At 40.8% G+C, this 72,089-nt stretch overlaps 2 protein-coding genes and 1 pseudogene across 2 annotated transcripts; 1 reads left to right on the forward strand and 2 right to left on the reverse strand.

Annotated features, from left to right (window-relative positions):
- Positions 1-10,832: 10,832 nt before the first annotated feature.
- On the reverse strand, positions 10,833-18,409 carry LOC149278256 (transmembrane protein 80-like; annotated as a pseudogene).
- Positions 18,410-19,106: 697 nt separating this feature from the next.
- On the forward strand, positions 19,107-30,094 carry LOC149278257 (deformed epidermal autoregulatory factor 1 homolog). Its single transcript, XM_089502155.1, has 11 exons — positions 19,107-19,260; positions 20,314-20,402; positions 20,969-21,098; positions 21,611-21,757; positions 22,175-22,314; positions 22,531-22,596; positions 23,502-23,628; positions 25,058-25,186; positions 26,160-26,365; positions 29,554-29,643; positions 30,002-30,094. Exons 1-11 carry the CDS (start codon positions 19,107-19,109, stop codon positions 30,092-30,094), a joined length of 1,371 nt encoding a protein of 456 aa, XP_089358281.1.
- A 4,218-nt stretch (positions 30,095-34,312) lies between these two features.
- On the reverse strand, positions 34,313-45,412 carry LOC149278258 (dopamine receptor D4-like). Its single transcript, XM_089502156.1, has 4 exons — positions 45,173-45,412; positions 43,043-43,155; positions 40,274-40,830; positions 34,313-34,515 (listed from the first exon to the last, which is right to left on the reverse strand). Exons 1-4 carry the CDS (start codon positions 45,410-45,412, stop codon positions 34,313-34,315), a joined length of 1,113 nt encoding a protein of 370 aa, XP_089358282.1.
- Between the last annotated feature and the right edge of the window lie 26,677 nt (positions 45,413-72,089).

Here is a 72,089-nt window from a genome sequence, read left to right on the forward strand (position 1 = left end):
CAACCATGTAATTCCTCCTGATGCTCTATACAATCGCTCCCTATAATTCTACTTATAGATCCGTAAAACCTCTCCCATTGATCCCTCCACTTAATTAATATAACCGCTCGCTATATGTTCTCCTACTAATCCATATAAAACTACTCTGAGCGACTCCTATTTCTTCATGTACTGTCTACATAAGCTGTTGTCCCTTCCTTGTAGGAAGCTCATTTCATTTCAATAACATTCTTAAAGTCCGCTGGCATTATTCACAAAAAAAACCCTATTAAATACACACAGTATCAAAATATTATTCAGTCCATAAATCACGTGAGTCACTTTGTGCTGAGCACGTGAACGGAAGGAGATATTTTTTTATCAGGATGAAAGAGTCTAAAGAAGAAGAGTACCAAACGTGTAATTATGGGTCTGTGTGTAACATATTTAATTGTACGTTTGTAAAAAAAAAAAAAAATGTAAAAAATGTCAAGATGTCACACCTCTCACGTTTGGCTCACATGATGCAGCCATGCAGGCTACTAAAATACCAGTAATAAAATATAATGTGTGTCAAAATATAAGAGTCTACTATAAAAATAGAAAGATTATACTTAAATTACAGTTGAGCACCTCATCATCTCTTAAAAAAAACAGTGTTTTACTGTTGTCTTTAGTTGATGAAAAACACAAAAAGAAAGTGTGTTATTCGCAATACTATGAGAAGTAGTTGTCATTGTCTCCAATTTGCACTGATACAAAATGCAATGAAGGAGAAATTGGAGGCAATAAGTAATTACTAACGAGAAATGAAAGGAGCTGTAAAACAGGTCTCTGTGGCATGAAGGGGTTAACATAGAACTATAAGGCAATTCTAGAAAGGATGTTAAATGGCTGAGTGCACTCGCAGTGTTTCTTCCTTCCCTGAGGGTTGAGGTATCAGCTTTTGTAATCAGCTTGTGATGATAGACTAGGAGAGGACACCTTCAGAGAGAAAGCCGATTACCTCCAGTGGATAACACCTGAGCCTTGACATAAGCCTCTCCAAATATGTCCCTCTTTAATATTTAATAACAAATGCTGCCCAGTCGAGCTTCTTAAATTGCAAATGACTAAAGACATTCTTGCTATTCTTGTTCCTTTGGGGTAACCTGACTTGATAAAGACAGGAAATCATCAAGCGTAGGCAGTTATCAGCTATTATGAAGGCCAATTATATTTAATATCCACATTAATTTGGTTTATTCTGTAGTCAAATCTTTGGTATGAAATGTCTCACAAAAAGAGTATGAGATGTTCACTAAGAACATACAGCCGCTTCATAGCCTGCCCTACTTCCCCGCTTGGGAGAATCCCCGCTTGGGAGCATCTCAAATTGGGGTCTCTTGTGCTATTACAGAGGAAAAATCGCCATCTACATATCAGTCTGATCCTACCCAAAAGGACAGTCCAGAACCAAAACGTGAGGCAAATTTTCTCCTCATGAGGGAACCGACAACCACAGACATACGTTTCGGCCATCATTGGCCTCCTCGGTGTGGTACGGTTGGTATCCCTCTAGGCACAAATGAAATGCGGGAGTGATTTTTTAATCCCGCTCCCACTGATTTTTTGTCCACTCCCAACCATTTCCGCCACATTTGTGGTCAATCCCGCCCGCTCCCGCCACAAATCACGCCCACCTCCTTACCTGAACTGCAGATTTCCTGTGCAGTGCCGCAAGGCTGCCTTCAAGTTGCTCCCTCACAGCTTCTCTTGCTAAGCCCAGGAACACAGCGGAGTCCCGGGAAGTGACGTCACATCACGTGACTCCACTTTGTTCCTGGGTGGAGCAAGAGAAGAGACACTGTAAGGGAGCAGCGCGAAGGCAGCTTTGCGGGACTGCGTGGGATTATCGGGACCCATAGGTACAGTGCCTGACCTCCCACTCCCGCAACACCAGCAAGACCGCCCGCGCCTGCAGGTTTTTTGGCGGGTCCCGCGAGTCCCAATGCAGTCCTCTAATTCACAAAATTCATCATGCCGCAATGCAATCTTAAGGGAGTCCTGTAGTATACATATCCTATATAATTCTCTTGTTCCCTAATTATATCTGAACTTTGTTGTACTACCCAGTAAGCCAATGTCATAATAAGCCCCCCCCTCGAGCTCTCAATAGGCTGTATAACACAAGTTTATTCAATAAATAAATATGTTACCAACGTATATTGATTCATCTAGAGCTTTATTTTATCATGTGATAATGCTGGTACTATGGAACATGATTAATATTAGTTCAAAGTACAAGAAATAAATCTTTATTGTTCAGCATCATAAATTAGTGGAAACGTAGTGTGATATTAAAATGATTGGGACTTTGGTCAATGCATCAGGAAACAAATTGTACTTATTCTGGTGGACAGGATGGGTTTAAATCAACCATGGCAACAACTCATGTATTCTTAATTACAGTGGTAAAGTTGAAATGGAGAAATCAGAGTAATTTAGTCTAATGAGCAAAGTGGAGATATCTTCAGTGGCTCCCAACTGGTTGGCCATTTTCTAATGAGCATGGTGAAAAATCCCGGACTGAGACCATATTTTTTATTTTAAATAGTTACTTTATATCCCTTTTCCTAAAAACAAAAACAAAAATTAGAAAGGAAGGACCCACCCTCGCATATATATTGCCCAGAATGCAATGGTTTGTCCTGGCATGGGGTGGATTCACCTGTGGTTAAGCAATCCTTAATGACTTATCCAACCTGACCATCCTTATGGTCAGGTTGGATACCATTAACTTGGCTGAGCATACATCAACTTTACGTATTTACAGGACTGGCTATAACAGGGGTCATTCATTTTCCCCATACTGCTAGCCAGTTCATCTGAGGATAGAGTTATTTGTTGGCATAAAGAGATGTTTGGAACTTTGTTCGGGATTTATAAAATACCTGATTTACCAATTCTTGAACCACATCAGCTTTTGCAGTTTTTACAGCTCTCAAACAATTGTAAATTGATCTCTTAAATCAAGTCCTCATTAGTACGACTGAATATATACCAGATATGTTTTACTCCACAGAGAGGATGGTAGATAAGTAAAACAGCCTCCCATCATAAGTTATGGAGGCCGATACAGTGAGAGAATTTAAATGTTCATGGGACAGGCATACGGCTAGACCAGGGGCGTCCAACATGCGGCCCGCGGGCCAAATGCGGCCCGCAAGACCTCGAGGTGCGGCCCGCGTTAGATCGGCAGCCAGGGCAACCGATCTTACGCGGGCCGTATGTCAAGCCCTGCTACAACAAGAGCCCTGCTACTTACCAGTTGGAGGGTCTTTTGTACTGCAAAGAGGAAGCGGAACCCAGCAGAGTTCACGTCACATCACATGACTCTGCTCCAGTCCTTTTTCCTCTGCGCAGTACCAGAGAACGCAGAGGGAGGCCGCGCCCCCTGCTGAAGTCTGTGAGCGGCATCGATGAGCTGCAGTGCAGGTAAGGGGGTGGGGAGGGTGTTTGAATGAGTATGCATGATTGAGGGAAGGAATCTGTCAATGAATGAGTATATGAATGAATGAGTGTGTGTGTGATATCATGGATGTGTAAGTGCTGCAACCTAGGCATGATGGGACTGTGATTGCTGTTAGCAATCACACTCCTATCATGCCAAGTCAGCCAGTACATGCTGAAACCTAGCTAGCTGCCCCCCTTGTGTATTGATGCTGCCAACAGTATGGGGTCTGCACATCACTTACAGCCACCCTGTACCAGCATGTACTGGCTGACTTGGCATGATAAGAGTATGATTGCTAACAGCAATCACAGCAAGCACAGTCCCATCATGCCTAGGTACCAGCATTTACTAGTTGCCTGCCTGGGTATCATTTACTTGATGTCTGCATATTTTATTAAAGGCCATATTTTCTCACAGTGAAAAATGGGTGCGGCCCTCGCACGTATACAATTCTGATGAAGTGGCCCACTGCAGAAAAAACTTGGACACCCCTGGGCTAGACCAAGGACTGATTTAGGTCTGAGTGTTTATATCAGGAATAATGAGCAGACGAGGTGGACCAAATGGTTCTTATCTGCAGTCAAATTCTCTGTTTTCATATCAAGAGAACATGTATCATCCCCACTTTAAGTGCGGCCTATATTCGAGCCAATACGGTATTTTTTTTTCAAGAATGCATATTAAGCTCCTTTTTATAAATATTATACTTTGGAATAGCTTCATTTTGTAAAGAACATAGTGACATCAAATTATGATACTTCCATACAACCATGACGTTCTTTCATGGAGATCAACCAAAGATTCATTCAGGTGTTCAGTGGCTGGCATCACATATAAAATAACAAGTATCCGGAAAGCTGTGTAACAGATTTCAAAGGTTTGAAGAGTTTAGCTGTGTTTACAAACTGTGCTATACTGTATCCTGGAACAAAAAAAAACCAAGTGGTTTGTGTTACTGAAGGTAAAGCTTTCTGTATGCTCTGCAGTGAAATCCGTCCGCCAAGGTCAATGAACAGGTTTACATGCTTTAACCAGTTAATCTGTTGCATTCTTCACATGGGCTGTTTCGAGGCTGCTCTGAATGAAGGAGTTATGTTTTGGAAGACAGTGAGTCAGACATATTCAGACTCCACTTGTTTTGACACACACCATTGGCTAACTATGCTCATTTTTCCACTGCCAGCCGTCACCTCCCCAGCTGGGTGTGAAACATACCATCTGCAGGTCATTTGCCTATCTCAAATGATTTAGATCGTATCTGACAGACAGGAAATATAAAAGAATGGGAGGACACTGTTACCTGAATAGTGTGAGGTGTGCAGGGTATTAGCGTCAAACTAATGTCCAGCTCTATGAAGTTAGGATGCTGGCTTATGGCTGATCTAACAGGTTCTAATGCCCGTGTGGCTTTATTGAAATTGTAATCTTTAATTAGGTTGTTTACAAATTGGAACAATATATGGCTGCTTTCTTTGACTGTTTTTTACATTTTTACATTTCCCTTATTTGCTTATGTGGGAACTCACAGGGTTTGACAACGGGTTCCGAGTTTTAGTCTAATCTGAGAGTCTAAGAATGGATGGGCGAGTTCTCACAGTCACATCCCTAGTAGTGCTTTCTCACTGGTATATCACAATTGAAATCTGTGCTTGAGTAGAGGTGATTGTAATCGGAAAATCATTACCGCCTGATAAGGTATGATAAGACTCTTATCATGAAAATGTTCACCAATGATTTGGTTTCAGAGTTAGATCATTTACAGGGTACACATGTATGACCTTCAGGGTTAATTTTAGCATACAGGGAAAAGAAAAAATGTCGGTGCGCTAAGCTAGTCACAGGCTCAAATAATACAAATGTATAATACGAGGCCTACCAGGGGTTAATAGGGAGGAGGTTTAGCTTAGCGCACCGACATTTTTTCTTTTCCCTGTTTGCACATATTTGAGGTTGTTGGCTCCTCATTAGTCTGGTTGCTGCTTGCTGTCCAGGGGTTAATAGGGAGGAGGTTTAATTGCACCTCCCCCAACACATTAATAAGGTTTTGGTAGCCGTATAAACTGCTTTGTGTGCCCACTATGTAGGAGGTGAGCGTAGGTGCTCACCCTATTGAGAGTGTGCCTTGACGTGGCGGGTGAGCTTAATTATGCTTTGGCCAATTCATATAACCAAAACCTCTCATTTATATTATGTTTATATATTTGTTGCCAACTTTATTAGGGTAAGAAGCGCAGACAGTTTTTGTTTTTTGTATTAATTTTAGCATACCTGGGAATGTCCAGGCTTCAGCAACCCCGATCCCTACCTTTTCGGGGAGGTCGGCGGGCGGTCCTGCTGACGTTGCGTGCTGGGTTAGTGTGCGGGGAGTGTTTTGTGATGTTGAAGACCCGGAGTCCCTGGGCAAAACCCAGAGGGTTCCTAGGTATGCTTATTAGTTTTTTTGTATCAGACACCCTTTGATTGTAAGCTCTAGCGGGCATGACCCCTCACACTGCTGGTCTCTGTTTAAATGTTATTCTGTCAATTCTAGTCTTGTCATACCCCTTGAGTATGTATTGTAGAAACGCCTGCGTAAATTGTTGGCACTATAAAAATAAAAGATAATAATAATGATAAATGTAATTTTCACGGATAACACTACGGAATCTATTGTCTCTATATAAATAAAAGATGAAATGAATAATGATGTTCTTTCTCATGTTGAACGCCCACTTCCCTTCAACTTCCACATTTACATATGGTAAAATTCATCCCCGAGGAACCTCTGCATACGCTTGCATTTGCCATTTGCAGCCAACATAAACATAACAAACATTACATGCATGCAATTTTTTTTTTTTAGAATAACTAATAATTTATTGAAAATCCACAAACAATGAACAACTTGCAAATTTAAGGTAGGCGGACATCATTTTATGTAAAGGTACCTGGTGACATAATTATAAATCCAGCCCTGATGTACATCATTATGCCAAATATGTTTGTTCCAGAAAAAAAGTGTAGGGAGGGAGTTATGTTTATACACAGTAGTAACCATGCCTAGTCTATGGAACCAACTTTGTCTCCAACTTGCTAGATTTGCACACATAACACATTTCAGCCTAAAAGCAAAATAGCTGGTTACATGATACACAGTACCAAGTAATTTACGCGTGTATATTAAAGCAACTTCAACACCAATGTTATGTAGACACATCCAGTCTGATCTGGTAGCTGTCTCATCTCATCATTGAACTTCTTTGTAGCTTTCACAGGAGGAGGGGAATCAGGAATGCAATACATCTCTATAGAGACCTACCTAAACACAAGTCACTTTAAATAATAAATTGTGCAAAAGCAGAACGGCTAAACTAGTATGTTGTGATGTCACCCCCCCCCCCCCTCCAACTTAAGAATTCTACACCTTCCTCTAATTTCACAGTATACCTTTCCATAGTTTTTCCATAGGGGTCATTCATCAGATAATATAATTTAAAAGCAAGAAAAGTGAAGACAAATTGCAAATAAATAATGAACAATTCTATGCGAATGGACTGTGGAAAGATTGAGTAAATAAGTTTTTATGGTTTTATAGTAAGCGGCAGATGGGTGAGTATGTGGTACTATCGCCCACCAACCCATCGGGTTAGATGGCCAGTCTGTGTCTGGCAGCAGTGGTGTTACTAGGGGGAGGGTACTAGGGCTTCCTTGCAGGACCCTTTACACACACCTGCCCATAAACATACATATACACATGCACTCCCCATACACATGACTACCTATACACACACATATGCACATACACACACCAGCTTACAAACACACACACCGGCCCATAGACACACATATATACAAACACTGCCCATAAATACACATATACACATACACTGCCCTCACACACATATGTCCATATACACTCCCTTTACACACACCTGCCCATAAACACACATATACACATACTCTGTCCTTACACACGACTACCTATACACACCTATACTGCACTTACACACACTGCCTTTAGACACACACTGCCTTTAGACACACCTGCCCATTAACACATATACACATTACACCCCTTTCTCCCTATGTTACCTTTCTCATCCTCCATTCTGTCGTGGGAGCACGAGGCCTGTCACTTCAGACCTCTGCTTTAGTGCTCCCTCATCACTATGCATCGGCTATTAATGCAGAGCGCCGGGATATGGTGCATAGTGATTAGGGAGCACGGAAGCCGAGGTCTGAAGTGACAGAGCTCGCGCTCCCTAATGTTGGGGGATTGTGATCTCCCCAACCGCATCACATCTGCACCCGAGGCCAGTGCCTCTCTCGCCTCACCCTTCCTATAGCCCTGGCAAAGCGGGACAGAGGTAGACATAGGTGGGACAGAGTCCCAAAATTGGGAGTGTCCTGCCCAAATCAGAACTGTCCCGCCCAAATCTGGACAGTTGGGCAGCATGCATATGTTAACACAAACCTGGTCACGCTAACACCTTATGTTAACACTAATATGCACACACATCCTTACACCATATGCTAACACTCATTCTAAAAGATATACAGTATATGTGTTACTTACAGGGGCAGCAGTACCTATAGGCAAGGTAATTGCCAGCATAGACGGTAGATCTCAATGGGGACACCTCCTCTGTTGCGGACTGGACTGCCCACTGCTGGAGGAGCCTGGCCAGCAGTGGGTAGTCCAGTCCAATACAGAGGAGGACTGAGGTGCTAGGAGAGTGAGGCCACAGAAATTTAGGTAAGGTAAGTGATGAGGAGAAAGAGGCGAAACAGAAAGTGTCAAAGGGGAGAGATAGATAACAAGAAAGGAGAAAGATAGTAAGAAAATGTGTGTTACAGGTTAAAATGGGCAGATCAATGCACAGAAGGTGCTTGCAAGGCTTTAAGTAAACCAGTCAAGAATAAGAATAAGAAATCAGAGGTTACCCTACAGTATGGTGCACCAAAACAATATAAAGAATGCTGGCACGCAACGTTAAAGGGGTAGTACAGCCCGAATTACCGGTATTTCGTTAGAAATTTGAATGCTTGATACAAATGTGGTACCCTAAAATACAGCAATTCAGCAGAACCCTTCCCATAGAAGATTTTGCTTATGCAACCCCTATGTAATGTGAACCGTTACTATCCCTTTAATTTTTGTATAGCATGAGATAAACCTTTTGATTACCATTATGTGTCCAAAAATAAACCAGGGACTCTAAAGAAGTAATTTACACATTCACATAGCATTGTTTATAATTGTTTAATTGTGTTTTACGCTTTATCATTTATACAAGGAATGCTAGCAAGGTTTACTCATGTTAACGCAAGACATCAATACTGACCCCTAGTGTTATATTGAGGTTCTGTAAGGGAGATACACTGTCGGTAAAGCCACACAGTGAGGTTAAAAATTAACCGCTATGTTAAACAGTTCTAAACAGTGCTAAACAGTTCTAGTTTTTCCAAAATAAAAAGGTTTTCAGGCAGCTGCACATTAGGCATTTGTATGTGTTTTAGCTCTGTTATCTTTGCCCAATCTACTAGACAAACACCTTGACTCCTTATTATACCGCCTAGGGTAAACGATGCAATAGCTCACCTAGCTGGACACTTCATGTTTAAACTGTTATATTGTGTTTTAGAACAAAAGTGGTTAGAACCAATGCTTTTAAATCCTAGTATGTGTCTGAGAAATTTAAATTTTTTTTTTTTTTAAACTGTTATTGGTGGGATCTGCACACGGAGTCGCACATTGCATACATCATGTATGGAAAGGCCTTCCAGATGCGTGCAAAGGACCCACATATGTAAAAGAGGAGCCACTTAAAGGGACACGCCAGCCATCGCTTGCACTTCATTTTTTTATGGTATTCCTTTTGCAAATACTTCGGGAGATTCTGCAGAAACCTCCAAATGCATTTGCCCCTTAAACCACCCCCAACTGTGCAGGAGATATGTATAGCTGAATACATCTCCTGTCACCTGATATACTCAACTCCAATGATGACTTTGGAAACAAGGAGTGTGTGGGTCTGTTTAGACACCTGTGTGCATGTATGCAAAGCACTCCCGTTGATTTCAATGGTAGCACTTCCCTGGCACTGGTTGGCCGCTTCAAGAACTGCTATGCACTGGTGACAGTTTTGGGGTGTTTCAACAAAGATTACAGCCTGCATTTTAATACTAATCTATCACCTTTGCCTTTGACATAGCCACTATTCCTCACTGCCTGCCTTGAACTTTGTTACTGACAATAAGAATATTCCAACTCAACCTTTGACCGAACCGTTGTAATGATGCAGAATTAATGATAACCAAGCCTTGCAAGGTAAAAAGCCCGCTTTCACTTGGAAACCACAAATGTTTCACTGGGGCAGAACTCACAGGACTCTGTTTTCCAATGTTTGGAAAAAATACCCAGCAGAGGGGTTTTATTTACAAAACTGAGAGTTGAGGTGAAATAAACATTAACTCACCAACTTAGCTATTTACTATGAATAACCCCTCTTGGCTAGTTGCGTGTATGATGGGACTTGACCAATTTTCCTATGTAATAAACAGGATCAACAATCTGTTCCTTGTTAGACAGGCTAACGTGCCACCAAGCTGAATGGATGCAGGCAAGCAGCCCTGCAGATTGTTTCACAAGAAAGGAACCCGCAGAGCATTGGGTACACACAGATTTAATATAACAGAATAGCCAGGAAAAAAACACAGAGATGGCCATACCTTTAGATTAGTTTGGCTGTTTCCTAGTAGATGAAGTGCTGGCACAAAAAGAAATGATGATGTCTACTGCGGGCGTAAGCGTGTACAACAGCCAAAGATTTCTATTCCGTAACCAGGATAATATATACACTCTTCAACCAGACATTGTTAATGTATCTTAAGAGTACTCTATCACATGGATTGGGAGTGCAAAACAACAAAATCAAAAGTTTAATTAAATGAAAACCACAGCAATTATTAAAGATTTTACTTTTATTAGAAAAGCAGATATAGAAAAAAAAAATATTAAAAGATGTCCAGCATCAGTATTAATGAAATTCAAAGATAACGCAATCATTTTATATAAATAGGACCTCTAATCTGATTCAGATAGCAGAATATGACAAATAATCCTTCAAATTAGACAAAAATATGAAAAACTTGAAGTCGCAATAGAAGTTAGCAAATTGATAATAAGATTTTGGGTAATGAAAGGCAAATGTATTGTTTTAATTTTCAATCCAGGATAAATTAAATGATGTAAACTTGATGAGGTTGAACCTGATGGACTTCTTTTAACCCAAATTACGATGTTACTATCTGCTTGCTGGTGGTTGTTCATGGCATAACTAGAAGTAGGAGACTTGGTGAAACAGCCTCTAACATGCTAACGGAAGAATGCCGCAATGGTGAAGAGCTCCAGGATGACCTCCACCCCATAGAAAACCAGTAAGATGGCGTTAATGATGACATCTGCCCTGAGAATGTATGTTTCCCAAACTAAGAAATACACACATAGGATGACGTTAGCTGCAGTGAGGATAAAGCTCAATCCTAGGGGGAGTTCTTCTTCTGTCAAATTGCCTTTTGTTCCTGGAAAAAGTAGATCATAAAATGAAAGTTATTATTATTATCTTTTATTTATAATGCCATTATCGTCATTTTTATCACGTCTTCTTTAATTTTCAGCTGAGTGCCAGTTCCTGGGCCTATTCTTCTGTATTGCTGCCACATCAGATGTTTCAGATGGCTGCTGTGTTCTTTACGTGTTATAAAGAATAACTACGTGGAACAGCAAGGACATAACACGTGTGGTTGTAGAAGTACATGTGTAGTCTGCTAAAACTAATGCATACACAGGGCCGGACTGGCCATCGGGCACACCGGGCGTTTGCCCGGTGGGCCGGGCCACGGCAGGGCCGCATTGACTTAGGGGCTGATGGAGCTGCAGCTCCAGGCCCCTACCCTACCTACGGCCGCATTAACGCAGGGCATAAGGGGCACCTGCCCCTTAAGCCCGCCGCGACCGGGTCCGCCACTGTAAGGGGCCGGGAAGTCCCCACCAAGGCCGGCCTTACGGGTCTGCGGCCGCACAGGGTTTAAATTAAAACATCGGGGTTTTTTTTTACTTTATTTAACATCCTCCATGTTAAATAAAGTTTTTTTTAACTTTATTTAACATGGAGGATGTTAAATAAAGTTGAAAAAAACCCCCGATGTTTTAATTTAAACCCTGTGCGGCCGCAGACCCCTAAGGCCGGCCCTGGTGGGGGCTTCCCAGCCCCTTAGAGCAGGACCGGCCTTTGGGGTGTGCGACCGCACAGGGCGTCACACTCTAGGGGGCGTCACACTCATCGGGGGGTGCCAACTTGCGGCACCCGGCACCCCTCCAGAGACGGACAGTAATGTCCGCCGCTGGAGGAGCAGGCTCACAAGGGAGCGGTATCGGAGGTCTTTAACAGCCCTCCGGTTCCCTTGAGTGATTTTAAGCCGGGTTCAACCCGGCTTAAAATCACTCAAGGGAGCCGGAGGTCTGCTAAAGACCTCCGATACCGCTCCCATGTGATCCGCGCGGCAATAGCTGCTGTGCGCCGGGGTTTGTTGACAGATCCCGGCGCACAACACTGAAGCCGCGCCCACCGCTGTCCGTGCCCTCTGACCCGGAAGAAGACAGAGAAGACAGAAGAACTGAAGAAGAAGAACGAAGAGGAGGAAAAGGAGCTGTAAGGAGAAAAGAGGAAAGGTAGGAAAATATATAGTATATACGTGTGTATTGGTATATACGTGTGTATTGGTATATACGTGTGGATTGGTATATACGTGTGGATTGGTATATACGTGTGGATTGGTAAGTGTGTGAGAGTGATGGGTGTTATGCTGTACCATTTCCAATGTCTTTTTCATGATCTAATTATGCTCTAAAAGTACATCATAACTCCCATCACTCTATACTGTTCCATATAGTGGCAGAGCTGGGAGGCAGAGGCCTTGCACCCTAACCGCAGGACTCCTGAAAGGTAAGTGAACTTCAAAGAGGGAGAGGGTAGATAGTTAGGAGGGGGTAGATAGGGAGAAGGGCGTGAGATGGGGGAAAGGGGGTAGATAGGGAGAAGGGGTAGATAGGGGAGAAGGGAGTGAGAAGGGGTAGATGGGGCAGAAGGGAGTGAGAAGGGGTAGATAGGGCAATCATACTCCTATCATGCCAAGTCTGCGAGTACATCCTGGAATCTGGGTATGCCTGGGCATGATAGGAATGTGATTGCTGTTAACAATCATATATATATATATACATATAATATTGTTTTTTAATTGTTTTGTCCTATTTTGGTGTGTTACTTACTTTAAATAAAAGGGTTTTTTTTATGGTGTGGGGAGGTCACATTCGGTTTCGGACAGGTAAATGCTGCATTTTCGGTTTCAGTCCAGAATTCGTGTCGGTGCATCCCTACTACTAAGCCAGACAATGAAGTGGTAGGCCTACACCACATCAATGTTTGGCGTAGTATATAGTGATTGGGTTATGCTGCACTATTGTTAATGTCTGGCTCAATGTATAGTGATAGGGATTACGCTGTACCACTGTCAATGTGTGCCTCAGTATATAGTGATAGGTGTTATGCTGTACCACCGTCAATTTCTGCCTCAGTATATAGTGATAAGTATTATGCTGTACCACCGTCAATGTCTGCCTCAGTATATAATGATAACAGTGAGAAGAGGCAGAGGTGGTAGATAGTGATACAGGGGGATAGATAGTGAGAAAGGGGAGTTTTGTTACAAGTTTTTATTCCTTTCTTTTTTTGGGATGGGGGGGCACCAGAGGAGTAGTCCGCACAGGGCACCAGAACACCTAAGGCCGGCTCTGCCTTAGAGTGGCGGACCCGGTTGCAGTTGCGGCAGGCTTAAGGGGCTCTGCGTTAATGCGGCCATATAGGCCCAGTCAGTCCGGTCCTGACTGGGCCTATTTTAAGGTAGGAGCCTGGAGCTGCAGCTCCATCAGCCCCTAAGTCAATCCTGCCCTGCCACAGGTGCGGTCGCAGTTGCTGCTTGCTCTGGCAACAAGGTAAGTAGGGTGAGGGAAGGGGCTGCAGTGAGAAGGGGCAGAGGGGGGTTAGGTAGTGAGAAAGGGGGAGAGGGGATAGATAGAGGCGGTACATATTGAGAAGTGGGGAAGGGGGTTACATAGTGAAAAGGGGAACATAGTGAGAAGGGGCAGATAAGATGATGAGAGGGGGTAGTGTGAATGCGTATGAGAATGAATGAATAAATGTGTGGATGAATTGTGTGAATGCGTATGACAATTAATGAATTCATGTGTGAATGATTTGTGAGACTGCATTAATGAATGTGTTAATGATTTGTGTGAATGATTAAATGCAAAGATGGTACATGAAGGGTGGGCTTTAACAATAAATAAATAAATAAATATGGGCTGCTCAGGCTTAAATGCCCGGGCCTATTTTTTGTCCCAGTCCGGGCCTGTGCATACATATCACAGGAGGAATTGCAGAACTTCCAAGCTGGGCTGATTTTTGAGGACCCAGCGCAATGTTCACTTAGGGATGATGGAAAATGTTGAAACAATGATATAAAAAAGCCTGGCTATGAATTCCACAGAGACACGCTGGGTGTCAGAGCTAGTAAATTGTGTTTATGCGGCATTAGAAACATCATTGCCCAAGCCCTTGCAGAAATACTTACTTCATCTCACAAAGTTTGCCTCCTTCATAATCTTTGCCTGGAAACTGCCATTTCACATAGAAAAAATGTACCGATATTACATATATTTGTATAGTGTCTTTCATTAAGTTTCGTACAATGTTGGTGTGAAAGGGAATATGATGGCTGCAATGTCCCCTCAAACCTATGGGAAGGATGAGACATCTGCCGAGGTTTTTGTGCAATCCACGTTTGGTCTGCGTGGGGCCGTACATCAAAAAGCAAAACACTAAAATAATAATAACACAAGTGAAATGGTGTCCAGCGCTGGGGGGTCATTACTGAATACATCTCAGATAATAATGTCCTTTTGTAAGTTTCATAGTTATGTCAGAGCCTGTAACCTTTCTCGCAATATTGTTATTCAAAAATATTACTCACCAAGGTAAATCCTCACAGATTCAAGAACCGCCATAATGAAGAGTAAACCCAGATCCAAAGCTAGGTTTGCTGTCAGGATAACTGAAAACCTGGCCTAAAATTAGGACAGAAAACAATGAATGACAAAAGCACAAATTAAGCCAAATAAGACAATATCAGAACCCCCAAGACTGCATAGGTTGGTGTTGAGAGAGCAGGGGCGTTACTAGAAACCACAGGGCCCCCAAACTTCACAACTTGTCTGTGCCTACTTTCCCCCTTCCAACATACTATCTGGCACACATATGTAAACACGCAAATGACACACCATTACTCATACTCACTAACACAAGTGCACAATCATTCTAAACACACACACCATTACACATCCATGCTCACACACACACACCATTACACATCCATGCTCACACACACCATTACACATCCATGCTCACACACACACCATTACACATCCATACTTACTCACACACACACACACCATTACACATCCATACTCACATACACACCATTACACATCCATACTTACTCACACACACACACACCATTACACATCCATACTCACATACACACCATTACACATCCATGCTCACAAACACACCATTACACATCCATACTCACAAACACACAATTACACATCCATGCTCACATACATACATATATAAAAATACATTTACACACATAAATATATATATATACCGTATTTGCTCAATCATAAGACGAGGTTTTTCCAGAACAAATGCTCTGAAAAATACCCCTCGTCTTAAAATTTTCTCAATCGTAGCTTTTATTAACAAACAATTGTTCACACAGTTTACATGAATTAACATTTACTGGTAAAACTTTTTTCCTATAGGGTCGTCTTACATTCAGACTTTTTCTTTTTTTTTTCATAAATTAATATTCAGATTTTGGGGGGGTCATCTTATAATCGAGCAAATATGGTATATATACATCCCGCCTGCCCTGGCTTACCTCTCACCACTCCAGCAGCTTTATTTCCGTGTGCTCACACACTGTGCTGGCAGCAGCCTCTGTTTCACCGCAGGGTCACGTGACCCTGAATCGCTCTTGTCTCCCCGTGCCGAACCGGTATGAGGAGACAGGAACAAGGGGTCGCAGACTCCCACCGGGGCCCCAAGAGAGGGAGAGACTTGAGCAACACCATTGACATGTGTCTGGGTTATCCCTCAGTGCGAATGAACGCATTTATACATCGCACAGTGAAATGCACAGGGGTTACTCACAGAGTATACTTACTTTTATAAATAATCAGCAGCAGCGTTGCTAAGAAGTAAAATATATAATATGCGGCATTAAGGTACAGCAGGATTTGCAGGGGAATAGATGAGAGCTGCAGAATAAGTCAAGAACATAAACTTCTGAAATGAAAAAGGTACAACCACCGACATATCAGAAATAATATAATAATAATAATAATAGGGCCCTGCTCGAGCGAACTTACCATTTAGTAATGGCTCAAAACCTCAGGGGCTCTTGAGCGCTGGTCTTCTACAGCAGGGCATGCGTTTCAAACCTTACTGGGGCCTACACAGCGGTATTGTAGGGATGTTTTACTTTACCGAAAGGGTAGTAGATAAATACAACAGCGTCCCAGCAGAAGCAATAGTGTGTTAATACAGTGAGGGAATTTAAATATGCATGGGACAGCCATAAAGCAATCCTGAATATAAGAAAAGGACTGATTAAGGACTGGGTATTTACAGCAGGAGTAACAGGCAGACAAGATTCGGAACAAAAAATGTCATGCATTTGTAAATTCACCAAACGTAAAAGACTTTTTGGTAGATTTTCTCGCTTATAGGAAGAAAACAAAAAATCTCAGGGTTTTTGCCCCAATCTCAAGGTCTCACGATGAAGGGGCAGATTCTCAGGGCCACACAGGCTGAAACGGACTCCTTCCTATTCTACGCCGCTGTGATCATATATAAGACACCCAATTGGTGCCTTTACTGCCAGTATGCTACGGCTGATATCCCTGCTTGAATGCAGGTGACTCCTCACATAAGTGCATCTTTAAATAATGACAAGTCAAGGTTTCCATGAGGACCGGATTTGAGCCATTCGGTTAATACCTTTGGGAGTCGCTCCACAACTTGACGATGGGCTATTAAAGGGTTAATAGTTGAAGCGTCTCAGGGCTAGCTTATTTGGAAAGTTCCCGGTAGGGACGTGGCTTGTGAGATCACTGAAAATAGCCAGAAATACAGAAGCAGCAGAGAACAACCACTCGGCCCATCTAGTCTGCCCATCTTCCATATACAGACTCAGACCTTAATCAGTCCTTGGTCCTGTCTTCTCTTCAGGAGCCTTATACCTGCCCCATGCATGTTTAAATCGCTCACTGAATTAGTCTCTACCACTTATGCTGGAAGGTTGTGCCACTTATCTACCAGAAAAGTAAAAAGGCCCGGCACAACGACCAAGCTGGCAATCACCTACACCAGAAATGGGCAAAACTGTATTAAATTGCAACGCTGACATATAATTTGGGTGATAACACCCTAAAATGCGTACTAGCCTCACAGATATTTATTTGAAAATAAGTATATTGTATATTAAATACATTCTTAAAAAGGATACAAGAACAGAACTCTTTCCTGCGTGAAAAAAACAATAATAATCAGAGAAAAGCTGTAAATAAAAAGACACTAAATAATAAACGATCGAAATTCTCCTTATTTCATCGCTATTTATATTCTAACACTTACGAAAAAAAGATCATTCCGTTATTTATTAAAGTGCAACAATTCTGGAACTTTGCACTACAATTTCATTTTATGTATACCGACAATGTATTACAAATCAAATTCAAAATGACTTTAGCCAACACTGGTGTATTATTATTATTATTTTTTTTTTTTATTAAGTGCCGACAGATTACTCAGCGCTGTACAATTTAAATGGGGCAGTTCACACATACATAATAAATATACATTAATATATACAGACACCTCAGGAGTTGGGAAGCTTGCCCGTGAGCGGCCATCTAGCCTTATAGTACTTTTATACAACGTTCCTGGCAGCAGTGGTGGGCTTTTGAGGGCCCTGCACGTGAGCTTACAATCTAAAGTGATCCTATGCCTTACAAGTTAACTCATATGACAATATACATTAATGTGTATACATAACCCATGGTACAGGGCTGCTTTTATCAAAATACGAAAATACAACTATAGAAACATAGAATCCGATGACAGATCAGACTCATTTGGCCATCTAGTCCTGATGTAAATCACTCTCATCTTATAAGATCCAGGGTATCTCTACGCTTATTACATGGATGCTTAGGTTTCCTCGCTGTATGAGTCTCTACTACTACTGCTGCTGGAAGGCTGTTCCTTTTATCTACCGTCTTCTCAGTAAATTTACATCCTTTACATTACATCCAATTCTATAATTTTAGAGTATTACTAACATTAAGGGGGCAAGAGACTTAGGTGTAATTTATCGAGAGGGTAGTAGATAAACGGAACTGTGTCTCAGCAGAAGCGGGTAGAGGCTAAAACAGTGAGGGAATTTAAACATACATAGGATAGGTATATAGCTCCTGAATCTAAGACAAGTCCAAGGACTGATTAAGGTCTGAAGTCTCTACATCAGAAAAAAGGACAGGGTAGATGAGCCGAATGGTTCTTATCGGCCATCAAACTGTATGTCAGTTAAATACACGCTGTATGAAGTAACTCCATTTTGAACAAATCATTAGAAAACGACCTGGGGGCATTACTTTAAATTATGCATAACGGGAATTATTTAAAAGGGGTCACAGGCGCAACGTTGAGGGGTGCACCGTGTGTAACTATGGCAACGCGTCTCACACTCACCTCTCCTGGCCAACGCCATTTTGTTCTGCTCTTCGGGTACTCTCGGAATAACTCGACATTCTCCGTTGCGACGTCACGTTCTATTGAGCGTTACGTCTACGTAACCGATGAGGAAGTGGACGCGTTTGTTTTGGCAGGCTAGCCATATAAAAAAGATGGTTTGATATTTCATATAGATGTTTTTAATTTATTTCACGTAGGCAATATACCTATGTTTTAATAATTAGAAGACATTTAGGTATTAGTGGAAATATATAAACCTAGTATAGCGGGGAAAAAAACAGAACTAAGTACCGCAACGGCTTATTTATTATACATAAGTATTTTATGATTAAATTATACAACTTGGCTGTAGATAAAACGTGGAAAACAAAGATTGCGAATTGCATCCCTGGTACATGCCCACATTAAAAATGGCGTCCATTCACTTGCAACGAAAGGTAGTTAGCCAATCAATACGTCGCTTTACTACGCATGCGTAAGACTTCGTCTACGCTCGGGTGTGTCCGATCGGCCCTGGAGCCATCTTCGGCGCGGTTCGGCTGCACTCGGTGGTTTCCGTGATCAAGAGGAGCTGATAAATATCGCGGAGCGCTCGGCAATTTTCGGAAGTACTCGGCTACTTTCGGCTTGTTATAGTTGCGGTTCAGAAGAGGAATCGAATATTGTAAAAACTAATTTTCGTCTGTTTCCGGAATCGAATTCGGTTGTTTCCGATGGATGAAGCCCAGGCTGCTCGGCTTGGGCTCTCTGAAGCGGCTGCTGCAGTGGCTGCTGTTGCTGCAGCTGTAAGGGACAGCCCGGAGGTGACCTCGGTTACCGTTATGACTGGACCCGAAGGCAGAAGTGCAGCAGGAAGCGGGTACACAGGTGACTTGTGATGCTGTACCTACATGTGACCGCTAGAGGGCACTGTACTCTTTTAGGTTTCATGTATTGGTGTAATCACTTAATGAACTATAGGGGGCACTGTTTACTATTTTCATTGTAATTCTTAGTTCAGACATTCTAGCCTGTCAATACCAGCTGTGACACTAGAAATACTCCACTGCTGATAGATCTTCACTCACATAGAATAGACCAGAAATAGACCTGAATTTCTTTTTAATATTATGTTTCCGTAACCAAATCCTGTTTGTTTATGTTTTTGTATCGTTGTTTGTTGTATGTGCCTTTGAATGCTACTCAATTTTACCGTTATTATTTATCACATATATTAACATCATCATCATCATCATCCCCATTTATGGATATTCTTTTCATCAGTTGCATATCACATGCGCCTCACTTAGGGCCCCTAAAACCCTACGTAACCCATGGTCATTTATCGCGTTACCGCTTGGGGTTGATTTAAACTTTCCAAGTTGTTCCAGCTTTGATGTAATAAATGTGGCCCTTTAATGCATTAACTACTAGCGCCCCCTATTGTTCAGCTCTGTCAGTTGCATACACTGGACCGCTGTCCAAGGTGCTGATTGGATAAGATGTGCAATTGACCATCTAGAAGTGAGTGCTGTCCATGGTAGATGAAGATGACCCGAATAGTATACGTATTTACTAACTAGAGATGGTTGCTTTGGAAAATGTCATAGAACCAGATGCTCATCAAAGTGATGACTTCTGATGAAACCAGCTTTTCCTATACAATGGGAGACGCCTTAGTGTCTCCAGAACTCTGGAGAAACAAAACCAATGCGGTGTTAGTCCAAGCTTTGGGGCTTTGCTAGATCCAGTTTGTATGGGCACACAGTGTATACTGTCATACATGTGTCTAGGTTAGTTGTATATTGCCATATAGATTTAGAAGCTGGGTGTATTTTGGAATAAATATATTCCAGAGAAAGACTTTTGTATGCATTTTACTAAAAAAAACAGGAGGTCGTGTACACGTTCTGCAGTCTAATTGGCTCTTGCTTCCCGTAGAAGTCACAGTGTCCAGTGTCGGTGCCCCGGGAGAGAATGTCTTCACGACGTCCGTGGCCAGCGCAGCCTCTCTTTCTGAGCACGTCCTCGTGAGTAGTCCATATTGTGGAATTCATAAGGGCCAAGTGGCCACAGGCAACAAAATCCGCTATATAAGAATCTCCTTTGTACAGAGCCTAGCCAACCTGTCCCAATCTGTCAAAGGCAGACAATGTAAAGCTCTTAGTTTGTATTGTGTTCAATAAAAATATCATCTAAAAATGGTGATTTGTATGTGTCCACATTAACAAATAAGTGCACCCATACCATAAACTTTACTTTACTACTTAAACATGTGTAAGACCGATGAAGGTATGGTGCTGAATCGTACATATGTCTTTCATTTTTATTTTCCAGTTGCTTTCAATCACATGATAGGTATTTTGTGATGTATTATTTAATAATAAAAATTCAGGACTACTGGATCATTTTGAAAACAAAGTCTGTGCATACTTGGCCCATTTTTGAAGTTGTTTTTAGGTGATCGAGTAAAAATAAACCCTTCGAGTGACACACGAGATTTACGAACTTTCTAGATTGTTTCTAGATCTGTTTGAGATAATGCAGCCTTCTCTTAACATAGCGTGTAATGCATCTGTATGTCTCTCTTGGGCAGGGGGAGAGAGCGTCGCTGCAGATTGGGGATAGTCTCAGCACAGAGAAGGCCACTCTGATTGTCGTGCACACCGATGGGAGTATTGTGGAAACCCAGGACCTTAAGGTGCCAACAGACCCCATGACACCAGGTATGATATAGAGAGGTCCGCAGGTTTGTCAGTGACACGAAGCTGGTCTTAACTATATTGCCAGGTCCATATAGAACAATATTTTTTCCCTGTACGGTGGATGAAGGCAGCGCTCTTCGATTCTAGGGATAAGTGTTCTATGTAGGCAGCTCAATGCTGAATATGAAACATTACTCAAAAATAATTGTGTTTTTTATGTGTATTTTTTTCTGTTTCTACAATCTCTGCATTGAGCCACACTGTATAGCGGGAATAGTTCATTTGCTTCACATTTTAAATGATGTTCTCATTGAACTTTTGTGCGCATATAATGAAGTTAGTAGGACCATTGAAATCTTTACTCTACGTCTTGGAAATAACATCATGCACTCACATTGGTTTAATATACACACACACACACACACTTGTGGCAGGCATCTGCCTTCCCGTCATCACTATCTTTCACAGAAACATCTATTCTTTAAGACACAGTAATAATCAGGCCAATGTGGAATTAATTATGTTCTCAATAGGATCAGATGGCTCATCCACTCCACTGTCCCCAGTTCCTGAGAAAGATGGTACAAAATACAACTGGGATCCGTCAGTTTATGATAACGAGTTGCCTGTACGGTGTCGGAATATCAGTGGCATCCTTTATAAGAACCGTCTGGGATCAGGTAATACATCTCCTGCTTCTGTGCTATCACCAGAAGAAGACAGCAGGCCCAGTAGAATGCCACCCCAACACATTTGGCACAGAGACAGCCAAGTGAACAGTGACAGTCATGCATACATTAACATTCACCTCAATAGAATAGCCTTAGGAACAGTCTGGCATCAAGTTAGGGAACACAGCAAGGAATATTAATAAAGATTGCTGGCCAACTTAATTGAATTTAAGGAGGGCATCTGGGAATCAACAAATAAAAAGGAGTTTGAGTAGATGTTCATTAAGACGAGCTGTTTTTTTATGCTAAATGAATGAACAAGACAGGCTGATCAGGTTGACTGGTAGGTAAGGGAGGCATTTTGCTAATATAGTAAAAACATTGAGGGCTAGATCTTATGCGACGGTGTGTGATGTGCGCTGACAGGTGGCAGAGGGCGCTGCGTGAAGCACATGGATGGCTGGTATACACCTACTGAGTTTGAGGCTATGGCTGGCAGGGCTAGCAGCAAGGATTGGAAGAGGAGTATTCGCTATGCAGGAAGACCACTGCAATGCCTCATTCAGGTCAGTTTCAGAAAACACTGTTTGCAGATATAAATACAAATATAATATAAATACCATGTCAATAAATATAGATATAAAATCCCAAAACGTGAGGTTCTATATAAGGGCAGAAATATGGGATAAACTATGTTAATCCTGTAACCTTTATAATAAAGAGGTCTTTAACCTATGATATACCAATGCCAGCAGCTCATTTTTCACGTGCTTTGACTGCAGGATGGCCTGTTGACCCCCCATGCTGCTTCCTGTACATGCGCAGCCTGCTGTGATGACCTGAGTCTGGTAAGGGAAACGCATCATATGATTATGACATAAACACGATGGGCGGGTGGTTCTCATGCAGTTAACATGGCAGTCACGAGCAAACAGTTTGAGTGTTAAATGAAACAAACTCCTTTGCTTTACTGATCCTTGTTCCCTGGCTCAGTCACTCCTCCTCAGGGGCCTAATAACTTGGAGTCCCCCGTCAGCCATTTTTTTTTTCTGGACACATGAGTTTTACATGTTGCTGACCAGCGCTTTGTAAAGTGCTACCCTGCAATGTGGCTGTATAAACGTACACAAGGGAATAGGTTATTTGATTAATTAGTTTATACATTCCACACTGCTTTAAGTGGTAACGGCCATCACCACTAAACCCAGCCATGCCACATCCGTGGTATTAGCACACTAGCTAGGGAGACCGGTATACGTGCATGAAAACGTAAGGGGTGACACTAAGCTTTATTAATATACGGAAGGGTTAGCCTTTTTTTCCCGCATTCTTTTAATGTTTTCTTTTCAAATATTTTTATTAAAGTTTTTTTTTAAAAAAACATAACAAATAGTACAAAAATATACATAGTAAATACAAAAGCATAGTTGAATTTAACAGCATAGTCTGAATAAAACAAAAGAAAAGGGGAAGGAAAACAGGGAAGGGGAGGTTTGGCAACATACATATAATACATGTCAAAAAAGACAAGAATATTCAATATATACAAAAGAACAGCTTTGTAAATTGTCAAAAACCCAGATACCTCCTTCTGAAAGTTGAAATATGTGGAGTAAATATAATCGAAGCATTGCTTGTTCCATATAATAATCCTTCAGTTCCATCTATTTTAAAATGCTCCTTTTTTTTTTTTTGATTGGATGTACTAAAATGTATAAATTAGACTTGTTCTTTCCTTTGTTCGCTGCAACAGAGCGGCCCTGTGCGTCTCTTTGTCCCATACAAGCGTCGTAAAAAGGAGGGCGAGATACCAGCTGTCCCGGCAAAAAAAGACACGGCAAAAAACATCACTCTCTTGCCTGCTACGGCAGCAACGACATGTAAGAACTTCACGAACAAAGTAGCCTAATCACAGTAAAATACGCAATGACCTAAACTGACCTAATGGCAGCGAAGCCGCACTCTCTTTATCTTGCTCGTTATCACTAGATGGAACGGGCGCTAGAGCCATTACTTCAAATAACATTAAAGACGTGTAATACTTAAGAAGCATAAGCTTATATTAAATGTTCATTTTTTATAATAACCCATTATCTATATTTTTGGCATGTCTGATGTAAAGGGTCAGGTGTGAACTGTGGCCAACTTCAAAGTACTTACTACTTAGAACTTGTTATGAATGTGCTGAATGCTAATCAAGAAACATTGTGGGTTCTGTTCCCAATCAGATTAATCTTGATAGGGCTTTTATGGAAACTGCTGTACATTTTTAGACATCTCATGTACTCGGCTTGCAACCCTGTCTCTGTAACATTGGATTCAACCGGAACCGTTAGCAGCGAGTTCCCTGCTGTGTCCAATATTAAATCTATGGGTGAGCTGATGTTGGGAGAGGAACTCATTCAGCCATTCAACGTGAGTTGAATTTTAAATTGCGGCTTTTCATTTGGAAGAATGTATTAATATTTTATTTTCAGCTGGGAAATCACAGAATTTGCTTTTGGGCCAGGCTATTCAAGTAAAGGGCTTTTGTGACATTAATATAGATGACTTCAAATTTAGGTGCTCGTACTTTAGATTTTCTGACTGCTCTGTGACTCTACAGGACAATATTGGTGTTGACCCCTGTTGACCCCTGACTCCAGCTGCACATAGGCAGCACGTCTTTACTATATAAACATAACATACACCAGAAGACCTCCTAGTTAATGCGATTAAGTGTTTCCAGCCATACCCATTGCTAAGAAGTGTATAAAATCAAGCACATAGGCAGCCATCCGCGTAGACAAACACTGGCAGTAGAATAGGTCGTACTGAAGAGCTCAGTGACTTTAGATGTGGCTCTGTCATAGGATGCCACCTTTGCCACAGGTCGGTTCATGAAATCTCTGCCCTGCTAGATCTGCCCGGTACACTGGAAGTGCTCTTTTTGTGAAGCCGAAGGTAGAGGACTACACAAAGGAGGAGGTGGTGGTGGTGGTGGTGGTGAGGTTAACTCCATATTGATGCCCATCGTTTAAGAATGGAATGTCCAGCAAGCTCCTATAGATGTGATGGTCAGGCGTCCACATACTGCTGGTCATATAGTGTAAGATGTAGTACAAGTAAGTGTAAGATGGTTAATGATAATGTTTGTCCAATTTGAGTTAAATAAGGGCTCTGCGTTTCAGATTTATGTATGAATTAGATGTGGACAGCTGTAGCCTGTTTGCTGGCTAGGCATTACGGGAGTTGCAGTTGTGGAATGAGTTCCTGGCAGTACTAGAAAACAGTGGCTATATTTCAAGTGCACTTTTTTCCTTCCTGCAGTCACGGTATCATCATCCGGCCAGATCACCACCTCAGAATCGCTTACATTTGAGCGCGCAACCACAGCAGAGGCATCAGCCATCCTCTCTGACAGCCCACCGCGGGGAGACGTATACACAGGGGCAACAGGTACGCCATACAAATCAGGAGAGTATGCACTCCACCTCTGGATTCATGTAGACTTTGTTCCTGCTCCTTTTCTTGCTTTGTTTCCTGGTTGTCTTTAGTCTGCTTTCCCTTTCATTTGTTTTTCATGTAGACATGGTTCTTTATTCCCTTCTTATTTCTCTTTCCTTACTTTTTTTTTCTTCTTAATGAATGATGAGCCTCTCTTGTGTCGGTGTTAACCTTATGTGAGACTTCACAAGGCTAAATATAAATTCAGTGTTTTCACCCAGAGGTGCAAATTGCCAGCATCAGAATGAAATGGGGAGCAGAAGACACACTGTTCACATTGTTAATACTTTTCATGTTGAGACTATCAATTTTGTGTTCCACACATTTTTTTTCCCCTGTAGCATGTTACGTATTTTAATCTGTTATCTCTGTTCTCTTCTTCCCTCTACTAGTAAATACTTTAAAATGATGTTTTTGCTCTCACTCGTAGATTGGCCCTCTTACAACCTCTTCTGTTTTTATGTCTTGTAAATAGAGATATATTGACACCACGAGGGTCCGCATTCAACATGAATTTTTTCCAGCGTGTAATCCGTTTTTCCTGTTGGCGGCATGCTGCCATAGTACAGCTCTCAAAACTAGGTTCTGTTATGACATCCTAGTTTAAGACAAATAAGGAAACCATATACAAAACATAACAAGCTAGGTGCAGTAAAGGGAGTAAACCTCGATGATAAACAAGGCATTAAAGTAGATTCACCAAGCTGCATTCACTCAGGTGTAGTGTGGATGAAACATGCTGTGTTTCAACCACAGCATGTTGATTTAATTTCTGTCTTCTCAATAATCTTCTGCCTTTCTTGTGACCTTTTTTTGAATCTTGTGTTACTTGAAGATTTCTGTTGATTTCTTTTTTACCACCTAGCATTTCTGTTCTTCCTCCTTTTCACCTTTTTCCTTTTTTTTTTTTTTTTTACCTTTGCAGTGTTGACCTCTCTTCCTGCCTTGGCACTTGCACCAAGCACACCTACGAAAGAATCTTCTCAAGGTGTAAATGGACTGGAGGTGTCAGATCAGCAAAGACACTGGATGTACCTGGAGGAAATGGTCAACTCTCTCATTAGTACTGCTCAGCAACTTAAGTCCTACCTGGAACAAGCAAAGAATGAATCTGCATCAGAAAGGAAAGAGGTGAGGGCTGATCTAGGGCACTGAGGGCTGATCTAGGGTACTGAGGGCTGATCTAGGGTACTGAGGGCTGATCTAGGGCACTGAGGGCTGATCTAGGGCACTGAGGCCTGATCTAGGGTACTGAGGGCTGATCTAGGGTACTGAGGGCTGATCTAGGGCAATGAGGGCTGATCTAGGGTACTGAAGGCTGATCTAGGGTACTGAAGGCTGATCTAGGGTACTGAGGGCTGATCTAGGGCACTGCGGGTACTTGCTGGTTACGATACTATCCCAGACATTCTCGTCTGTTTCTTTCAATTGGAATTTTAAGATAGCCAAGGTACCAAGACCAGATAATTGGTTGTTTAGTACAGGACTTGTTGTTACAGTGAAAGGGTTTACTGACTTTTACAATAACAAACACACAGATAATATGTTTATTTAAGGTTAAAACTAGAAAGGTTGACACCTATTGACTCTTAAAGATAAGATGAAGTTTGAAGTTCTTTTTGCATCTTTTTTTCCATTCAGAATAGCCAGACGTTTTGTTCTTAGTACCTTTCCAGACACAGCTGAGTGTGTTAGCAGCCCCCTCCTCTTCATACCCACGAGACAGGTCATTGAGATGATCTGTAATTAAATCCTTAATCTTCTTAAAAGACAGGTCCCATTGCATCTGAAACCTGGTTTAAATCCTTAATGGCTGAACGGTCTTAAAGTGTCAGTTCCACTCAGGACCAAACTTAAAGCTCTCGTTCTCCTGTTTTACATAAAGCCGTGAGCTTGAGATATTTTGTATAAACTTGTTTTTTTGGTTAATGCAGTATTGCAATTAACTATTTCCACGCCCGTTACTATCTAGCCACCACAGTCTTAAATTGGTACTGATCACTGGTCTTTTTTAATATATGTTAAGTAGTCATGTCCATTATTGGATTATTTTTTATTTTACTTCAGTGACATGTTGATGCTTTGTAATAAAATAAATATTATTCTTTCTCCTAAATGTTCTTTTTTGTAATACCATAATAAATCGGTTAACCGTAAGTAGTTTAAACATGGGTATACCTAATATAACCAGCACTGCATGAACAAACTGAACTGAATCAACGTTCAAACCAAAATAGCCTCAAAACCTGGTTCTGCTAATCTGTTTTAGGGCTAAAGTTTGCAAACTGGACATCAGACGCCTCACCCTTTGGTCTTCATGTGACTGATCTCCCAATGTATATTCTGTTCTTTCTCCCCATGCAGTTTCCAAGTCATTTGTTTCAGCACACAGAAGAAATGGACGGAAAACATGAAATTCTCCTCAGGGTAAGAATAGTAATACATGTATGTCATAAAACTAAAGAATAAAAAAATATATAGAGAAAAAACACAAAACATAACCTTTCTTAATCTCTCATGCGGTATTTGCAACAGATGACACATGCTTATTTTCTCTATATATAACTTTTATTCTGCACCATGAAAATAACATATGTATTTTCCCAGGCATTTCTTTATATTCCTGATATATATATATATATATATATCTTATATCTTTTCTATCGCTATATTTGTGCTATTCTATCTATAGTGCGTGTATAATCCCCCCTGTGTGTATAAATACTTGTTCACAGAGCACTTGAAGCTCGAAGGTGTCAGCGGATTGTGAATGCAGCGTCATAGCCCGGTCACGCGGCGGCACTCTCTCCCCTTCTCACTCCGCATATCATTACCACGCTATTTTAAGTCTTGCTTCTCACCCTCGCCTTTTTCTTTTGTTTTCTCTCTTTTTGACGTGCAAGGCAATATTCGCCCTTTTTGTGGCTTCCCCTCATGCAGTTAATGTGTAATTATTAGAGATTGTTACCATCTGCAATGTGTCATTTTCAGAATAAAGCGTATTTCTCTGTGATTTGAAATTCATCTTTTTCTGGAATGCCAATAACATGAAACAATTAACTGAATGCCAATTGCCTAAGCGATAAATAAAGGGCGTCATAAATGCTGTTAAATAAAGGGAATGAATCGTAAAACATATACACACTACTTTTCAAACGCTTCGGGTCCTGTAGCTGTTTTCATGGAAAACAAGGACATTTCTAGCTGTAACATAACTGCAAAAGGGTTTTCTAAGGATCACTTAGCCTTTTAAACTTAAACTTGTATTAGCAAGCCGTTTCGAGCTACATTAGTCATTTACAACATTCATCGTCAACTCATTTCTCATCCATTTCATGTTATTTTAATGGACACAATTTGCGTTTATTTAAAAAAAAAAACAAGGACGTTTCTACGTGACCCCAAACTTTTGAATGATAGTGTGTGTATGTGTGTGTGTGTGTATGTGTATATATATATATATATATATACTGACATTAATGAAAACCTGTTCATTTTCTTCCAGAAAACTTCCTTTATCCACAGGTCTGGAGGCTGCCATTATTTAAATGAGATATTTTGGGTGATTTTCCCTGCTAAAACACTACACCGAGCTGATTGTTTATGGCAATGCTATACGTGGTCAGCCATCAGGCTCATTGATTTCTGCGTAAAAGAAATAGCAGTCTCGAGATTAGTTAACAGGCAAATGGCATGTCCTACTGTTCCATATTAATAACATTAAATGATGGTACTATTCCTTTAATGAATAAGCTGCTGATTCATTGTAAATGGAGTCTCTCCACTGCTAAATTAGGCAGCAGGTCATGGTGTTATTGGAATACAACTCCTGTGATGCTTAGCCAGAAAAAGATGGATATACACCAGAAACTCCCAGCATGCTTGTTTCCCAGCTTGGCTATTTCATCACTTTCTAAATCTTCATTTATGAAACACAAACGTACCTCGGGCTTTATCAGGTTCCATTCCCAGAGGGGTTCTCTGCAGAGTAAAGTGGAGGCGGCCCTGCACACTGCATAGTTATTACTACAAGATGTAATATTTATCTCACTGTAACCCACTGTTTAGTGGCTTAAGCCCCAGAGTTTCTCTTTTTATGAATTCCTTTTTTCCATTATATGCCACACATTCATATTTTCTGTCACAGCCTATGTTACACATCTGACCGCTCCATCAGAGTGGCCAGATTGATGGGGTGGAAAGTTAGTTAAATCATACAGATTGGGTGACTACTCGATATCCATAGAGTATTTACCTGTATGAGCAATGCACCCTGTGACTGGTCTGTATAACACTCCTGCTCTCTGTTCTATATTTAGCAGTCCTGTGTTAATTGCGGCAGAGAGGCCCTCAATGAATGTACCGGCTGTCACAAAGTCAATTATTGCTCCATATTCTGCCAGCGAAAGGTATGGATTAGCTCGGTGAGGGATGGGTGGGTTTGGGGTGGCTGATTAACCATTTCCCGGGCCAGGTGACCTGCTCTTTGTACAGATCCATTAATCAATTATACAGTGCTTTTCTGCGTCTTGCTTGATCTTCACATTGACATTATCCCTGCTCGGTGACAATGATGTCACCTGTATGACAGAATAAGAGCACTAAGCATGCGATGATCTTTCCATAAACCATATGCAATGCATTTGGTTTATTCCTTTATCGCGCTTAGTGTTATATACTCGGCGCCCTGAACCCTTATGTACGGACTCTGAATAATGGAAATACATCTTTAGTATATATATATATTTACAGTTTTCTTATTTTCAGGACTGGAAGGATCACCAACACCTTTGTGCACAAGCTTCTACGCTATCAGTCCATGCAGAAGAGGTCCATGTCACAGACAAAGAGCCAGTTTGATGAATCTTGGGCTTAAGGTCCTGCAGAAAGCATAAAACTATTTTTTTGAAAGCATAAAACTAATTTTTTGACTATACACTGTGTTGCGAAGAGTCAAGGAACAGCCACCTACATAGATGATGTGCTTCTGTCTGCCCTGTCAACTTGGTTATAATGGAAACTGTCTGGAAACTGTAATCTCACACCATGCAGACGATCGCCTGTGGAAATTCCATCTTTATATTAGAAGAGAACTATAGCTGCTGCAAGATTTTGGTTAACTTCTGATTTAAATCAGACCATAAATACATTTGTCAAAAAGAATAGCCATAGTATCACTCTCAAATTTAAAACCGGGATTAAGTTGATATGGTGTCTATGAAGACAATAATTTCAGTATTAATTAAAGGAGCTTATAGAAGAACTAAAATGGTATGTTTGTGTCTAGCAAATCCATTTTGCTTAACATTACAAAACTTCTTATAACTACTTTTCTTTTTTTAAATATATATATACACAAATTAGGGTATATATATCACACACACAAGGTGGTTAATGTATTAGAGCAGAAATTGGTTTCTGCGTGAAAAAGCACCATAACTCTATATTGTTATCAAGAGTATTATAGGTAAACAAATTAGAATGAGTATGATGCTTTTTCAATGGCATACAGATTGTTATAAGTTCTATTGCTGAATTTTATGCTACCATTTTTATCTATCTGTCTTCAAGCCCCTGTGACATTGTGTCCTCACCAGACTGGAAAGCTAACTTCTGGAGATTAATATATTGCCCTTCCAGCTGAATTGTGTTAATACAGATTTTTCAATGCTCGGCTTGATCTTACTGTTTACTGATCATCTGGACAGATATACATAAAATAACATTTTTTTTGTACAGGTCTTTGCTTTTGTCCTGTGTTTAACAAGTGCAGTTCTGCATATTTCTGTTACATAAAATAGCTGGGCTAAAAAAACATTAGCAGTGCAAGCCAAATAGTGAATGTTTATTTTTCCTTTATAAATGTCACCTACGATGATTATCATTGTAATCAGAGCAACTGTTTTGTTGACTGTCAACATTTTACTAGCTCCAACATGTTTTTACTAATCTTATCATGTATCAAATGTTGCTGAGGCATATTTAAGGATAGCGGAGGCCACCCATCCATTAGGGATCAGAGATCTGTGCTTCTAATTCAGATCTCCATTACTTGCTCACTGGTGCAAATTCTCTGAGTAGAGCACTGGGCATGACATCATACCCAAACATTCCAGTCTGCACAGCTTTTACAATGTGCAAATCATGGAATTCCGTGCCAGAGGAGCCTGGTCATTTATGCCTTTATATTTTATAGCAGGCAAAAACAGGCAGACTTGATGAGCCAAATTCTGATCAAAGTGTGAAATTCTTTGTGTGTAAATGTATTGCTGAAGATGTTTGGCACGTTCAAGAGGAGGGCCTGTGAATATGATTCACCACAGAGCCCTTAAAACATTAGCGTATCTATAGGGGAGGGGGCAGGGGTTGAGGCTGCCTCCCCTGAGATGGTTTCCAGGTCCACACCAAGGCAGGTGCAAGATTGTGATCTTCCCAACCAACCTTACTTATCAGGCACCCCCATGGGCAGTGTGCTCCCAGGCACCATGAGCGCTGGTCTGGGTAGGAGGAAATTGATGCCGAACGCCGGGATATGACGTCCTGGCATTCTGCATCAATAGCCAGCCCATAGTGATTAGGGAGCACTAAAGCAGAGGTCTGAAGTGACAGACCTTGTGCTCCCACGACAGAATGGAAGATGGAAGACAGAATATGTAAGAGGAGAAAGGTAAGAGATGGGGAGAAAGGGAGGCTGTATGGGCAAGCATCAATATGTATGTATGCTTGGGCACTATATTCGTGTGAATATGTATAATGCGGATGTGTGTGTAAGGGAGTGAATGTATATATGTGTGTATATGAGCGGGTGTGTAAAAGGGCAGTGTATGTGTGTTTATTGGCAGGTGTTTGTAAAGACATTGTGTGTGAGCAGTCGTGTGTAAGGGCAGTGTATGTGTATATTCATGTTTATGGGTACGTACATGTAAAGGCAGTGTGTATGGGCGGTTGTGTGTAAGGGCATTGTATGTGTACATGTGTGGTTATGAGCAGGTGTGTGTAAAGGCAGCGTGTATGCGCAGTCACGTGTAAGGGCAGTGTATGTTTACCTGTGTGTTTATGGGCAGGTGTATGGGTAGTCCTGTGTAAGGGCACTGTATGTGTATATGCATGTTTATGGGCAGGTACATGTCTATATGTGTGTTTATGGGAAGGTGTGTGTAAAAGCAGTGTGTATGGACAGTGTTGTGTAATGTCAGTGTGTAAGGGCAGTCGTGTATAAGCAGTGTATGTGTATATGCGTGTTTATGGACAGGTGTGTGTAAAGGCAGTGTGTATGGCCAGTCGTGTGTAAGGACAGTGCTTGTGTATATGTGTGTTTATAGGAAGGTGTGTGTAAGGGCAGTGTATGTGTATATGCGTGTCCATGAACAGGTGTGTATGTAAAGGCAGTGTGTATGAGCAGTCATGTATGAGGGCAGTGTATGTGTATATGCATGTTTATGGGCAGATGTATGTAAAGGCAGTGTGTATGGGCAATCGTGTGTAAGGGCAGTGTAAATAAAATGTGAAAAAATGGTGGGGGGCAAAATTTTCTATTCTTGCCTCGGGAGCAAAAGGAGCTAGCTATGGCTCTACTCACAACCAGACAGTATGAGAGCCTGTCGCTCTTACTCTGCACTTATTCGTAAACTATAAAGAAAAGCTTTCAAGAGCTTTTACTCTCTTTCGCAGGTCTCAAACAATACTTGAGGAAGAGAGGAAAACTTTCAAAATCTTGTCTTTTAAGTACGTATTATGTTAGTCCAATAAAAAAGGTATCATTGCATACTGTTATACTCTGGTATTTTGGCATCTTCTCTACTGGATTTATACGGCTAATCCAATGTACACAGCTTTGGCAGATACTGAATATAGCCATATAAACAAGCAAAGGTATTGCTTCAGAGTTGAGAAAGAGAGGAAAACTCTTGAAATCTTGTCTTTTAAAGATTATGTTAGTCCAATTACGAATGTATGCTGCATTACTTTGGCATCTTTTTTATATATATTTATTTTTTTCAGTGGTATGATTAGTGATGGAACTTTTTACTGCCCCCCAGTTTTGGCTATGGTATCTTACGTGCCCCTCTATATATTTTTCCTAGATTTGCCACTGTTTTTATTGTAGGAATTTATCTTTTACCATGGTGTCATGGTTTCAGTCATCCTTGCTACATTTGGACACTGCCATGTTTAAAGTAAAAACAATGCAAAACGACAGAATTTTCAGTTTAGCGAGCTGAAGCCACAGTATTTGGAGTAAATAAACCCTATCACTGCTCTTGACTTGAATTCTTGGACCCATGTAGCACCCCGGCTATTAGACTAATGAAGCTGATGGTAATGGGAACTGTTGGGGTTCACATACTCACTCTTCCTTTGGGCAAAATGCTGTGTAATGTTTTCTATCTCATTTCATGAATAGCACGCACTTAGTATCAAACAATGCATTTATTGACCTATATAAACCACCACCTCGAATTAAGCATAAGATGGGAGAAATATCATAAAATCCACTTGCTGCAGAGCTTTTTATGACTCCCCCAAGAAATTTAGCTTTCAGCACCTTGGAGAGGATCGCCTTCATTTGCTTTAGTGAATTATAAGACAAATTATGAACGTTTAAAACCAGATGACCACAAATATCCACTGAATTATAGCTATAATAGCTCAATGGGCTATAAATTTGCAGTGTACATTCACAATTCAGTTCCTTTTTAGCTGCTGCTATTTGAAAGCCTCTCATATGGTTTTGTACATTATACTGTTCGTTCATGGAGAGGCATACTGGTTGTCCACTCCTAGAATTTAATGCAAAAGCACTAATGATGAAGGTATTAATAACAGCAGTGTCCTAGATTATCAAGACACCAAAAATTTAAAGACATGCACATTCCTTTTATCGGCGTAACTACAGATATTTTTGGCAAGAATCCCTAGAGCCATAGTGTGGTCATAATATGTATACCCTTTTATAAAATATGTGTTATTACAGGTCCTGTCAAGTGAAAATGCATTTACAATAGGAATTGTCTTCTTCCAAGCTTCAGTAGAACCGTGCTGGTTGATCAAGCTATCCTTCTTTGTCGCTCAGGTGTGTCAGCAGCAAATCCTAAGTACCTTGCGAAAGTAGTTCCTGAACTCGGTATTGAATATTGTGTATATTACAGGATTCAAAGCACTATTGACGTATCCCAACCATGTGACAATACTGATCAGGGGTTCAGAGATATGACACGTTTCACAGACAGCCCGGGTAATGTGAACCACAAAAAAAGGTGTCCAGCAGAAAAGAAACGCACCTACAAAAGAGAAAGACAAGGGGTTAAATAAGATCGGAGTGGTACAAGTGTAGAAGCAGCAATGAAATTCAAGCACACATGTCATTAGAGGTAATATGTTTTATATGCAACGTTTTAATTCTCATTTTTTGTTACAGACCAAACAATGCTGATTTAATCCACTTTCCTACAGGTCAGGCTATCCCTATTTGCAGATGAAACTGCCGCGTGTGAATCTATATAAAGGTCCTCTCACTCTGAGCCTGAACTGGTTGTACAGCTAATTAGATTAGTATATAATCAGACTAATCAATCCATACGCAAACACGTTATCTTCCATGCTAAGCACCGAGGCAGTTTGAAACAAAAATACCAGAGTATTACACATTACATCTTGGCGTCAATATTTTAACACGTACTCCATACCATTTTAACAAGTTTTAGTTTTCTACAGTCTGATTCATTTAATTTGCCTGAACTCCACAAGCAGAACACATTTATAATAAAATGAAACATTCTTTATTGTGCTGCACCAATGTAGTCTCGTGACTCAGGAGTATTACCATTAGTACCACCCTACCCTATACAGTCTGTGGCAACCATAATAGGCAAACTGTTGTGGTTAGAGTTGTTTCTATACACATTCGCTGGTATTTATGGCTGTAGAACACTGTTACACTCATACTCAGCAAACATTTTGGACATCAAGGAGGAAAGAGGGGAAGATGAGAGATATTTAATTGTTATTTCATGGTCACACACACACCTCTTTCCGCCACACAATTTGATGAAGAGTTAATAAAAAACAACATTCTGGGCATAGATACCATGTACGTCTCCCACTCCCTTCCCTTTTGGGGTTAAAGTAACAGAATGTTTTTAAGAGGCACAGACTTGCCTAAGGCTGCATGCAACACTTGCAAAGCAACTTAAACAGTATATTCACAAACATATGAGTTTGCAAGGGCATGCATTTTTACCAGTTTGATGAGAGAGTATGCACATACAATAACCCCAAAGGGGCTCATGAACCACATATACCCCCTCACTCACAATCCCTGCTCAGTGGGAGTTACACAGCCGGGGGAAAGCTGCAATTTAGGTAAGGGAATGAGTGAAGGAGGGAGAGGGTAAGGGAGGAGTATGCATGTATGACTCTATATATCTAAGAGTGTATAAGTGTTGGTACGTGAGCCTGTTTATATGTGTGTAAGCATATGTGTAATGGTATGGACATGATTGGCACTGTTAAGCTTTCTGGGCACAAATATGGCACTGGGAAGATGTTAGAGGATAAAGGTGGCACCATGGAACTGTGTGGGGACAAAGATGGCAGAGACAAGCAATTTATGGCACTGTTAAGCTGTTTAGGGACAAAAATTACACTGTTAAGCTGTTTGGGGAGAAACATGGCACTGTCATGATGTTTGGGCACAAAAGATGGCAGAGACAAGCTTTTTGGTCACAAAGATTGCACTATTCAGCTATTTGGGCACAAAGATGGCACTGTTAAGCTGTTTGGTCACACCGATGGTATTATTAAGCTGTTTGAGCACAACCTATGTCCATCATCTTTGCCCCTGTATGTGCTTGCTGCGTCTCCCTGCTTTACACTGATCTCAAGGCAGAGAGAGAGAGGCAAAAAAGATAGCTGGATTGTGTACTAAAACAGTCTTTGTACAGCTATCCAGATCAGGTCTATAGGGTTAGGGGAAAAAATCATAAAAATAAACTAAAACAAAATGAAAAAAGTATATAGACATGATAGAATTGTAACCCTATTACATTGGAAAAACACAACATACTATTGCAAATACCTAAATATATCAATATTTTTTTCTTGATCTGCACTGTCTATGTATATCATTTGTCTGATTAAATATGCTTGGAAAAAAGATAGCAAAGGTGCTACAAACCCATTGTCCTTGTTAAAAAATACCATTAGTGCTTAAGGGGTTAAACAGGTTTAGGAAACGTACAGAACAAAGGCAGAAGATAAATGGAAATGTGCTGTTTGGACAAAATGTTTATCAAACATTTAAATAATATTTCCTTTTTTGGTAAAGCTAGTGACACTTGGCACGTGAGATCTCGATTTGACGCACTGCCACAGTGAATCCCATATTGTTGATTGTAGGGTCCGCTGTAATGGAAAATATGCCTCTTGTCAGATTTGTTATGAAACATCTGAGATGCTTGGTAAAACTTGGTAAATCTTGGAAAACCAGTAAGTGGAGAGCCACTGTCTTCACATCCTTAAAGCCCACTCCAGCCCTAATTTTAATGTTAAAACAAGGCATAACGGACAGGCTAGATGTGCCAAATGGTTCTTATCTGTTTTCAAATTCTGTATGTAATAACTTGTGCATTTATTTTTATACAAACTTTATTTTTTTCAAAGTTGCCTGTTGATACGAATCAACGAAAATGGGAGCGATCTCCCAACAAAAAATTGACTCTGATATGCATTTAATCCTTACAGGGCCAGAACATGTTAAAAATCTTAAAAATGAACCCCTTAGACTCAAGTAAAAAATATCAAATACATTTTTTTCATAAACCTGGGACACAAGAATCCTTGTTTAGTCATTCTTAATTGTCTCCCTCCAACTCGTCATTACTGTGAGGAGGAGAGAGGCAGAGAACAGTGACAAGGGCAATGCTTGCAAGCATTGTCTTTGTTTGTCATCTGACTTTACTTTAACCCCTTGACAACAATTTATGTGCCTGGCACAACATGAGGTTAAACAAGCGTAGAAAACAATCAACGATTGACATTGAGGAATCCACCAACACCCAAAAAAAAATGCATTGGCTCAGTACGATCACTCCTAGGAGCTGTCATACTCACCATTATAAAAGAACAGGTACTGCTGCCAATGCAGGTAGTTTGAAACAAAAATACCACAGTATTAACATGTTAACTGAGGCCTGTATAGTCTGAGATTAAATTCTTTTTTTCAATTTGTCTGAGCATTGCATGGTCTGATTTGGGGGTAAATTTGCTGGGACATCCACTTCTGGGATGATTTGCAACTGTCTTTCGAATAATCTTTCTTACTGTAGAGTGATGGGCTTTAAATTTTTATGAAATGTCCTTAAAACCCTTCTAAGATTGATGGACAACAACAATTGCTTCTCTAAGATCATTGCTGATGTCTTTCCTACTTGGCATCGTGGTCACACTTGCAGATGATCAATAAAGCAAGGATATTTGATTAGCAGCACCTGTCTACTACTTAGAATCTTAATCTCTATAGAAACAGTAGTTAGTTTTTTCACACATTGCTTCTTCATTTCGTCTTTATTTTTGTTGAATAAGTCATGAAATGGTGTAATATGTCATGTGCTGTTGTCCATCTAAAGATGTATTTACCAAATTTTTAGACCTGCTAAGGAAAATATGATTGTTATTATGTCCTGATTTGTAAAACCATAGAATTCAAAGAGGGGGGTACTTTTTTTTCATTGACTGCATATGATTTCCAGTAGACGTGGGCACCGGCCAACTCTTCATGTTCGTCTTCTTGGGGAAAATATTCGCCCGTTCCTGTGTTTGGTTTGGGCGAATATTGGTGTACATTCTTCGTGTTAGGCTTTTTCTACGTTTTTTTTGTAGAAGGGGTAAATATGGGGTTAACGCAGTACGCACTACATCATCGCAGGGGTTAACGGAGTTAAAGGGCCATAAGAACGACTTTATTGGTTGCTGGCAGGGGACTCCTCTAGCATCAACCAATTGGATTTCCTCTCCCATTAACCCCTGCGATGCTGCGTAGATAAGGTAGGCTAGATGGGGAAGGGACCAGGAAGATTAGTAAAAGAAGACGTGTCTTCGTATACATTTTGCGGCCACCATGTTCGTTTGTTCGGTATTCGGGCTGAACAACGAAAACGCACCCTTCGTGTTCGTTTTCATGTTCGCCCGAATACAAATGCACAAGTCTAATTTCCAGTAAAGCCCCCCCGTATGTAGTATCTACAGTAAAATGTTGTCACATTTTGCTCACCATTCCTAATACTTGTTCCATTCAGAAGGAGAGTCTTATCTTATACATAACAATCTATTGGAACATCCAGGGCAAAGAGACCAGTTTGCTCCATCTCATCAAATGCACTCAAGTATTCTTACTGTAGTCAGTAATAAAATTAAAGGAAAACTGTTCCCTTCACAGCCTTTAGCATAGCCAGATACATTTATCATGATTGCATATTGCTTGTTTTATTTATTTTTCAATGACTGTGTTTTAGAGATATTTTAAGAGGTAGTTTACCTTAGAAAGCTGATCTCTGCAAAACCTATCAATTTTGGCTCCTGACAATATCTCCCTGCTCCTAATTCCACCTGTACAATGGCTGTCTGAACCAATCAACAACAATCAGCAACTTGGGAGTAGGGGAGCAATAACCTAATGGGAGGGGATGGTCATACAGATCCTAGGATTGTGACGTTACAATGGCTTCCTCCATTGTATACACTTAAGGCGGGTTTCTAAGATATACTTTATATATTTTTTATATTAACTGGTAAACACCATTACATTTATTATTGTGAAGAGCTGTGAAGTACAGGACACAACAACATCAAAAAATATGCTTTAACCCTGGTACAAATAATAGTTTATTAAGAAAAGCTTCACAATAACGGAAATTATTATATCCGACACCCTTGTACTATTACTGTAATTACCCGTACCTATGCCATCTTCAATAAATAATGGTTTACTCCTAAATATAAATACTGTTGCAGCTATGTGCCTCTGTGCCATCTTGCATGCTTTAAGCCATTTCTGTGTCACCCAGAAACGAGGAATGACGAGATTCTGGTTAGGCTAATTAACACCATGTTGGAATACAGGGGTTAATAGAATCAACAGTTCTGTATTTATAAACACAGTGAAACATTCACATTCATCTGCAAGGCACAGTTAGCTGTTATTATACTGTCTGGTATTTAACCCTTCATTACCGTTTGGAAGGGCATCTGCTCCTCATCATGCACCATGTGACTATCTCTACCAAAAAACTAGTTTCTTTGGGTTTCCCAGGGCATAAACTACACTGACACCTGTGCATGTCTATCTATCTCCATTACCCAGCCCAAAAGACTGTTATCTAAGACATCTGTTATCTAATATGTGTTGCTTGGTAGTCTAGAAGGCTCAGTAATGCTTTATCTATGTGGAACAGCACTTTGAAAGGAACAGTAACGCCTGATTTATTTCCAAGTATCAATGCAGCAAACAGTTTGGTTTGCTCTTCCAACTGACTGCTAGATGAGACATATTTTAATAAAAAACATTTAATTTGCTGTTGGCTACTGCCCAACTCCTGGAAGGCAGCCCTTTGCACACAGAAACACAGGAATTAGGGCTCAGCCCAGTTCCCCAGGGCCTGTCTTAGAACAAGGTGTCCCAGGCAAAACCTAAGATCAAGATAGGTTTGTGTTTGCCAGTATGTGGATAAATGCAGTTAAGACACAAATCACAATTAAATTCATAGTGGTGCATATTCACATTTATTTGTTTCAAACTGGCTCTGTGTCACATACATATCTTGAGGGTCCTGTGATAAAGGTATCTGTCTCAACAATGTTAACTTTCCGAGTCACTCTCCTCTTTCCCTAGGCATAGGAGTTGCATTTATCAATTCCCACTACCTGTCCAATGCCCCTCCTACTCCCATTCTATTTAATACTATCTGGGGCTAGCATCATCCAGATATGTGTTTACAGCTTAACTTTTCCCAGTTATTCATTCTATTGAAGGTATTGACTTACCTACAACCACTGGGAGAACTCTCATAGCTTTTCTTTCCCGTCCATTTATCTTGGCCTGTTTCCTTTCAGGCTCCATGCTATTTGAGTATTTGAGGTGTGGGTAGGCTACAGTCTGTATACCATGACCATTGTCCACGTAAGCCTTTGAGAAATGGCAGTTTGGCTGGGTATAAAGGTGGAGCTCATCAAATTTTCTGTCTGTAGGGCTCTTATCAAATAAGAGGTTTGGGCATGGTGGCTTTCTTCCAGGAGACATATGACTCCGTAACTTGGACATTCTGGTCTCTTCCCACTTACGAAGTCCGTGAAACATGGCACAGTACAGCACTAACATAATGGGACACGGAATGAAGAAAGAGCATATAGAAGAGTATATGACAAAGTTATTGTCCTCCAATTTACAGACACTTGGATCCCGGCCTGCCACATTGTTAAGTCCAAAAATAACCGGGGAGGCCACAGCAAAGGCAAAAATCCATGTGGTAGAGATTAGGAAGAGTTGGCGATTGTCCACCTGTTGTCTATTATAATGCAATGGGATGGATACAGCAATGAACCTGTAAGAGAATACAGAACAGGGTTGTGCATTGAACATTACAATTGAAATACATTATGAAAGCAAAGATACAATGTCTTAAGAACCAGAATCCTAACTTAATTGTGTTAATTGTTTGCTACATATAATGTATCTTATTTTAATTAATGTGTTTAAAGACACATTTCAATTATTAACTGTAGAGCACCATGATGCACATACCTACCAATTATTATAAGCTCCTAGAAAAAAGCACAAAAGCTGGGCAGCAACATGTTAAATTTTAATGATTCCTAGACACAAAAAATGGGCAGTAAGCCAGCCCTACTAAAGGGTATCTTCACCACTGTGGCTGCCATGTTGATTATGTGAGTCATTAAGAGTACAGCGCCCCTTGTTTCTGAAATGCCATTTGCAGAATAATTAATCCTTAATTCCCAGAAACCTTTCTACCTGGGTTACTACAGTATAAAGAAATTGAACACAAAATGCCACAAGGTGTGCCTAAGCAACATTCTGTTTTATGTACAAACAAACCTTTGGTCAGCTAACTCTGAGGATTTAAAAGCCAATCTAATCTATTTTTTTATGAATTATTGCAGGATATATTCTCTCTATTGTAAAAAGTATCTTCAAGACATCAACTGAATTGTTCTTTTTTGTAAATCCGTTCACAGCAAGAAAAAGATCAGAGAAGATTAAAGGCAAAGCGAAGGTCACATGCCCTCAACATGGTCAAAGTAGAGGAGAAGAGAAAGTTAGGAGACATTAAAACTTTCTTGTGCACAAAGGGTTTTAACTTCAGAATGAGAGATGGTAGAACAAAGGGTCATGTTCTAAAGGAAGAGAATTATTCTAGCAGATACTCTGGATCTGTACAGAATTCATTCATGTAAGATTACCCATTTTTGTGTATATCATTTGTCCTAAACTATAAACATCACCCACAATTTACATTATTTTATTACATTAATGGTTGATACAAGAATTATATGATAGAAAGATAGATAGATGGATGGATGGATAGATAGATAGATAGATGGTGATGTATCTACATGAAAGCTCAGAACAATAAAGTTGGTGTGGAGTAAAAGCCATAAAATTCTCCGCCAAGAGAACAGAATCCAGCAAGGCTAGACGAAATACAAGCCCTAAATTAAATCTCACTTTATTTAGCTACATTATACAGGGTCTTTTCTTCTCTTGTGCAAATGTCAGATCTATGCAGCCGTCATCAGCATAGACCTCTTTCTGGTGCATCCACAGTGCCCTGCTTTGGCACTGTCATCACTCCTTGAACACAATGGGCAGCAGTACCACATGGGAGCACTGGAAAAAGATCTGTTCGTCTGATATGACATAGATCTCTTCTCCCTTAAATCTTTTAAGCCAGGGGTGTTGGGTAGGACAGGCCCCTTTTGGCCCTGGGAGCATGTAAAGCCAAATGGACCTGTCTCACCCCCTCCTTCCCCAATACAACAAAAATACTTCAACATAAACACACTCTACCCCAAACATTCCCCTTGCCTGAGCCGTTCTCTACAGCAATTCCAATATGCTGTGACCTTTTACACTAATATCGCTGGGTCATGTAGTGTCATGTTACGTAACGTTGCCGAGACCTACCACTGCGCGTGGGCTAGCCCTGTTTGTATGTAAACATATTTCACCTAGGGTGCTAGAAACTGTAGAGCCAGCGCTAGTATTGATTTTAGGTAAAAAAATTTCTGTACTGTTTAGTGGAAGACATGTCATTTATTTTAATGTTCATGTAAAAATTAAGCTTGATTGAAATCACATACATGCATACAAACTCACACTTATCTTTACTGTGCATAAATCTTCTGGTGGGGAACTCCTCTATCAGGGTTGTGTTCAACCAAACCAAAAACCCACAGAAAAGTTAATGTAAAAAATAAAAGATACCTTTTTCGGGTTCAACAAATACACAATTATTATACAATAGAGTTATCTGGGTATATATACACTTATATACACATACATACAAAATGCGTTTCAGCTTTTTTAGCTACAGCAGCTCCAACAACAGTTGGAATGCCACAGCTTGCCTGCTCATGGTTCAAATCAGATGTAGCCAACAGGTAGCTCTTTAGATGTTCTAGAGCTATACCTGCAATAATACCCGGTAAGCTAAATTCTGATTATCAACATCTGGACAGCTACATTTCACCCATAGATTTTACTCAGTGCCATATAGAAAAAAAAACACTTACCTGTCAACACTTATCGCACAGAGGTTGAAGATGGAGGCAGTGCAAAGCATGACATCCATAGTCATAAGAACATCACAAAGCACAAGGCTCAGAGTCCAAACACCCCCTAGAAACTAAATAGAAGAAAACAGTTTGACTGAGTATGACAGAAGGGATACAGGGGTGGAGGGCACAAAAAAAACCATTGTACACATCAGTGTTCCCTAACTCATATATTTTGAGAACATCCATAGGTGGATGGGAATTTTTTACTTTACTGAAAAACCAAGACAAATGGCCATATGGCACAGTGGCCAAACCCCAAGGTCAGTTACGTTTACTGAGTACCAGCAAGCTCAATGCACAGGTATTCAGTCCTGAATCCCAAATTCTAGCACCCACCAACAACACTACATGGTAACATTATAGAAGGACCTTGTTAGCCCAGATCTGTCTATAAGTCTGATAAAATAGTGTACTAAGGTAAAAAATTCATAACCGCACCAGAATTTCCAGTAACAGTGCCTGAATGTATTTACATGTGACACGTCTTGCTCATTAAAGAATGTTTTTGGCAGTTCTGTTCCTGTAGCAAATGAAAACCCACATCAAAACTTCATATGACACCACCTCTTGTGATGGGAGCAATTAGTCTTTGTGTGTATGTGTCCTTACCTGGACCCTAACACATCAAAAATACTTATCCTTATCTCTTGCCGAGTTTTAGCTGTTGAGTAGCAGGCAGTTACAAAGACAAATTTAAAGAAATCCCACTTGGTTAACCCACAAAACTGTAATTGTAGGCAGTGGCGTCGCTAGGGTTGGTGTCACCAGGTGCAATGACACATGGTGTCACCCCATCGAAGTGCGTAGTGCCATAATTCCTCCTCCGCTGTCCAGTGATGATTTGCCAGTACCACCGCCGCAGCCGCGCTATGGTAGGGTGATCCCAGGCGGATTACACTCTCATAGAGTTCCCTGCCTGGTATGGTGTCCCCCCCTGTAAGGTGTCACCCGGGTGCGGTCCGCACCCTCTGCACCAGGGTTGTGACAACTCTGATTGTAGGTGAATTACTATGGATTTGAAACATTTCATGTCAAACCATTTACTATGCATTATCAAGGGCCTGCCTGGTTCCTCCTACTAGAAGAAACTAGTTGACGCTGAGTTATACCTAGTTATTGCAGGTCTGGATTAATACTCCATGGCACCATAGGTAAAGTACCTTAGGGAGATGCCTAGGTTGCCTTGTGCTCGATTCAACACTAAGTTAACAAGGTTAGAGTTCATGGATTTCATTTTACCACATTCATTTTTCATTATTGAGGGACAACTTTGCCCTTCTTGCAACAAAACCTTTTCTCTTCATAAAGTACTGTTAATGGGGTGACGTAGAATTGATAATTAAGTGAATAAAGCTGTTTGACATGAGTGTGGCATCATCAGCAGTTGCCTTGGATGACTGTAAAGACAGGTTCTGTTATTGGGATTATTATTTTCACTTCCAGTTTAAATGTCAAAATACCTCTGTTAAGAAGAATTATAAGGCTATACTGCTTTCTTACATTACAACTATTGATTGGACACAAAACAGGATACTACAAATAGGCTCAACTTATTTACATGTGCTTAATGCAATGTATTGTAACATATCTTTGAAAAACTTTATCAGACAAATTAATGCCGTATGAGTGTAGAAAGAATTGGTTTGTAATTGCCAAATAACTGTTAATGGAATGAAGAGGGGTTATTGTGTGTGAGAGAAATACAGAAAGTGTAAATTTGGACTTGGCAAATGATTTGGGAAATACAAATCTGCATCCACTTATAACCTTAATTCCTCTACACACTATAATGATACTAAATTTCAATTCAAATGTTTAAAATCTGATGTCATATGTTTGCACTAATAATATGCAAACATATATCTATATCAATATACAGGTGAATCTACAATTTCAGTATAATTGTTACATATGTGTAAGTACTGCTCTGTCTAAATATGTATACATATTATATACATACTATACACATAGCATAGGTTTACATTTAAACTGCAGAAATTGTAAAAAGAAAATGTATGTAACAAGCCAAATGGTTACATGCATATATCAATCGCATGAGTGCACTTTAAGTAGGTGAACACTTACCTCTGTGTATACATAGAGGGGTAGAACTAGTACAGCCAAGAGCAGGTCAGCAACAGCCAAACTGACTATGAAATAGTTAGTGGTGGTTTTAAGAGCTTTCTCTGTGCAGACACTAAGACACACTAATACATTTCCACAAATAATAAACACAATCAATAGAAGACCAAAGACCAAAGCCAGATAGTTATACTGAGGGTCTTCTGTGGTGTGAGAAGTTTGATTGGAGATATTTCTGACCATGTCTTCTTTCCTGGAAGAACAATCCACTGCTCCACAAAAGCAGAGGATCCTAAACCTGTCAGGGTGTATTCTGAGTTGACTAAAACATGTCTTTCTTTGTCTTCCAGAAAGAACAGCTTATCCCAAGGATACTTCATCTAATGCTCTTGTTGTTTTAATGGTGCACCCTATGGGAGGTTATCATTGGACCACCAGTGATCCTTTCAACAGATATCCTATATCCCATTCTAAGATCTATAAAGTGAAAGTTCTAAAGGAGGTTTTATGTCAAGGAAGTCCCAAATGATTTCACAAGGATTGTTCAGCGCCTTCTGCCAGTCCCATGACTTTCATAACTGATCTCCGTGTCCCCATGATGGTGGAAAACTTTGATGTCCTTGAAGAATCATTTTGTACAAACCCAAGTACACTGCTGTCCCCTGCAGAACTGTCAAAAGTACAAGATGACCCATAAAGACATAAGCACCCCAGGTAAAGTATGAGTTTCTAGCGGTGACTCAGAGCTTGATGTAAATGGAGGTGGAGGATCCAAAGCTTTCATCTCTCCTTCCCGACGAACTGAACGATCCCAAGGTGATTAATTTGCAAGTGGGTCGCGTCCAGGAGAAGAAAGCCGATTAAGGTAGAGAGGGTTTGTCCGGGCGCTGCTCCAATCAGCAGCGAGATCTCAGACCCGCTCACATCCCAGCCGCAGAGCTCAGCTTGGTTTAGCAGAGAATGTGTCGGGGAGGGAGGACGACGGGGCTTCTATCTGCTGTCACCTGGCTTCCAACACACATTCATATAGAAGCATGTAAGCAACATTCACACAATCACCTCCAACTGTCACAAGCAAATGGTTCAGGCTGGGAATATTTGCACTCTCCAACTTAAGTGAAAGTTACTATGAAGCCCTTAGAGACAGATGGACATGAATACTAAACATACTGAGGAGCCACAATGTGAGCAGATCTTTACTGATTGACAGTGGATTTAAGTGCTGCCAACCATGATGATGTCTAGCATGTCATTTTACATCCATACAAACACGCTTAAGGGATTTGCCCACCATGTAGCCCAAACTCAAGTTGTGCCAAATTCGAAACAAAGGTCACTGGTGCTAATAATTAGGACTCCTAAGGATTTAATTCTATGAGGTCTAGATGTTTTATACCAGTATGGTATATTTCCTTGTTTTCATGTATCCTAACATCAGTTCAATTCACCCATAAGTGAGCTGAGGCATATGTTAAAATGTTAAAAATCATATGTTAATATGTTAAAAGGGATACTTTTATGAAACAATATAAAGAGTTAAATAGGATGAGCTGCAATTGGTAATTGTGTAGTTATTTTGTAAATTACTCTGGCATAGAAAGGGTTATTGGGAATGCTTTACTTCTCCAATAAGAAGGTGAGAAATGTGAATGTAGTGTTGAGTTGTGCTTCCGGTGTTGTTCACATCCTTGTAGTGATGTGGTTACAAGTGAAAGGTGTGAGCATAACAAACTGAAAAGGAGAAAATTGGAGCAGATCTGACAAGGAAAAATGAATGAACACACTCCCCTGACTCATGCTGTGGATGGTTTGTGTGTAATTTACTACACTGTAGGTCATCTTACTCTGGAAAGATTTCTCAGTGTCCAGTGGGAAGCTATTTCTCATTTTTTTTTTATGTGGAAGTGCACACTAGAAAACATTTTGGGGAAAAAAACTTTAACAATAGAGTCAAATATGTGTTAATTTTTTTCTTGTCAGATCTGCTCCAATGATAAAAATCAACCCCTTAAAGACAGCTGATTTTTATTTTTTGTATCATTCGTGACAATGGCTGTTTTTATATTTTTGCTGTGTTTAGCTGTAAGTTTCTTCTTTCTAATTTACTCTACCACCACAAATTATATATTGGGGTTTTTTTAGGACAAGAAGGTCTTTCTAAAGGTAACAACTAGCATTACGCTATTTAAAAACCTTTTCTTTTTAAAATCTGCCATTCTGCCCCATGTCCTTTTTGGGGCATCTTTGAAGCTGGCAAATTCTATTGATCCCCAAAAACCATATATTTTTTAAAAAACTAGACACCCTGGGGTATTCCAAATGCTGGTATTCTACTACCAGCCATTGTCATATTTGTAGTTGTATTTTTTGTGGTTTTTTTCATACACATGTTACTTCAGGTATGATTTTCCAGCTGCTTGTGAATGTCACTGCCAAACACCCCAATATATCTTCATCAACACATCCTGAGTACATTGATACTACACATGCATAGGTTTGTCAAGTTGTTTGGTGCTAAAGGGCCATGATTGCAAGGTGTGCATATTTCAATTTTGCCATCTGGTTATCCTCCCACCATGTGTTATTTGGACATCTTCCACCAGCCTTTGTCAAAGTTTGTGGTAGTAATTATTTGTCTGTGTTTTTTTTCACACACAGTGTAATTCAGATGAAAATTAACAGCTCCTTGTCTATGTCACTTCAAAACAACACCCAATTTGTGTTTAGCAACATCTCCTGAGTACATGGATACAGCCCATGCATAGGTTTGTTGGGTTGTTTGGGGGCTAAAAGGGATTTTTGTGAAGATGGATCATGGTGACATCAAATAGGGTCTTTTTAATTTTTTAATTTTATTACATTTGTATTTATTTTTTTAACTTTTTAAATATATATATATATGACTTGCATGGTTGGCTGCAGTACCTTTAGTCAAACTTCAGGGGCTCAGAGCTCAGAGTTTTCAAAAGCCCCAGGATTTAGAGGATCCCAACAGTAAGGAGGCCAGGTAGAGGCAGGTAATATTGGAACGGAGTTGGATCAACAAGGTATTGGTAAAGCGTAGAAGGATCTGGTAAAGGATCCCGCAGGGTGGAGATGATGCCAAAACGGTAGTCAGGAAAGCTGGGTCAGAGCACCAAAATCGGGTAGTCATACAAGCAGTGGTCAAAATCCAGAGAAGATAGTCGAACAAGCCGGGGTCAAAATCCAGAGAGGGTAGTCAGACGAGCCAATTTCGGTAGCCAAATCAGAGAAGGTAGCAGAACAAAATCAGCAGGCAAGAGACGTCAGGCAAGCAAAGGGTCAAAATACTCAGGAGACTAAACAGCACGGTGCACACAGCAAAGACCACAACAGGGTAACTGGGAAGAGGATGTCCGGATTTTTAAATCCTGTGCCAGACCTAAGCTCCGCCCACTGGATGACATCACCGATGCAACTTCAGCCTGTCATCAAGACCACGCCCCCAGCTATACTCAGGAACCATGGATGTGCCGAGATCGGGTAAGTACTTGTCTCTGGGGGTCTCCACCTCGTGGTGCCCGTCGCGCACGGACATTAGCTTGCCCGTGCTTGCCGGGACCCGGGACTGTGAGACCACCATCTTGTTAGAGGCAGTATGTCTCTTTCAGTTTCATCTCGTTGTTGCTTTATATGATTATTTAACGCCGTGACGTCAATTGTTGTTAATCGGATGCATTTCTGTGACATGCCTGGCACGTCAATGGTTGTCAAGGAAGGGGTAAACCTGTCTATTTTTGAAAGCATTCTTAGTTTACAGGATTTTTACACCTGCCTAAAACATTTGCTTAGTACTATATACAGTATCTCACAAAAGTACAACCCTCACATTTTTTTAAATATTTTATTATATCTTTTCATGTGACAACACTGCAGAAACACTCTGCTACAATGTAAAGTAGTGAATGTACAGCCTGTGAATTTGCTGTCCCCTCAAAAAAAGGAAGAGGCTTCCTTCTGCAGCCAGATCAATTTGATGTAGTGTGCGGCGTATGATCTGAGCACTGACAGGCTGACCCCCATCCCTTCAACCTTTGCAGCAATGCTGGCAGCACTCATACGTCTATTTCCCAAAGACAACCTCTGGATATGACGCTGGACACGTGCACTCAACTTCTTTGGTTGACCATGGCGAGGCCTGTTCTGAGCGGAACCTGTCCTGCGAATCCGCTGTATGGTCTTACCCACCGTGCTGCAGCTCAGTTTTAGGGTCTTGGCAATCTTCTTATAGCCAAGGCCATCTTTATGTAGAGCAACAATTCTTTTTTCAGATCCTCAGAGAGTTCTTTGCCATGAGGTGCCATGTTGAACTTCCAGTGACCAGTATGAGAGAGTGTGAGAGCGATAACACCAAATTTAACACATTTGCTCCCTATTCACACCTGAGACCTTGTAACACTAACGAGTCATATGACTCAGGGGAGGGGAAATGGCTAATTGGGCCCAATTTAGACATTTCCACTTAGAGGTGTACTCACTTTTGTGGCCAAGGTTTAGACATTAATGGCTGTGTGATATTTTGAGGGGACAGCAAATATACACTGTTATACGGGCTGTACGCTCACTACTTTACATTGTAGCAGAGTGTCATTTCTGCAGTGTTGTCAGATGAAAAGATATAATAAAATATTAATAAAAATGTGAGGGGTATACTCGCTTTTGTGAGATACTGTATATATACCGTATTGGCTCGAATATAGGCCGCACCCTTAAAGTTTGGTGCTATTTTAAAGAAAAAAATATTTTTAAAGAAAAAATACACATTAGTGGAATGGTAAAACAGTTTTTTATCTAATGAACATTTTTGGTATCTACTATGCAGTTAGTCAGCATATGTTTTATATAAACAGAAAACCAATAGCCATTTTAAGGTCCCCCCCTTAATCCATAATACGATACGATACGAATTGCGCATCCCTGCGCTAAACCCCTGCCTATATTTGGGCAAATACGGTATATATATATAAATATACAGTACTGTGCAGTACATCACAAACACAGAACAGTGTATGAAACAGAAAGTAAAGGTGTTTGCTCCTAAATAAAGGTACCAGGTGTTCTTTCACAGTGCTAGTTTTCATGTTTTACAAGTTTGATGCTACTGTTTCACTAAGAGACAACCTGCCAAGATTTGTAGTTCAAGAACCTTAGTTTCTTCTCTTGCAATCCAGCTAATGAGTTAGGGCTGTTTCTCAGTTTGCATTACATCATAGGGAAAAGGCACATCAAGAGCAAGTAGGGAACACCTAAACTATGGTGAATAGCGGGCTGAAATCAGGTGACCTGGTACTTTTTATATATAAAAAAATTTGCCCTGGTCTTTTATGTTAAACAATCGGTCCCTTGCAGTGCCTGTCGACACATGGTTTCAGTCTATAGTCTGCATGTCTTTGTGTCACGCTGAGATGTGAGTACTTGAAAATAGCAGGATTAGTGGGGTTTAGTGCTGAAATCTTATGTTTTTCTTGGTCCTGCTGTGTTAAGCTTCGCAGTGTTCACAGTATTCACAGCTCCCTGCAGATGAGGGGCAAAGGCAGGGGAGGAGGAATAAAGCCAAAGTGAACATTTCAATAACCAATGTAAAAAAACAATGGGATGCTATCTACTGATATACAATGGTATTTTCTCAGACAAATTATTTGTCAGAACCTCTCTGTTTAAATGTCCTCTATGAAATTCTATGTTGTGCAAAGTAGACCTGGGTCTATTAAAACGCCACTGACATGGTGTATTGGCCTCCTCTATTTGTACTTGCAGGCATATAAGGTGAGGGCCCCAAGATCCACCTCCCAAATGACTCCCTTAAAGTGCTGTTTATCAGGCTGCCTTAATAGAAGCAGACGGGGGAAACAAGTCATAGATGACCCTACATCAGGTGGCCTTACACACAAACAGCTGAAGGGGAAGGTGTTTGACAGCGGCTGTGAGTTGAATCAACAATAGTTAATGTTAGGACATTTGGTAATATACAATTATTTTTAGTGTTTCACCCCTTGACGACGATACATCCCATTTATGACAACTGACGTGCCTCGTTAAACCGGTTTAGAAAGTGATCAAAGATCCCAAATGATGTCAAGGCATTCAGCAACACAGAAAACTGCAGCAAGGGTCCTGTCTGATCGCTTCCCGGAGCTTAAACGTACACCATATTAAATTTATATAAAAAAATAAAATATATATAGAGAGGTTTATTTTTTATGAGCAAGTCTTAAGATAGCGCTGTATCTTTACAAAAACCTCAAATTGGTGTACGTGATTCATGTTAACAGTGATCACATGTGTGGAACTGCAGAGGGTTGGCTGTAGGCTGATTGATCGTGTCACCAAGGGGTCAGACACAGCCATCTCTTGGGATGCAAGAGTGACATCCAGTAAAGACCAATAAGGAGGGGCGGGCTTGGCCAGGGGCCCTATATCTAAGTTAAACGGCCGGGTGTCTGCCCACTGAAGTGGCCAATTCGGCCGTGTCAGGGCCGTCTGTAATGCGTGGCAATAGCCCGCAGCACCCGCGGTGGGCCGGCCAGTCCATGCGCTGCGAGTTTTAAAGCGGCCGTAAGACACGCCGGCTGCTTTAAAATCATTAAGCGGCCAGCCTGCCTGCACCATGCCACTCAGTCCCTCAGTGAGGCTTTTTGACCCGCCTCTTTGAAGAAGCGGGCTCATGACAGGGAGAAGAGCACGTTGGAGGAGAGCGGTCTGCAGGGAAGGAAGGCAGCAAAAAAAGTATTTTAAAAAATGTGTTTAGGTGATAGGTGGAAGGGGACCCATATTTAAAGGGGGGCTGCCTTGGGACAACAATTAAATTCAAAAAGGGGGTGCCTGGGGGGTATAAGTACACAACAGGGTGGTTGGGGCATAAATCCACAAAGGGGGCTGGTTGGGGGCACATATGCACATGGGGCAATACACAAGGGTGTGGGGGGAATACATTAAAACCAAGGGTGTGTGTGTGTGTGTGTGTGCTTTGGGTGTCAGTGTGGCAGACCCTGTCCTGGTGTGTGTATGTTTGGGTGTCAGTGTGGCAGAGCCTGTCCTGGTGTGTGTATGTTTGGGTGTCAAAATGGCGGAGCCTGTCCTGGTGTGTGTGTTTGGATGTCGGTGTTGCAGAGCCTATACTGGTGTGTGTGTTTAGGTGTCCGTGTGGCAGAGCCTGTCCTGGTGCGTGTATTTGGGTGTCGGTGTAGCAGAGCCTGTCCTGGTGTGTGCGTTGGGGTGTTGGTGTGGCAGACCCTGTCCTGATATGTGTTTGGTGTGGCAGAGACTGTCCTGGTGTGTGTGTTTTGGTGTCGGTGTGGCAGAGCCTGTCCTGGTGTGCAGGGGCGGGCTGGGCCGGGGGGCAGGGGGGCTGGCCGGCAGACGAACATTCATGGCAGCCGCAACCGGGACTGGCCGCCGTGTCGGTAACGTACCTGGCGGTGGGCGATCCGCCTGGAGTGCCGCTCACTGAGGGGTAGCGGCATGCCTCCAAAAACGATGTGTGCAGCAACTGTGGCTGTGCGTCAGGACTTGATGTCAAAACCCGGCGCACAACACTGAAGCCACGCCCACTGTCTGCCGCGCTCTCTGCACCGGAAGGACGGCACACAGAAGAGGAAGAAGAAGAGGAAGAACGAAGAGGTAGAACGAAGAGGAGGAGGAAAAGTGACAGTGCCAGAGGAAAGGTAGGAAATATTAGTAAGTGTGTGAGAGTGATGGGTGTTATGCTGTAGTTTATGATGAATGTTTGTGAATGAGGGTTTCAGATTGCATAGAAGGGTGGGGGGATAGCATGGCATAGGGAGGCTGTCTAGGCATGATAGGAGTGTGATTGCTGTTATCAATTTTTTTTTTTTTTTGTCCAACTGTGGTGTGTTAACAACACTTTTATTAAAAGTAAATTACATACCAAAATTGGACAGAAAAATTCAACAGTATTAATAGATATATATGATTGCAAACAGCAATCACACGCCTATCATGCTAAGTCAGCCAGTACATGTTAGAACCTAGGTATGATAGGATTGTGATTGCTGTTAATTATATATATGTATATATATATATATATATATATAATGTCCAAAATTAACAATTGCACACCAATCACCACCTTTTTAGCCCGGTGCCAAGTAGCTGCAACAGCAAATCATAAAACATCCAAAAATAGTTACCGGCACTCCAGGGACTTCTTTAAATAATCACTCCAGAAAAGTGATTTTCTAGAGTGATTATTTAAAGAAGTCCCTGGAGTGCCGGTAACTATTTTTGGATGTTTTATATATATATATATATATATATATATACATATATATATATATATATATATATATATATATTAATATTGTTATTGATTTTTTTTGTCTAATTTTGGTGTGTTACTTTTAATAAAGTATTTTAAAAGTTTTTTGTTTTTCGGTTTTGGCCAAATGAATGCTGAATTTTCAGTTTCGGTCCAGAATTTTCAATTCGGTGCATCCCTACTATGTACTAAGCCAGTCACTGAAGTGTTAGGCCTACACCACATCAATGTTTGGCTTAGTATATAGTGATAGGGGTTGTACTGCAGTATTGTCAGTGTCTGGCTCAAAGTATAGGCACACATTGACAGTGGTACAGCGTAATCCCTAAGTATATAATATAAGATAACAGTTATGCTGTACCACCGTCAATGTGTGCCTCAGTATATAATGATAACAATTTTGCTGTACCCCTGTCAATGTTTGCCTAACCATAGAAACTATGCAGTTTTAAAGTGTGGGGGGGGGTGCCACATACAGGATCTGCCACAGGTGCCAAATACTCTAGGTACGCCCCTGCATCGTGCGACAGTCACGCCCAATGGCCATTCCTCAGCTCTTCGTCCCATGTCTTAAAAGGGGTGGGATAAAGAGCTGAGGCACGGCTATTGGGCGGCGCGGTGCGTGCACGCCAGCCGCTTTAATTTCATTAGGCGCCGGTGGAGTGACTGCCGCACGATGGCCGCTTTCAATGTCGCTCGCAGCCGCTTTGGTGGCGCAATGGGCCACTTGACTAGACTTGCCCCCCAGGCCTTAGGCTGCCAGCCCTCCCCTGCTGGTGTGTGTGTTTGGATGTTGGGGTGGCAGAGACTGTCCTGGTGTGTGCGTTTTGGTGTCGATGTGGAATAGCCTGTCCTGGTGTGTGTGTTTGGGTGTCGATGTGGAATAGCCTGTCCTGGTGTGTGTGTTTGGGTATTGGTGTGGCAAAGCCTGTCCTGGTGTGTGTGTTTGGGTGTCAGTGTGGCAGAGCCTGTCTTGGTGTGTATATTTGGTCATCTGTTTCCTGGCACTTTTATTTCTTTAAGAATAAATTGAACAAATTACATTTTTAGTTACCCAGAGATAAAACGCCCTCGTTGCCAACAAATTTCATTACCGATTAGTTGAATCGATTTTTATCGATTTTAAGATGAGGGTTTTTCAGAACAAATGCTCTGAAAAATACCCCTCGTTTTATAATCCGTTTCATTCAGTGTGACTCACAGCAGCAGTTACTTACAGTCTCTCCATGCAGTCACTCTGATGATTGGCCCCGTCCCTTTCTTTCTCCCATTTCCTCCCTGCAGTCACACTGACGATTGGCCCCCCCCATTTGCTTATAGCGTCCACATGCTTAGCAATTCATCTAACTGTGAGTCTAAAATTTAGATTTGGGCTGCTGAAAGTTAGGGGAGGAGGGGGTTAATTTAGGGGCAGTTATGTTTAATGGGGTGTTTATGGTTAATTTGGAGGTAGTTATGTTTAATGGGGTGTTTAGAGTTAATTTAGTCCATTTAGTTTTAGATATGTCCTGCGGCTCGATGATGCAGCTCCAAGGGAGGAGGACGAACTGAAGGCTGGGACAAGTGGTGACAGACAGGTCACCACTAATAGGGTCCTTTTGGGAGAGAAGTGTCTCTAGGGTCTGGGGGGAGGAGCCAGGATTTGTGGACTATTTAAACCGCCAGCACTATTCAATCAGTGCTTGTTTGATCAAGTTCCTTCCTGTATTTCACATACTTTATTACTTGATACTCATTTTGGATTCTATGGATTTCTGATTGCTGATACTCCCATTCCCTGGCTTTGCATCTACTTCTGATTACTAGCTTATCAGGTGTCTCTCTGTGCTGTTCTTCTTTTTACTCCCTTCTCTTCTGTCTTCAATCCTTAATCTAGTATCTTCTTTTTTTGTCTGCATTTCCATGGACATGGAGCAGAGGACTGAATATAGAATAAAGAAGAGTAGGGAGAAGATAGAAGATGACGAAGATGCAGAAGAAGAAGTGGAAATGGTTGTGAGAAGCTGTCGGCAGAGAAGGTAGGGAAACATACAGAAAGCATTAGAGGGAGTGAATGAGAATGCAAGTGTGAGAGGGTGAGAATGTGAGAGAGTGTGAGTGAATCTGGACCCACAAATTTCAGATGAAAATTCTGAGCTTTTTGCTTTGTTTTCATCCGATTTGTGTGTGGGGGGGATAAATAAAATAAATTTTGTTTGATTACACTGTTACTCTACATCATTATCACTCTTACTTTTACAATAAGAATACAAAGGTGGATGAAAACGCATGGTTTGTGTTTGTGAGTTAGGTTGTTAGTATTCTAAACCAAGTTGTTTATGTTCTAAATTATACAAGTAGAAATGTATCAACTAATGTAGCCATGGTGATGAACAGACAGCAAATTTAAAAGTACTCAACACTACAGTAGATATAAAAAGTCTACATACCACTGTTAAAATGCCAGGTTCTTGTGTTTCCACCTTTAATGCAACCTATAACATGAGCAATTCAATTGCAAAACAAGCTGAAATCTTTGAGGGGGGGGACAACCTTCAATAACATAACACATTTACCTAGTATAATAGCTAGTATATCTAATATTTAGTTTGTTTATAACTCTTTTACCTGTGCACCTCTTTTTCTCCTCTTTTCCTTATGTTTCTATCTAGTCCTCTTTTTCCTTAATACCGTATTGGCTCGAATATAGGCCGCACTTTCCCCCCCCACTTTAAAGTGGGGGTGCGGCCTATATTCGGGGCCTAGCCCGGGCAGGCAGCGGGGTTAGGATACAGATCCCCTGCAGCAGTGCAGGGGACCTGTATCCTACTCTGGGATGTGCTCAGACAGCCTCCCCTGCCAGCACTTCCCACGGGGGGAGTGCCGGCACGGGAGATTGTCCAAGCGCATCGCGCAGACGTTCACTGGCAGCGGCGATGCGCGTAAACAACCTCCGCTGCCGGCACGTCTGCACGATGTGCGTTAACAATCTCCCTTGCCGGGAATTCCCACGGGGGGAGTCCCGGCAAGGGAGATTTTTAAAGCACATCTTGCAGACGTGCCGGCAGCGGAGGTTGTTTCTGCTCGCGTCACTGCTGCCGGTGAACGTCTGCGTGAACAATCTTCCATGCCGGTACTTCCTACGGCGGAAGTGCCAGCACCGGAAGTTGAATACGTGTTATGTGTAGATGTCCCCCGCCGGCCCCGCAAGACCCCGTGGAGTCTGCACCGGTAAGTCTGGTGGGGGGGGGGGGTGACATCTTGGGGACAGAGTGGCAGCATATATCGGGGGGGTTAGAGTGGCAGCATATCTCAGGGGGGTAGAGTGGCAGCATATCTCGGGGGGGATAGAGTGGCAGCATATCTCAGGGGGGGTACATCTTCGGGACAGAGTGGCTGCATATCTCGGAGGGGCAGAAACTTTTTTCATTAAAAAAGCACCTAACGTTTAGGGTGCAGCCTATATGCCGGTGCGGCCTATATCCGAGCCAATACGGTATTTCCTGCTTTTGCAGAACCAATGCACTTGTTATATCACCCGTTAGGCCATTTTTCTTTCCCGTGGACAATCGCGGCCTACTGCCCATGGAATTTGCAGGCTTTCCTACATTCGTGGACCCGCTCATGGCGCCATGTGCATACCTAGGAACTCTTCCGGTTCTCCAGGTCAAGACCTGAATCCTCCGTGTCATGACCATGTGTTTTTAGGCCTTTTGCCCCAAAGCTCTCCCCATAAACCGCAGTCCTGACCAAGGCCCTATGGTCTCCCTTACCCCAGAAACCCCCGAAACACCGTTACCTCTAAGATGTCTTCCAGAGGCTTCTGATTCACCGTGCTGACTGCACAGCAATAAGGGGGGATCCTCTTCAACAAAAAAATCAACAAACTTTATTGCATAAAAAAACAAGAAAAACAAAGATAATATTATAAACATATATTAATACAGGGTGACCCCCTGTTAAATCAGTTACCCAGGGTGACCTCTTGTTTTGGGACCGGCCTCCTGTGTCTATTTGTCCCAGCCCTGTGGGCCATCAGGTGACCCCCCGACTGTCGGGCCACACTCCAACATTATCCGTTTTGTGTGTTGAAGATTCATGGTGGACGATATATAGACAACTCGGTGGCCACTGGATGGCAAGGGTGGCTACGGTGAGCACTGGCAGACCCCTGCCCTGGGCACTACAAAGCTCCTTACTCATTCAGGCAGTCCCTGCTCCTTGCTCTGCACCCAGGAGGGTCACAGGATCTGATTCAGGAGGCTCACAATGGTCCCTCAAACACGGGCGCACACACAAAAGTCCCTGGCCTGAACCCCGGGCTAAGACCCCAGTGAAAGTGACCAGAAGCTGTCCCCTGATTATGGCTTCAGAAAATCCAACAATCCCAGATCTGGAATCTGATCCTCAAGACGCTGACTACAAAGTGGGAAACGGATGCCTGTCTTCATTTTGTACAGATGTCTAAAGACTCAAGTGGGTTTATTCAATTTGAGTCTTAAGTATTGAATTCATTCTTGACATTGAAAAGTTGGCTTTAGTGGGAGCTCAACCTACCACATATATTTGAAACCTATCTTTATTTTGCATTCTAAAAATAAGCACTAATTAGGGATCCAAATGCCCCCTTAAAGTAAAATATTTAACATTGAAAAGGACAGATAAGGGTGAAATTCAGCCATCAAAAATACAGCACACTTTGATACAAAAGTTATAAAAAATGGCAGAAAAAAGTAAATCTGCAAATGTCATCTGCTTAATGTTATCTCTTTGTTGGACTTTCATTGAAAAAAGTGGGCTCTGCATGAATAGCCTCTTGTCAAATTCAATGATATAAACCCACAGAATCCAGTTACATGTGGATTACCAAAACATTAAATTACTCTGTAGGGCTTCTCTAAAATCTAGTTGCGATTGCTACACTAGTGGCTAATGCATCTTCCAAAGTGCTGTGATGATGCTAATATTAGGAAACAGGGGTCAGTGCGACCTCTGGACGATGTTATGATAAGAGGGCTCTAACAAAGCATTAACAGGATATATGAAGGCTGTCACTATGTCCTGTTCTCTTCCGAGAACAACTCTGCTGAGAAGATCCTCCATCTAATATAAGTGCAAGGTCAGAATGACTATGTGAACTGCATATTATCATGTACCCAACTGTGTAGATCATGGACCTCAGTTTAAATTAAAAGGAATATTGGATTTACATACAAACAAATCTATCTACCTATCTGTAACATTTTATCTGCACATATAAATACTAAGAGGCGTCCTCCTGAGAATGAGGCAGACAGATAAAGCAGATGCTGTAACACCATTCTCATTAGGGGAATAGAGATTTCCTTTTCCAGAAGGTGACGCATCTACTCAATGATAACCTGATTACTAGTGACCAGATGTGTTTAAAATATAATTATTGACAAGTCCAGTATTAAATTACATTACAAACAGCAGAGGCAACGTATCCTGTTAATGTTCCTTGGGAGTGAGCACATATATTTGCACAAATATAGACATTTTACTTCTGTTGTGGATATATATATATGTATATATATATATATATATATATATATATATATATATATTGTACCTTTGCCAGGCACACATAGGTATTTGTTAATGTAGTGCTCAAGAAATCTGTTTTTTATGCAGAGGGAGTCCACATTAATTATAATGGAAATGCCATAGGGATATACATCAGTGCAAGATTTCTCAGGGAATATGGCCAGGCACCAGACTTAGGAAATATATATATAACATAAAAAGCATGAAGTTGAAAATCTCCACAGGAGCCAATGAATAAAGGTTCAAACTTCACAATATGCAAAAATTGCTATTTTATTGTGGATTTATAATCCACTACAGCACACACAAGAGACATGATGAGACATGAAATACACAATATTTACACCTTAGGTGTTTTTTGAATGGTATTTGCTGAGTATTTCTTTTACCGTCATTACCTTTTCCCACTCCCATACCCCTTCTCTGGAATTCTCTACCCCGTTCTGTCAGACTTTATCCCTTGGACGCAAATTTCAAAAGCTCTCTGAAAATCCACCTTTTTCGACCCAGACCTGCACTCAGGAAGGAACTGGGGGAGGATTTGAGGTAAAACATCGGTCAGCTACTCAGTATCACCTGGGTGGGATTTATTTTGGCAGGAAAATATACTGTATAAATTTATGTGAACATAACCATATTTATTATTTCAACTGATATACAGAGAAGAGAATATTCCCGCCCTCCCCGAGTCTAGGTGTTCAGCGGAGGAATGCTGCATTGGATGTTGAGATCTTGCGGAGTGATCCAGAGGTTTTTTAGACCTTGATCTAGTTTGATCCCATAAGGGCGTGGTATGGCCATACATTCCTGTTGTAGGTTAGATGATAGATGTTAGAGTGATGCCCATACGGTTTTTCTACATTCAAGGTGTTTATTGCGCCGGCCCATCGTGTCCTGAGTTTTACAACGACTGGTGGTATCTGGCTGGGCTGGTGGTCGTCAGTAGGATGATTAAGTTATGATCGGTTCAGTTTTAAATTCAGAATTTAGGATGTGTACATTTCTTTAATACTGTTAAATTTGGAGTAATAAACAATGTTGCGGCATTTCGTAAATAAATGCAGTGGCCAATTCTAAATCCAATTTGCCTCAGTGTCTTTTTTCTGTGTTTTGAACGGTTAATACACAGTGCCATAATGATAATGTGAAGTGCATGGGTCAAGACTCATCACTGTCCAAGCAGTCCTCTCCATCTGTTTCACTTGTATCTCCAACTGACTAGGTTATACACTCACAAGAGCTGGGCCCTCTTCTCCTTTTGTGTCGGTCTGTTATCGTGTGTGATTTAAAATGCTTTTAAAATTTAAATTCTTTCAATTCATATACTCTTTCTGGAATCAACTGTATGTCCATACTGCCTGTTCTCTCTAGGTTTACCACTGTCAAAAATTTATGGAACCCACTGTATAGTGAACTAAACCCAGTGATTTCCCCTTTATTGGGAGATGCTTGAGTTTTCATAATTTAATATAATGTGCTGGATCTTGAGACCATGAAACCCCTCTTTGCACTATTGTGAAAAATATACATCATAAAATATTATAAAATTAATAATTTAGTAACTAAAGTCAATATGATTATAAGGAAGTATACTGATTATAAGAACTAGACGCAGATGAGGCAAAGTCCATCCTACTGGCCCAGTGATAAAGTAAAAAGTAAAATGTAAGATACATATCGCAGGAAACATGTTCCTTGCGCACTATCCAGTCCTGTCCAAAACACATTTGCAGAAAGAGGAGGAAGAGTGAAAAAACTTAAAAGGTGCAGGAAAATGTTCTAGTCATCACAGAAGTGCCACATAAATTCCTCCATACTGTAAATATTTTGATGGCTATATGTAGAACTGCTAAGAAAACAAGTTTTGGCTGTAACTGATGCAGCTCAAACCAAACTAGGATTAAGCTTGATCCTGGGCTCTGCTCATAAAACAGGCTGGACTCAACTACTGAATACTGTAAGGACTCACACTGGCTCACTCTGCAACTATAAGAACAACAGAATTATAAATTGGGGGCCATGAAGATTATGATATTTATGCACCTCAGTGTCCATGTAGCATTAAATGCACTATGACCAAAAATTTGCAGACTCCCCTTTGCTAATTATCGCTTATTAGTTTAGGTGTTTCAGCCACACATTGCTAACAGGTGTATAAAATCAGCACATAGGCAGCCACCTGCATAGTCATACATTGACTGTAAAATGGGTCATAATGAAGAGCTCAGTAACTTTAACCTCTTAAGGACTGGGCTGTTTTTTAGTACCCTTTGTGACCGAGGCTGTTTTAACATTTCTGTCTTTGTATCTAGCTTTAATTTTCTTCTTTCTCATTTAATTTGCCTACACAAATGATAAATTGTTTTAGGACAAGAAGGGCTTGCTTTAGATGACATTCAAAATAAAACAACATTTAAAAAAAAACACCTTATTATTTAAAAAATCCTTTACTCCACAAAAGCTAATGAAAACTCTGCTAAATAGATTCTTATATTTGCCCTGAGCTTAGAAATACCCAATGTTTTTATGTTTTTTATAGGGCAATAACCATAAGTAGCATAGCATATTGCTATTTCAAAACCGTTTTGTTCACATATGGCAATCCTGCTCCCATGTCCTATTTGGGACATCTTTAAAGCCAGGAAGTTCAATTTGCTCCCCCCCCTCAAACTATATATATTTTTTAAAACTAGACACCCTAGGGTTTTTTAAATGGTGGTATTTTATCCTAGGCGATTCTTACATATGTAACCACAAGCTTATGTATCAAAACAATACAGTAGCTTGAACAAAGGGACATTTGTGTAGATGTTATATACATACAAGTGGTATCCTTTGTTCATAAGGGGAATTAGGTCCTGAAAAATCTTGGCACTGGTTTTTAGGTGTTCTGGGCAACCTGGAGGGACAAAGTGATTATCCTTTCCTTCGTATACCTGTAAGGCCTGAGTATTCCCAGCCTCATTTTCACAGAGCTTATACACCCTCACTCCATACCTGTCGCACCTGGAAGGAATATACTATTTGAATCCCAATAATATTTTAAAATGATTTTTATGTTGTTTATTTCACAACACAATGTATTAACTATTTTTATTACACATATATTAATTACATTAATTAATTATTTTGCTATATTTTTATCAGATATCTAATATATTTCACTTTGTATAACTATTTTTTTAATTTTTATTGGAAATCTTTTTTATTGAAGTTTCAAACTTTTATGTAACAATCCAATAACAGAAACTAACAGCTAAAAGGTGTGTCCTTTGTGGGGGGAAAAACAAATATTTTTTTTTGTACATTGACAAAACATTGATTACATCAAAAAAGAAAGGTCACCGAAAAACAGAAATGCAGCGTTCTCTGCCCGCAGAGTCATGTTGGAAATAGCTGATGATCCCCCTTAACGCACCAGTAAAACAAACAAAAATAAACAAATATGGTTAACCAATTTTTTGGTTAGTTTCTTGCCCATTTGTTTCGGCCGAAAATTTGATTTGGGAACAAAATTTGTTGTTCAGTGTCCATATTCACTCTTACTCTGTCACACTCTTACTCTGTCACACTCTTACTCACACTCTTATTCTTGTTCCCTCTCTTTCTCATAGTCTCTATATGTTTCCTTACCTTCTTTGCCAACCACTTACACTTCTGACAACCACTTCTGCATCTTCCTCCGCATCTCCTTCTTCTGCTATCTTCTTCTTTCTCTTCTCTGTTCGCTATTCAGTCTTCAATCCTTAATCTGCTATATGATTTTCTTTATTCACATCTCTGTGGACATATCCCAGCGGCAACTTCCGTCAAAATCATGGTGCTTGCAATGATGTCCTCCCCAATCTGGGAAGAGGACGTCACTGCAATCGTCATCATTTTGCCCTTGCATGATCTGTGGGGAAGATGGCGGGGCTAGTGGTGATGTCCTCTCCCAATAATATAAGTCAATGTGGATCCACACATTTTGGATGACAGTTCTAAGTTTTTTTCTTTGTGTTGGTCAGATTCATGGGGTTCTAGCCTCCTTTTTGGGGCTTTGTACAAATCACCAAATTTACCAAAATTCTATAAATTTGCAATTTATACAAATCTAATGGTCAATCATTTGTGCATCGTCATGAGTACAGTCCCCCGTCAAATTGTTGGTCCGTCAAAGATGTATTGGTGATCGTCCTTTCAGTTACTATTCACAGTACCAAGATGTCTATTGGAACATTTGTTTAAGTTTAGTTTTAGTGGCGGTGTCCAAAGAATTTATGTATAGTTCCCATATTTTGAAAAACATTTTGGCATTGTGTTCCTAATGAATCATCATGTTGACCCAATCCATTTCAAACAAGTGAAAAAGCTTTGTCTGGAAAATGGTTAGTATAGGTGGTGCTTGGTGCATCCATTGCTGTAAGATAGACCTTGGTGCATTTTAATCCTAAAAAGCTTGTGCCCCCAGGTCTAACTCCAGACAGGGGTAAGTGGGAGTCTTGGGAATCCTAGGCAAGTGAAGTATTGGGATATTACTGTCTAAAATGAACAAACTACTGGGCAGCTCCAGAAGGCATGGTAAAGAGCAGTCTGAGGCGGCAGGTGCTCTGCGAAACCCCAGGATTGAATCCAGACCCCTTTCACAAACAGTCCAAATGTGTAAGCTTCACTCCAAATCCATAAACAATGAACCTAATCAAAGTCAACAGCTACGATATTCATAATACATAAACCAAATGACTAAAAAGCAGGACACACTTAACGCGTTTTGCATAATTTTAAGGGGTTGCTTTAAAGGGAGTTAAGACTGCCATTGCTGCAACTCTGAATTCCCAAGCACATCATTCTGATTCCTATAACACCCTCCTGAGTTTGGATGCATAAAAGGCATTTGACAAGGTCGTATGGGCTCATTTATTTCAAGTTATTAAACATCAACATTTTGGTCAACCCCACAACAGTCATTTCCACGAATGGCCTTGATTCTGCTCCTTTGACAATGGAATGAGATGTCCGACAAGGTTGTCCTCTCCTTCCCAGCTGCTGTTCATCCGCTGGACCCCCTACTTAAAATAATTCTTAATTCTCCAGAAGTCATGGGTATCTTGATTGGACACATATCTATTAAGCTGATGATATTCTGCTTTATATCTCACAGTAAATCGGGTGCTACGGATAGGGCTGGTGCTCCAGTAGGAGTGGAGGGCTTTTCAATTATGATCATTATGATCGTGAGTGCTCAGAGTTTAAGGAATTCTGGCACATCAATGGGGCTCCTTTACTGCTTTGTCAAAAAAATTAAGGTTAACAGTATGGAACTGCTGGGCATAAAGGTTAGACAGAGAAACAATGTTCCACAAGACATCATCTGGAAAAAAGCTGCACAAACTGCAAGAGGGTAAATCCTGTCACTTCAATATTAATGCCAGGAACTGCAGTAAAAGGAGGCCTAGCTAGCCTATAACTAGTATGTGCTACCCACTCCTCAGCAGCACTGCCACGACTACTAGATGTATCTGTTAACTGACCAATGTTAAAATCTAGTGCTAAATCAATGGCCTCAGAGTCCAAGAAAGCATAAGCTTCCTTTTTGCTACATCATACCAAAAAGCTTACAGAAAAATTAACCCCTAGTGGGTGTTTGGGCACCAATTTTTATATATTTTTTTATTTTGTTAACTTTTTTTATAACTAGATGGTTCCCCTTATACTGTCATGGTGACATAATTGGGCACCTATTTTTACATTTTTCTTTAAATGTTTATCATTTTTAATTTTTTAATTTAATCCTTATGATGTCATGGTGGAAGTGTTTAGGTGCAATAACATCGATACACCAACAGATCCAAGTCCTCTCTAACATCACTTACCACCATGTTCCAAACTGCCTCTGGAAACAACATCTGCACAAGAACTTTGTGAATTGGGATTCCAAGGCTAGGGAGCTGCACAGAAGCCTAAGATCACAATGCGAAATGCAAAGCACCCATGTAGTAATGTAGAGCAGACCGCCACTGGATTCTGGAGCAGTGGAAATATGTTATCTGGAGTGATAAATCATGCTTCACTATTTGCAAGTCTGATGGACGAATCTAGGTTTGAGGGATGCCAGGAGAATGCCACTTACCAGAATGCATAATGCCTAAAGTTTGGTGGAGACAGGTTTTGGGCTAGGCCCCTTAGTTCTGGTGAAGGTTATTGTTAATGCTACAGCAAGAAATTTTATATGCTTCCAACTTTGTGACACCAGTTTGGGGAAGGCCCCTGCCTGTTGCAAGGTCTACAAAGACATGGTTTGACGAATTTGGTGCGGAGGAACTCAAGTGGTCTGCACAGAATCTTGACCCCATTGAACACCTTTGGGATGAAAATGTCGTATTCTCAGTACTGGCATGCTACCTGTCACGTCGAGCTGCTGTGTGTGGGGCTCTTTCGGCCAGCAGCCCACTGGGCATTTGCCTGGTGGGCAAGATGGCCAATCCAGGCCTGATGTATGTGACCTTTTCTGTAACAACATCCTGATTCATCTCCTGAGGAAGCCTGTTGTCCGGTGAAACGCGTTGAGAGAGAGACAGAGAGAGAGAGAGAGAGAGAGGGATATATTGGGAAGTTCTTGCTGCTGGATGGTGGAATTTCCTGTGCCTGGTTTTATGCCGATTACCTTGTACACGCTTTTGCACATTTCATCTATTCTATGAAGAATTAAAGAATATTTTATGATGAGCTCATTTATATCCTTGGAAATGTGAGTGTATTACTTACCTGCAATACTGCTAAGCCTCATTTGCATACAGAGTTACACTATTTTTTGTCAAAAATCTCTTTTTCCCCTATATGGATGTGCACCCCATTTGGAAGAGTTGTATAGATTATTAAGTGTTGGAGGAACGCTTATTTGGGTGCTGCTGCCTAATTAAGGAAAGTATTATTTATTCATTTACACCAGTGGTGTGTGTTTGCTTTTCTTGTGTTTTTAAATATATTTTAAAGAGAGATCTATTTTAAATTCTGAAAACTATTTTTTCCAATTAATTATGTCAATTAGAGTGTTAATAGTTCATTGTTTGTGATTCCTAGTAATTAAAAATGGCTGACTTTATGAGTAAGCTATTATAAGAAGATATCAAAAGTATACATTTATCAAAGGTTAGATTAGCATTATTAACTATGCATTATTCAGGGCCAACACTGCTTAGTGTACATACTAAAATAAGCGCTGACTGGATTGTGAAATGATGAATAAGTGTAGAATAAATGAAACTTGAATATGCCGCATATTTGTATATACTGTGTGAAAGTAAACACAATTGTAGAGTTTCTGTGCATGTGCAGGTCTTATCACCCCTATTTCTCTGCATCTGCATATAAGACAAGCCACGCAGGGCTGTATTTTGGCCAGGCCGACTAGGCTTCTGGCAACACTTTTACAGGAGGAGGCATAAAAAAGCATTACTGGCTAATCGGTGCACTTCAGTAAAAAGGTGAGCCATGGGGACAGACTCTCCCTCGTTCACCTAACTGGGGGGGGGTGCTGGAAAGCACCCGTTATTTGCAGAAGTGTACTGGCACACTGGCACACAGGGGCCGGTCCAAAATTGTTCACAAAGGTCCGCTTCTGGTCAGACCATCCCTTTGTGAACATTTTAGACCTGCCCAGGGGCAGCCCACCTCTTGTGTGTTAATGTGGCACTCCCCTGATGAGTGGCACCCGGGACAGACCTCCCCACCAATATAGCTTTGTCATGTAAAGCGAGGTTACGTGACCCTGAGGCTGGCCACAGCCAGAGGAAAAGCTGCCATTGAGGTAAGCGAGTGAGTAAGGCGATGTGTGTCAGCATAAATGTGACACTGTCCCACATAGAATAGTTGTAGATCCCAATATTATTGAATGGATTGCGCAGTGGCTGAGTGACAAACACAGGGTTGTAGACAATGGAGTATATTCGGAACAAAGTCTTGTTACCAGTGGGGTATCTCAAGGATCTTTAATTGGACCCATTCTCTTTAATATTTGTATTATTGCAGAAGGTCTTCATGGTAAGGTATGTATTTTTGCTAAAACAAAAATTTCCAACAGGGTTGATGTTCCTGGACGGGATAAGTCAAATGGAAAATAATTTAGATAAACTGGAAAAATGGTTAGCGTGTGGCAACTGAAGTTTAATGTGGATCTTAAGATTGTAAGCTTGCAGGCAGGGCTCTCTCCACCTAACGTATCAGTTTGTCTTAGTCTGTCAATTCTCATCTTGTCATACCCCTTGAATATATGTATTGTATTAAGCGCTGCATAAATTGTTGGCGCTATATATATAAAAGATAATAATAATAATAAATAATATGTGCAAGATAATGCATCTAGGGCATAAAAACTCAAGGACAGAGTATAGAATATTTGATACTGTCCTAACCTCAACGTGTGAGGAAAGGGATTTAGGGGTAATTATTTATTGATTTAAAGGTAGGTAGACAATGCAATAGAGCAGCAGGAAATGCCAGCGGGATTGCTTGGTGGTATGGGGAGAGGTAGAAAGTGCTTATGCTGTTGTACAGAGTACTGGCGAGACCTCAGTTGGAGTATTGTGTACAGTACTGGAGACCGTATCTTCAGAAGAATATAGATACTTTGAAGAGAGTTCAGAGAAGGGCTACTAAAATGGTTCATGGATCACAGAATAAAACTTACCAGGAAAAGTTAAAGGATCTTAAGCCTCAGTACTTAGACAGCTTGCAATCATTGACGGGACAATGAATTCCCAAGTTTATCAAGGTATCAGACAGGATAATGACAGGGTGTGTGTCCACCAGCTGAAGCTCAGTAGAAGAAGTGCAATGGAAAAAATCAAATTAAATCTACTACAAAATGGTTTAAAATAAGAAAATCAGCCTTATGGAGAGCCCAGACCTTAACCCATTAGAGATGTTGTGGAATATCTCAAGAGAGATGTTCACACCAGACATCCTAAGAATATGGATGAGCTTAAGTAGTTCTGTAAGGAAGACGTGTAAAATGCTTCCTGAACGCTGTGCAGGTCTGATCCACAGCCATTGGAAGAGCTTGTTCGAGGTTATAGCTGCTAAATTTGGTTGGACCAGTTATTAAATCCAATAGTCCAATTACTTGAATGTTTAGTGGGTCTGTTCAAAAAAGACATTAAAGATTATCATTGTTTGTGTGTTAGCTTAAGCACATTGTGGTTGTCTATACCTGTGACTTAGATGTAGAGCGGATCACATTTAATGAACAATTAATGCAGTAAACTAGGCCATTCTAAAGCGTTCACATACTTTTTCTTGCCACTGTATACTTGTATTTTATTGTGACGTTTATGAACATAACCACTGATCAATGAAAACAAAAGGAAGTTAACTAGGGTCCTTGACTCTTATATAATGCAGCAAGCTGATCTCTTCACAGAGCTGCTAGTTCTAATTGAATTAAAGGGATTGAGAGATTTTGTGTTAAAACGTCCTTCTGGTGACTGTTGGTTAGTTGACCTTTAAGTGACTTCTATGTCACAATCTGTTCCACTAACCATTTCACTTCATGAGTGATCTAGTGTGGAGAAATAAATACTTAGAAAGGTGGAAGATGATGGACTAATGCCTTACAAAGGTGTCCTGAAAATAGGTCATGTGACAGAGATATAAGAACTAGTCTTGTCAGTCTGTGACTTAATGAAGTGTTCCTTAGCATCTAGTCTTTGTTGTGAGTTTTACTTATCTCCTGCAGAGGTGCACAATGCAGTAACCAAAATGCTGGGACCCCTTACCTACTGTTAAAAGGCCACACTTCATGTATTCATTTTTTCCATATTTGAACAGATTTTAAAAGGGAAGTTAATTAAAATCTGCTGTGTGGTTTAGTAAGATAAATAGCAGATCCAATTACCCTATTTAAAATTGGCATAATGGTCAGTCATGGGGATTTGTGGAAGGTTTCTCGTGAAAAAAAAAAAAAAGATTTTACCACACATATCTACTTTACTGCATGTTTAACACCATTTTCTTGCATAAACCAACATGCATACTGACACTTTTTTACCACAGGGCTAGCCTTAAATAAGGCGACCATGTCAGCAATTTTTCAGGGTACATATACATTTCAGATATGGCCATAAACAGCACATGTAAAGTGCTACCCCACCGCAGTAGGAACTAAATATTCCTTAATAATTAGAAGACTTAACTCTTCAGAAACACATTCAATACATTACTACAAAACACAGGGCCGGCCCTATAATGGGGCAGACTGGGGCAATTGCCCAAGGCGGCACTTTAGAAGGGGCGGCACTTTGCCGCCCCAAGCGCTTTTTTTTTTTTTTTTTTTTGAAGCGGAGGAGAGAGGGGCACCGAGTGGTTTTCGCTTACCCGCTCGGCGCCCCTCTCTCTCTCTCCTCTGCGGCGAGTCTCCCTGTTCGGTCCCGGTGCCGGCTTGTAATGCAGAGCGCCGGAAGTGACGTCAATTTCCGGCGCTCAGCATTACAAGCCGGCACCGTGGCAGAGCAGGGAGACTCGCCGCAGGACTGTTTAAAGGTAAGTACCGGGGGGGGAATCGTAGATTATGGCGTCGGCGAAGTTTAAAATGCCGCCCCCCCCCCCCGGCGTCGGCGTTTTAAACTTCGCCCCAGGCGCCGTTAAGTCTTCGGCCGGCCCTGACAAAACATATTAGATTTTCCTCTTTATTTATCATTTAGAGGATCAAAATAAATCATGCTTTCCTAACGAATTCCCACTAATAGTTGCACTTGCTATTGAGTTTCTTCCTACCTGCAAACATCTCCTGGTCTTCATACCAGCCATTGAAGAGGCATCAGCTGTGCAGAAATTGCAGATCCACCTCTTGCAGATCTTTAATTCTCTGTCGTCATTATAAAAGTGATTTTCAAGAGTGCTTTTGTAATTTTCCATTTCTAAAAAACCTTTCAGAGCACAGCATGCTAGCTTGCTAAGTGATCTTAACAATAAAAACGTGTTATTGGATTTCCCAGTACTTATCATTGAAACCATCATTATTTTTTAAGGGGTGGTTAAAAGTCCCAGCAGAGGCATATGTCAGACACAACTTTTCAAAATAAGCCAAACTCTAGACATCTGGATCACAGAATCTCAGCTTCAGACTTCAAGGATGCCCATGAGACTCAAACCTATCCAGATTTTTTTCCCTACATTAAATAGAACAATGTAGGTAGAAAGGCCAACAATGGCCTACTTTTCAGAAAAATCTTAAAATGTTATAATAATAGCTTTTTTCACAAAACCTTTGCTGATCTCAGCCGATACCACTGCTGAAACCCACAAGCTAATAAAATAATAGAAATTATGTTTTTATTGAAATATTTTAAAGTATTTCAATAGATAGGTACATTAGGTGTAATGTCTGTTTTCCTTTTATTCAGCCTTTAATTCTAACCATATAAACACATTAAAAGATAATTTCAGATAATTGGTAATAAATGTCACTGTTTACCTGGTTTGAAATTTACATAAATTAATAATATAATATAATAATATAAAAGTAAAAAAAGTCTAAATGCATTAACGAGTATGGTTGAGTCACATTTTCTGTACAATACAATTTTTACAATCTGGTTGACTTAATTCTACGTATAATCTCACAGCAGATGAGAGTGGCTTGGACCACTGACTGTTTTCAATTTTTTCTCTATCTGCTTTTAAATCTCTGTGTGATCCTTGGCTAAAGCCAGACATCCCCTTTAACGCTTTGAGTTCCTTATGCCTAGATAATGGATGTATTAGATATGTCTCTTTTACAAAGGAGTTTAGTGCAGGGTACCTTGCAGGTTTAAACTCTTTAACAGTGACATCCTACAAAAATAACTTGACAATTTGGCTCAAGTGAAATTCTGTATTAGCGTTCAAATTGCTGAATGTGCTTTAATAATCAAGTATTTTATCCCTTGTGTGCTAATTTCTGCGCTTATGTATGGCCCTGAACATCACTATTGTCTTCTGGCCCACATGAAACAGTGTAGGTAACAGGAAATCAATATATCTTCAGATGTAGTCTTCTCAAATGAAGCTTCCCTAAGGAGCTGTATTTCAAAGACCTGTGCTGTGGCATTCACGTCATGATGCACACCTTGGGCCACCAGGGAAAAATGTGAGGATACTACAGTTATATTTTACATTCCACTGCTCTATGTAACTGCCCCACTGACTCACTGACTTGCGGGCAGTGAGGATGATGGGCCAGTTGGGGAAATCCTCTGATTTACCCTGCCCAGCCCACAAAGCTGTCTGTTCTGGTCTCTCTGTCTGTGGCGAAGTATCTTTTCAGGTATGGTGGGTGTTCTCATTCTGATTATGCCCATTTCTTAGGTTATCCATCCCTCTCCCCACCGTTAGCCATACCCAGGCCCAGATGGGCCATCTGGCACAATGGGCAAAAACACTGCAGCAGCAGATCGGGTGTTGCAGTGTGCGTCCACCAGCTGGACAAGCCTGGCCGCCCACTACATAAGCATAAAAATGTAATGCGCGACCTGCCATATCCAGCCACCATTAGTGCCAGGGCTACTTCGTTATACCTATTCCAGCTATGGTAACACCTTCAACACAGGTGTCTTGATTAGGACATATGAAGTGTTTGGGGGTATGTGACAGTAGCTATAGTTTATTTAAATAAACCTTTTATTGTATTTCATAAAACGTTCCTGCCTTAAGTCAAAGTTGACTTGTCAATCTTAACCTCATACATGCTAGCCCACTGAAATATATCAGGACCTTCTAGCTACAATCAAAAATTACAAAAGCAACAGACAACAAAGTTTGCACCAGATTGTCACATTTGCCTTCATTTCCATGGAAGGAGTAATCTTTAAAGACATAATTATGTTATCATCCAATACCGATCGTGTCAGGGGTAAAATAGATGATCCTCTTAGCATAGTTGCAGTAATCAGCTGTGTATTCATCTTGCCTGGCACAGCAGGACAAGCACGTAACGTAGTAATGTGTCCTGCAGACCGTAATATTAAGTTTAGTGACTAAGACACATTAATAATAAAAAATGTATAATAATAAGTACATTCCCATGTGAAGCTATTTAATTAAACTATGAAATGTGTCCTT

Source organism: Sceloporus occidentalis, unplaced genomic scaffold, assembly GCF_023333645.1.
Source record: "Sceloporus occidentalis isolate IW3139 unplaced genomic scaffold, rSceOcc1.0.p SCAF_196, whole genome shotgun sequence".
NCBI classification, from domain to species: domain Eukaryota; kingdom Metazoa; phylum Chordata; class Lepidosauria; order Squamata; family Phrynosomatidae; genus Sceloporus; species Sceloporus occidentalis.

Excerpts from the sequence above, each read along its gene's own strand:
- LOC149278257 (XM_089502155.1), top strand. The coding sequence starts at position 19,107 with ATGGATGAAGCCCAGGCTGCTCGGCTTGGGCTCTCTGAAGCGGCTGCT. Across the intron at positions 20,403-20,968 it reads CTCTTTCTGAGCACGTCCTC|GGGGAGAGAGCGTCGCTGCA; the intron begins GTGAGTAGTCCA and ends TCTCTTGGGCAG. Across the intron at positions 22,315-22,530 it reads CACTGCAATGCCTCATTCAG|GATGGCCTGTTGACCCCCCA; the intron begins GTCAGTTTCAGA and ends CTTTGACTGCAG.
- LOC149278258 (XM_089502156.1), bottom strand. The coding sequence starts at position 45,412 with ATGGTCAGAAATATCTCCAATCAAACTTCTCACACCACAGAAGACCCT. Across the intron at positions 43,156-45,172 it reads CCCTCTATGTATACACAGAG|TTTCTAGGGGGTGTTTGGAC; the intron begins GTAAGTGTTCAC and ends TCTTCTATTTAG. Across the intron at positions 40,831-43,042 it reads TGTGCGATAAGTGTTGACAG|GTTCATTGCTGTATCCATCC; the intron begins GTAAGTGTTTTT and ends ATTCTCTTACAG.